The 70,468-nt window shown below is 43.8% G+C and overlaps 6 protein-coding genes and 2 long non-coding RNA genes across 12 annotated transcripts in view; 7 read left to right on the top strand and 1 right to left on the bottom strand.

The window, feature by feature from the left end:
* The window catches only part of LOC115529127 (uncharacterized), a 1,211-nt gene extending 369 nt beyond the window's left edge, over positions 1-842 (top strand). The window contains exon 2 of the long non-coding RNA XR_003973457.1: positions 1-842. This exon is cut by the window's left edge and continues 166 nt beyond it. This is a non-coding gene — a long non-coding RNA (uncharacterized LOC115529127).
* On the bottom strand, positions 126-10,062 carry ripk3 (receptor-interacting serine-threonine kinase 3). Its single transcript, XM_030337611.1, has 13 exons — positions 9,910-10,062; positions 8,454-8,614; positions 7,630-7,795; positions 7,102-7,257; positions 6,831-6,979; positions 6,266-6,315; positions 6,003-6,158; positions 5,536-5,618; positions 5,147-5,210; positions 2,913-2,965; positions 2,538-2,577; positions 2,226-2,380; positions 126-1,369 (listed from the first exon to the last, which is right to left on the bottom strand). The coding sequence occupies exons 2-13, from the start codon at positions 8,606-8,608 to the stop codon at positions 1,172-1,174; spliced, it is 1,425 nt and encodes a 474-aa protein (XP_030193471.1). The 5' UTR covers positions 8,609-8,614; positions 9,910-10,062; the 3' UTR covers positions 126-1,171.
* Positions 10,063-10,744: 682 nt separating this feature from the next.
* Positions 10,745-21,536, top strand: khnyn (KH and NYN domain containing). Of its 5 annotated transcripts, none has more exons than XM_030337606.1 (9): positions 10,745-11,040; positions 11,196-11,456; positions 13,391-13,525; positions 14,610-16,552; positions 17,066-17,196; positions 17,604-17,700; positions 17,922-18,029; positions 19,368-19,469; positions 20,288-21,536. In XM_030337606.1, the coding sequence occupies exons 2-9, from the start codon at positions 11,235-11,237 to the stop codon at positions 20,676-20,678; spliced, it is 3,129 nt and encodes a 1,042-aa protein (XP_030193466.1). In that variant the 5' UTR covers positions 10,745-11,040; positions 11,196-11,234; the 3' UTR covers positions 20,679-21,536. The 5 variants fall into 5 exon arrangements, with proteins under 5 accessions (XP_030193466.1, XP_030193468.1, XP_030193467.1 ...); XM_030337608.1 differs by having other exon boundaries at positions 11,186-11,456; XM_030337607.1 differs by having other exon boundaries at positions 10,745-11,044.
* A 5,786-nt stretch (positions 21,537-27,322) lies between these two features.
* On the top strand, positions 27,323-31,690 carry LOC115529125 (C-type mannose receptor 2; the record flags this gene model as incomplete). Its single annotated transcript, XM_030337614.1, has 4 exons — positions 27,323-27,863; positions 27,964-28,317; positions 28,720-28,811; positions 30,971-31,690. Coding segments are annotated over 4 exons (1,167 nt in total), but the record flags the coding sequence as incomplete, so codon positions are not given.
* Positions 31,691-43,806: 12,116 nt separating this feature from the next.
* On the top strand, positions 43,807-46,322 carry LOC115529126 (uncharacterized). Its single transcript, XR_003973456.1, has 2 exons — positions 43,807-45,525; positions 45,641-46,322. It is a non-coding gene; the product is annotated as an uncharacterized LOC115529126 (long non-coding RNA).
* A 1,010-nt stretch (positions 46,323-47,332) lies between these two features.
* LOC115529947 (C-type lectin BPL-like) lies at positions 47,333-50,396 on the top strand. The gene is made up of 4 exons (XM_030339094.1): positions 47,333-47,336; positions 47,533-47,889; positions 48,257-48,345; positions 49,033-50,396. The coding sequence occupies exons 1-4, from the start codon at positions 47,333-47,335 to the stop codon at positions 49,186-49,188; spliced, it is 606 nt and encodes a 201-aa protein (XP_030194954.1). The 3' UTR covers positions 49,189-50,396.
* An 11,723-nt stretch (positions 50,397-62,119) lies between these two features.
* LOC115529822 (aggrecan core protein-like) lies at positions 62,120-65,498 on the top strand. Its single transcript, XM_030338908.1, has 4 exons — positions 62,120-62,523; positions 62,685-62,994; positions 63,309-63,397; positions 64,083-65,498. Exons 1-4 carry the CDS (start codon positions 62,485-62,487, stop codon positions 64,200-64,202), a joined length of 558 nt encoding a protein of 185 aa, XP_030194768.1. The 5' UTR covers positions 62,120-62,484; the 3' UTR covers positions 64,203-65,498.
* A 1,935-nt stretch (positions 65,499-67,433) lies between these two features.
* LOC115529823 (macrophage mannose receptor 1-like) overlaps positions 67,434-70,468 on the top strand; it is a gene marked incomplete at its 5' end in the record, with an annotated part of 5,988 nt that continues 2,953 nt past the window's right edge. Inside the window, 3 exons of the mRNA XM_030338909.1 lie at positions 67,434-67,881; positions 68,004-68,357; positions 68,834-68,925. Of these exons, the coding sequence (XP_030194769.1) occupies positions 67,434-67,881; positions 68,004-68,357; positions 68,834-68,925 (894 nt within the window). The remainder of the gene's footprint in view (positions 67,882-68,003; positions 68,358-68,833; positions 68,926-70,468) is intronic.

The following is a 70,468-nucleotide window of genomic DNA, read 5'->3' as shown; positions in this document are numbered from 1 at the left end:
TTTTGACGCATGATTTGGTAAACAGGTTTAGTACATACTGTAGCATAAAAACAATATCAAATATGATATATATAATACAACCAAGTGGAAATGTAATTTATGCTTTGAAAATAAAAACTCCATTCATCAATCAATTCCAGTATTTATACATCGGCCTCTGAACCAGTCCGTCTCCATGGTGACAGCTGTTCATTCTACAAATAACAAGCGCCCCGCTGCTTGGAGAACAGAAAGACCTTGACTCCGCGCAATTGACTCACAGATACATCACACAAAAGGCCCCCTCAGACATACACACCCAGTACTGCCCTAAAACAACCCCACCTAAACGTAAGGTACACCTATATGATACCGTCTCCGAACTCCAACCACCATGTTAGCTTATGCTTGTTTACGTTCCCCATTAGATACCACAGAGAGCTGACCCTTTACCACACACACAGAGCTTCCTGTTGCCGTAGCGTGTCCTGGTGCTTCATGGGACGTGACTCTGCGGGGGGCTCCAGTGACAGATGGATCGTGGGTGAGCGAGGGGGCAGAGTGGGAACTGATGCCGAGTGAACCCTGGTCGCTCCAGGGTGCCATGGTAGCTCTCTCTACTACCCTGGGGCTCGACCAACACAGTCTGTCCACACTGATCTGGCTCAATGGCCCTGAGTGTGTGACAGAATCTTCTAAGCTATTTAGAGCGGTTTATTTTAGACTCGGTTTATTTTAGACTTACTTCCCAAAATGAACAAACACACAAGAACACAAGAAAACAAAATAATCATAAAGGCCTCACAGATAGGCAGATAGACAATTACAGCAAAGTCATTAATTTAGCCTGAAAAATAACAGATCATTAGAAAACCATGAATTTACTTTTAACAGGAAAGATTTTAGCATTTTCCGGGAACCAGCCTGATAAAAACAAGTTGATGTTCGATTTACAATTAACCCTATATCATAATGTTCAGCTTGTGTAAGGCTTTTTTCTTTTAATCAAAGGTTTATTAGAGATGATTGCAAGAAAATCGTAAAACATGAAGAGTGAATCCAGTCCATTGAATTGAATGAAATGCAAATAATATGCTGCAGTTAGTATAAAAAAACGAATAGAACTTTTTTTCTGGCAAAATATGAGTTTCAGTGGCGGGGAAAGGTAAAGATCATCCCAGGTGATCCAGAGTCAGTGTTCTCCTGTGGGTGCTCCGTGGCCTTTTGAGTTGGGACGTGTGCTGTTGAACCTCGGGGGTGCTGTTGGGTGCCGCCTCCTCTCTGCTAACTCGTCGCTGATGTGCATGTAGTTACCGTCGCCTCTCTGAAAAAAACTCACGTGGCTGTTTTTGATGGATAGGGGTCGCTGCTCGGGATTGGAGAACTGGCGCTACAAACCAATCGTTGGAAACAACGAAAAACAATCAGCAACAATCAACAATCAGCATGAAACACCCACTCCAGCAACATTCAGATGCAACAAACTATAGTCAACAACCAACCAGAAACAACCAACAGCAATCAACTGCAATCAGTAACAATCAACCGAAATCAGCAACAGCCAACAGCAATCAGCAACAACCAACAGCAATCAGCAACAACCAACAGCAATCAGCAACAACCAACAGCAATCAGCAACAACCAACAGCAATCAGCAACAACCAACAGCAATCAGCAACAACCAACAGCAATCAACAACAACCGACAGCAATCAGCAACAACCGACAGCAATCAGCAACAACCGACAGCAATCAGCAACAACCGACAGCAATCAGTAACAATCAACTGTAATCAGTAACAATCAACTGTAATAAGTAACAATCAACTGTAATCAGTAACAATCAACTGCAATCAGTAACAATCAACTGTAATCAGTAACAATCAACTGTAATCAGTAACAATCAACTGCAATCAGTAACAATCAACTGTAATCAGTAACAATAAACTGCAATCAGTAACAATCAACTGTAATCAGTAACAATCAACTGCAATCAGTAACAATCAACTGCAATCAGTAACAACCAACAATAATCTGCAACCATTCGGCCACAATTCGGTCAAAGAACCGAAAATGATTAATGACAATCGGCAACAATAATCAGCAACGACCAACAGCATTGGACACCAATTCCGCAACAATCAGCAAACTCAACTACATCAGCTTCTATGGACAAAATCAACTACAATCATTAAAAAAGAAAGGCAAACATTTAACCACAACAACAAGGACCATTGAAGCAGCTCACCTGGTACGGTGACCCTGGTGCGGTAGGTCTAGCTGTGGCTTCCGGTTGTGGATTCGGAGCGTGGTTGAGGTTCAAAGAGGACCCTGACTCCGTATTGGTTGATGTACTGATAAGTTTGGTTTCAGAGAAGCTCATTGGCTGAGATGAGGGCTTTTCTAGATAGCAGAGAACATCATCTAAGTGGGTTTAAACATTCTTATCATGTCTGTGATGGTTTTGTATTTTCAGTGATTTAATATTTTGTAGTTTTCTCTCATTGCAGTGGCCAGGCAGTGAAACACCAACCACGACTTCGCCTTTAAAAGTGTTTACCTGTGCCACACTTCTTCCTGGTTAGATCATCAGCCGTCTCCTTAAAAACAAAATGGATGTTGAGGCATATTTCTGTCTGATTCCTGCTAGGTCAATTTGATTGCGACAAATAATGGCTCCTCTTAATGTAACACACTCTCGGTTTTCTTAAATATTCACACATGTTTAGATATTTGATGTTGATTTTTATTTTAAATGTATAAGCCAATAAACAACAAGACAATAGTCATCCAGTTGACTATTATGAGGTCCTAGTCCTTATGTGTAAAGATAGGCTTCTGCATCGCATATCAATAAAATAAATAAAAGTAGTCTGACTGCTACACAAAAAGCTCAGCTTACACAAAGTTGAATGGTGCAACTGTAGGCCTATACCTGAACTGGTGGAGGGCCTGTTATGTCGTCCATTCGCACATTTATGGCTGATGCTGTGTGAAAGAAAGTAGAAGAAAGTGAATTAAGAATAATATTACATTATATTGCCTGAAGCCCTGTTGTGTAAAACGAAAAATCATTTAAAGAATTAAGTATATTATTCAGTGCTATATTTGTTTGTATTTAGCGAGCCAGCTAACTATAGCAAGCAAGCTGACAAAATAGTTAAAGGTTGTATAGGTGATTTGCTTTTTTGGCCATTTTTGCAAAATTACTTGAAATCCTTATCATAACCCGCTTACAGCCACTGAGTTAGAAGTACTGACATGAAAATTAAAAAAGTCAATCATCTGTGGAACGGGCAGGGCTCGAAAAACTCCAGCCAATCATTTCCATTGCCACCGAGTTGCATTGGACAGTAAGCACGTCAATCAAACGGTCGTACTGCACTCCCCCTCCCCCGCGCCCGGCGCGCGACCCCTTCGTGCAGTACTCGTGACCCAGAGCTCGTGACCCAGAGCAAGCTCCTGTTTGTTGTTATCCTGCGGTAGCTACTGGAACTAGTTAATCCACATTTGGACCTAGCAGTAGAAGACAATTTCGATGGCAGACAAGACGCCACCATCCCCACCACCACCACCACCACCAGCAAAGAGAAGGAAAACTCTTTTTCAGAGAGTAATTGATAATAAAAACGCTGAAAGAGAAAAACTGAAATCAAGAATAATCCTAGGCGCTGCTTTCGAACGTTGGCGGCAACTGAAGGACGAGAAGGGTCTAAAAACCGATGCTTGTGTGGCGGTTGACCTAGTTTCAAAGTTTATACCGTTTATACTCGGTAATACCGGTGTGGAGACGAGTGTATTACTCGGTGTGAAAATGTCCACACCGCGGCAACCCTAGTGAAAACCAGGACTTCCAATACAATTATATGAAACAAACATACATTTTCTAAAAATAGTAATGATTTATGTGACCGTTTAATGTTTATAACATCTGGTCCAACCATTGCAGCGAGAACGTATTCTCAGCAGGGGGTGCTGGGAAAAAAAACAACTCAGCCTGCACTAGACTCGCAACTCGTTACATTGATAAAAAAAGATGTATAGCAGCGCAGCTCAATTACACCAGTGCATGCGCGGACAGTTGAAAATCGATCGTTCACATCCAGCTGCTCACAGAACAAGTTTAGGGCACCACCGCTACCCTCACACTTTTTCATATAACCTTTCTTCAGCACTAGGTCATATGAGCATTAAATAAATGCTGCGTCTCAAAATGCCTTGGACAGCAGCGAGGATGACTCGCTTTGCCACGGGCCGAAACAGTTCGGAGCGACCACAGCCAGAGCGAACACAGCGGGGCAGAGGAGTGTCAGGAATAGTCTTTGGTGTACACATCAGTACGGCCTATTTGCACTACTGTTTAGTGGCAATGCAGTGTTTTATTCGATGCCTTTTTATTCACGTATATTATTTCAATGAATACAATTTATTTATTCATAAAAAACGGATCTGGTCTTCAAATCTTTTTTCCAAATATAGGTCGTCTTACAATGGGGTTTGTGTTTATATTCGGACCAATACGGTACAGCGGGCGCTCACATGACGTTAAGCATTTCCTGGTGCATAATGTGACGCTTCAGAACCTAAAATCCCGTTTCTCCCCCTTGACACGACAACACATAACCGGCGTTTTCAGAAATCTCCACTTTGGCCGGAGTTTTTAGAAATGATCGTTTTCTGTGATAAGACAGGGCCTCGGACAGGGGGTGTTGCAGCACCCCCAGCACTCCTACTTCCCGCGGTACTGGGTGCAACTTACAGCTGAATGTAGTGCCATGTTGTTAAACGAAAACCTACGCTAGCCTGGCTCGCTCTCGCGCATCTCTGTTCGCGCTCGTGCATGATTGCGCGTCCAGGTACTTGGAATGGGTGGAGTCAGAGTCAGCGTTGAAGGAGAGGGGGTAGGACCATTTGAGTTGTGTATTTTCAAAATCTGCTGGCGTTTCGCAAATCACCTACCCAACCTTTAAGCTAGCACATCGAATGGGCTAGCCAAGTATAAAAAATCGAATTGTGTGTCTTATTGTGCAACAGGCCAACAAACAAATGTGTATTTTGTTCACGTTTTACTTTTACTCAGGGGTGATGCTGCAAAATAAATAACATAATTATGGTTCAGATTAATAACTAATCTTTCATTGTGTACGATTGAAAAGATATAGAACCAACATGGCTGGGTTATGTGAAGCTCTGTGAGTCCATCCGAGATCTTTCGTTCTTCTCTATTTGTGTCCTAGAAATAGGAACAGAGAAAATATAAGGATGAGAATGGGTGGAATACAGTAAAAGCAAAAAAAAAGAGAAATAAATAAAGCAAAAACAATAGCAAAAAAGAGAAGGATAGTCTACTCTAGGATTGAGATAATATGTGATACGTGGGCAAAAAGGGCAGAACAAACGGGCAAAACAACAACAAAGGAAAATTGAAAAATAGCATTGTCAGAGACAGGAACACACTTTGTACTTGATGGCAAGATTTGTGCTGTGTCATCAACCCGGTTCCGAGGCTTCAGAATAGTTGTGTGGGGTTAGAGGTTGTGTCTCGAATGCTGCATTACCAGTAGGGCCTGCGTGGAGTGGATGGCACTGGTGATGCCAGACTTATGAAGGTCATACTGCTGCTCAGTCACAGAAATGCAGTCTATAGAAAAATACAAATGAACTGAGAAATCAATGGACAAGATGGCTTAAAATTAAAATTTGTCCAGACGGAGTAGACAGAGTCTGTGTAGACGGAGTAACCAAACACAAATTTACAACTTCAGGGGCAGCGCAATCTCTAGTGTAATCTGTGCTATTGCAAATCCAGTATGGGGATTGGTTTAAATAGATGACCTGATCCCCTGGCAACAGTTCGAGCCAATCAGAAACAGAGATTCTAGTCTATACCTGATTGAAATCTTTTCATTTCTCCAAATTACCCCCCCAAAAATAATTAAATCATTCTACACTGTTCCATTTAGTTTTGTCTTTTATTTTATACACAGCGAGTGTGTTCAGTGTTACACAGTGGAAGGAGTCCTACCCAGGAAGGATGGCCTTTGTTGGGGTACACTGTCCCAGCACCAGGCCATCATGTCCACCAGCGGCCTCAGACCCTCAGTCTGGCCTGGGTCGATACTCTCCAGGGGGGGGCGGTCCCCTTCTGGGACCCGGAAACGCACGAGGCTGGAGATGACATCTGCAGGGCGAAGTAGACCACCCGGAGGGAGGAGAACCGTTGTGTTATCTGTCTGACTACAATGTCTCTGCAGCACTGATGAGCGACGGAAGAGAGATGGAACTCACGTTTGTATGGCTTTTGACCCGTCAGAATGGACCACAGCAGGATTCCATAGCTGAAACAAAAATAAACACACCGCTGAACTAAGCGCACATCACCACAACGCCTTGTAAATCAACAGATACTGTGATTTGGCGCGGCACAACGGGAATGTCTTGGTTTTGAGCGCTTAAAAAGGCAACTCCCAAAATCATGTGCTACGGAGGCCCATTGTGTTGCCTGAACGTGTGCCTGCCTAAGGTGTGTATACTTAATGGATAAGTGCACGTGCCAAAACAAATCTAGGGACGAATGGATAGGCGTTCTGTTGCAGGATGCCCGACAAGAACTTAACGTGGACGCTGAGTTTGACGAGCTTCATATGTACTGCTAGAATGAGAAACCCTCTAAAATAACAAAAGAGTGGCATCACACTCCACGCCCAACTTCACGGGCCCTTCCTCCGGTGTTGAGTGTGCGAGCGTGACAGGGGGAGGGGGGGGGGGGGGGGGGGGGGCAGAGGGGGATCGCAGTATGAAAGGGGCGCAGTATGTGAGTGTCTGTTTTCATGCTAAACATGCTCAGCTGTACCTGTACATGTCCGAGGAGCGAGAGGGCCTGTAGTCCCTCCCGAAGGCCTCGGGGGGCATGTAGCTGGTGGTCCCGCCGTCCTCCGCGCTGCCCACCTTGGACTTCCGACTCATGCTTTGTGAGATCCTTGCCAGACCGAAGTCCGTCAGCTGTGAGGGAGGACGAAGGGGTCCTTACATTACTGTTGCCATAACAAGAGCTTGAAGTTGACCGTAGCTAGCCGCTGAGCGTAGCAGGCCGCCGGGCCTTTGCCCAGAAGCCTGGGACTCGCCTTGACGTTCAGGCCAGAGTCCAGCAGCACGTTGCTGGGCTTCAGGTCCATGTGGAGCATCGGAGGAGAGAGGGTGTGGAGGAAGTTCATGCCAAGGGCCACTTGGTAAGAGAGCCTGAAGGCCAAAGGCCAGGGCGGGGGCCCACGCAGGACGCCCTGTAACAAGACGGCATTAACTGCTGAATAATGCAACAGACAATATATCTGCAGCGCTGAAGGGAATTAAGATATAGGGAGCAGCGTGTTATGGTTGGTTCGTATCGCTACAGGTACGAAAACATCCCGCCAAATGTCCCTAATTCACAAAGAAACGGAGAACCTCCTGAACTGGTTTACTAGTTTCAGCAAAGACGAAGCATTCAATTTGTCCCCTGGCGTGCAGTTTTAGATGTATAAATGATCAGGAACATTACTTGCTAATGAGTTTCAACATAACACATTTGCCTCGATTGTTTTCCGGTAAGTGAACTTGTTCCCTTGCGTCCTTCACGGTGGGACAGGAAGTGACAGGGGGGTGGCCGGTCTCACCTGGAGGTCTGCAAGGGAGCCCTGCTCCATGTAGTCCATGACCAGGCCCAGGATGGAGGGTCCGCCGGAGGGCAGCCGGCCCTGGAAGACCCCGGAAACCCTCACCACGAAGGGGCTCTCCCCCCGACGCATCAGCTCTGCCTCCCGCCGCAGGGCTGAGCTCGACCTGGAGGGGGAGAGGGGGAGAGGGACAGGGGAGAAGGGGAGAGGGGGAGAGGGATGGGGGAGAGGGGGAGAGGGACGGGGGAGAGGGGGAGAGGGACGGGGGAGAGGGATGGGAGAGAGGGGGGAGAGGGACGGGGGAAAGAGAGGTTGGGGAGTTAGGGAGGAGAGGGAGATGGGGATGATGGGGGTAATGGAGAGAGAGAGAGCAACAGAGAGAGAGAGAGAGAGAGAGAGAGAGAGAGAGAGAGAGAGAGAGAGAGAGAGAGAAAGAGAGAGAGCGAGAGAGAGAGAGAGAGAGAGAGAGAGAGAGAGAGAGAGGGAGAGAGAGAGAGAGAGAGAGAGAGAGAGAGAGAGAGAGAGAGAGAGAGAGAGAGAGAGGGAGAGGGAGAGAGAGAGAGGGAGAGAGAGGGAGAGGGGGAGTGTGTGTGTGTTTGTGTGAAGGATGAATATTGAGCCTCACTTGGACCATGGTTGGTCGAAATTAGAATAGAATAGCCGGTAACACAGGGGGAAAAGATTAATTCAATGTACGTTGCATTAGTATGAAAGCATATTAATGTCATTATTGGATATGATTGTTATAAGTGTTTAAAAATATTGTTTTGTCATTTTTATTTGGTGTGAATTCAGCACTTTATGAAACAGTGTAGTGTACATACCCGTCGTCATAGTGGAGGATCTTAATGGCAACGTCCCAAGCCCAGCGAACATGCCTGGCTTTAAAGATCTGTCCGAACCCCCCAGAGCCAATCACCTCCCACCTAACCAGGCTCTCTTCATCACACACCGGAATATGGCACTGGTTTTGTTCCATGGTTCACTAATATATGGAAAAATCTCTCATGTCATGTTTGGAGTAATTATGCATCGTCAGTCGCTCTAGGCCAGGGGTCGGTAACCCTAGCCACCACTGGCACGTGGCAGCATAATCATTGGCACGCTTAAAATTTTTTAAAATTAAATTAAAAAAAATATTTTTTATTTTATTATTATTATTAAAAAATGTCACCCCACAATACGGCAGCTGAATTATTACTACTGATATTTTTTGCACTTTATTCTGTTTTGGGCATTTCCTCCCAGTGCAAATATGATAAAATGATCTAAACTTCTCATCTATTCTTGTTTTTTACATTTCTCACAGTGCAACTATGTTTTTGAATGAGTTTCTGAAAGTGGTGTTTTTAGATGGGACATATGTAATTATAATTTGTAAGCCCATGTAGCAAATATAACAACAAAAAAAACATTAAAAATGTTGATGCATGATTGTGGACTATATGGAAATAAGACAATTCCAGGTCTTCTGGAAATGTTTTTGGTCGCTGTGTCATAATTCAGCTTAATATTGAATATATTGTTGCTAGAGATAATGTCAAAAAAAATGTCAAACTGGCACTGCATGTTGAAAAGGTTGCTGACCCCTGTAGCCTAACTAGGCCTACATTGCCCTGGTGCTATTATCAAGTTGATTATTCACATTTTGAAGCAAGGGCGCCCCCATCTGTTCAAATATGGTAATATTCCGTAATTCATATTACATTGATTGAGGCCTCCATATTAAAAGGATACCAGGTTAATGTTACATACTTAATCCTGATTAGCCAATAACGTTCTAGGAGTAGGCATTTTAGTTCTTAAACGACACCTCTGCCTGTTAACTTTCTGTAAAAAGCAACAATGTTTTTGATGAAAGAAACACGTATCTAATCGTTGTTAGTAAATGTGTTTTTTACGGAGAATAGGCCTACATCTCCGGGTTGAAGTTTGGCGGTGGAGAGCCACCGAAATAGGCCGTGCATTACTTTCCGATACCTGGAAACTCCGTGGTGGTTTATTACATTATTAAAACCAATGCGCCTCATCATGGCCGCATTGGGCTATAGGCCCATTTCAACTTGTATTTACCATTGATACCTCCAATCGAAACCAAATGCAAGAAGACAGCAACAATATGCCTGGTTGTAATCAATAGTTCATCGTTTAATTAAACCCGTCAAACAAAGAATTGTAACTAGAGCCATACGTTTCATGGCAACCTTTTTCGGTCACGTAAGTAACAAAGTTTCTAAGCATATTTTTTTCCACAAATGCCGTCAACAAATCAAACCTCACCTGTAAACGGATCATCTGGGAGATTTTAGGATTCAGGCCTAAGTAGATATTTTTTGACAAGGAAAATTGAATTAGGTGAGGTTCTCTCACCTAATATATATGTAGGCACCATTGAATAAAACGAGAAGTGAAACTGATTAAGTCCATCCCACAAGTTCCACTTCTGTGTGTTTTTTATGGTTTGCACATTGCACCCCTTTCACCTCAACGTGATTTGAAAGGATCATATTTGATTTAATTAATTAATTAATTTCCATTTAATTGACAAATCGGATATAAATCACTTAATAAATTATAATAACTACACTATTAATAAATAATTCACTAACTATGATTTAATAATTATTTCTGTCGGTTCACAATACTAATTTTCAAGCCCAGCATTAAGTCTCCCTCTCTTCGTCTGTTTCCTGGACTCTGATGACATCACAGCGCGTGCGCTGCACAAGCTCAAGGGGGAAAACAAGTTCGTGACGTTAATGGAATTCCCCTGGCCAATCTGGGTCGTGTTTTGACGTCTTTTATTAGGAGGAAGAATGTATACTTTATTATGATTCACCCTAAATGCTGCATATGTGTTGACATTAAAGTTATTTATCTCTTACAATAAAACAATAAAGACACATCAAAAGACTCGTCGAAAATATTGTTATTGACGTTAACTAAGATCAACTATTCACTTGGTTTCCGAGATAAATATCGGAACGTAAACTGGGCGGCACAAATCTCTTTTACCAACCAATGAAGAGACCAGTCACAGTGCGTCCGGATCATTGACTGGCTGGTAACGGAGAGAAGCAACGCCCCCTGTACGCTCGGACCCTTGGATCAAGGCAACCGCCATGAAGAGCCTGGGGGACCGCCCCAGTCTGGCGCGTCGTTGCCACTTTCGTTTTGTTTGGGTTTGTCTGGACTACGAAACTTTGTATTATAGTGAAATAGGAGACAGGTTAAAACCATCATCAAGTTATAATGTAGAATATTCCGCTTTTTTGTCGCCTTTATTATCATAATCGAGTGCCAACATTTTGGACCACTAAAGTTACGACCAGTTCCTCCCCTGCTCAAATGAGAGAGAAGGGAAGTAAAGACGAAACTTAAAGGCAGACACAGATCAAGCCGTTCAACAAAGTAGGTAGGAGAAGTTAGGGCTAGCTCTACTTCAACAATGTATAAAGTAGCGTAATATCAGACAACTTAGCCCGAAATTGTGCCAATGTTTCAGCCTCTACCTCTCCATTCCCTTTCGATGTGTCGGTCCCCAAATAACCAATAGGTCGTTTCAGAGAGATTGGGAGGTGGTTGGAGAGAGAGAGACTGGGTTGATGGACCCGTCGCACAGCGGTTCCGTGAGGGAGGGTGAGCTAATGGTGAAGGATGAGTTCGCCTGCGCCGGTACGTTGCGGGATTCTCTAACGTCCCAGCGACATTCAGTGGAGAAGATATTCCGGGTTTCATTTGGGATCGGGACCGAAGATGTGCCTCACAACGATGGGCAGATGTGGCTCAACTTGCGGGGTGCGAGCCACAATGTGGCCGCTGCTAAGGTCAGTCTAACTCCATCATTTTGCCTTGAGTAAAAAGTGAAATGTATTATTGTCTAGACAGTGGTGTAGTCTATGTTATTGTAGTGGGTATACTGTGATGATTCCCTCCCAGCCTCGTACAAACCCGTCCCACCGGTACGTTTACGTGTGTGGCGCTTATGGGGTGTCGCACCACACTCACCAACGCAGGGGTCTACAACCCGCTGATATAAGAGTATAACGATTATCAACAATCATGGAAAGCTGAATAGCTTTATCAGTTTTAATAACAGTATGAACAAATAGAACACAAAAATGACAAGTTGTCCTTTGTATATCTATAGTAGCAATAGCACATGATAAACAAGGACAAAATCTACTCAAAATAATTTAATGAACTGTTTACAACCATGGCTAACCAGTGCATGAGAAGGAGATGACAGGAGACTAATGTTTCACTCTTTCAATTGATCTTGCTGTTGTTATCTAAACATACCATACAGTAATTTAATTGTGTGAAAGTGTGAAATTACTGCACCTTAAAAATGACCATGAATTAGCTATACTCTCATTTGCATAGTGATTAACATTATGAATTTCAATTGTGCATACCAACTGCATGTTGGCTGACATTTACCTAACTTTTTTTCCCTCTACTCTAACCAAGGATGCCTGTTTTTAAATTCCCTAGCCTGACACCTAGTTCGAAAGGCTGGCCACGGGTTCTCATCTAAAAGTAACAAGGAGATACAAAGTGGGATTAAAACATTGTCTTCTGTTGACTACTTGTTATGTGGTTTACACATTAATATGGGAGGACTGGACACACACACACACACACACACACACACACACACACACACACACACACACACACACACACACACACACACACACACACACACACACACACACACACACACACACGCTTTTCTTTCTGTTGTGTCTTTGCTAGTCTCCGTAGCTCTGGTAGTGGCATCTGCTGCTGCAAGGTGTGTAGTGACATGCGCAGCTTCGCGCTTCGTAACAGAGACAGGGCAGCCCGCGAGCGCGCAGGGGGAATTTTATGTATGGTGAATGTAGGAGATAACTTCCGCTGCTAAAAGTATTTAATTGCAGTTATACCCAACCGGTATTTGCGAAAAATAAACCCAGAAGTGAAAGATCTGTCACAAGACGATTGATACGTATCCGTGCACATTTTTAAGTGGGTATATGCAAATCCTGGTGCGTTCCTAGTGGGTATACGGCGTATACCTGCGTATCACGTAGACTACACCACTGTCTGGAGAGCCGGCCTATTCTATTACCTTTTATTAATGCTGCGTTATTGTTCCAATCACCGCCTGTATCCCTTCCCGACCCTCTGCAATGTAGTTATTTAACTGACACCTCTTCCTGTTAGCTTTCCGCAAAAGGCAATAATATTTGCAATAAAGCAAACATTATACCGCTGAAGGTCCATAAACAACGCAGCTCACCAACAGATATTCAATCAACATTCAAATTCTCTGAAGGTCCATAAACCTCGCAACTCACCAACAGATATGACACATCATTCTAGTCTTAATGTATTAGGGCGGCCTAGACCAAAACACGGCCCACCTGGGTGATTACACCGAGATGAATGCGTTGAGTCACAATGCGTCTTAAAGACCAACTTAATTTTCCAACTTGTATCAATGCAAATTTTTATACATACACGATGATTGACAGAGACAGATATATACTAGACAGAAAGACAGACAGGTTGATAGACGTATCGATAGATCGACTACTTCTTGTATGAAATTTGAATCTCATAATTTATCGTTTTAACTATTTTGTGTCTAAAGTTTTAACTCCTAGTTAATAGGGTTAGGTGTATGTATTATTATGGACTCCTCTCCTTGCGGTGACATTACATTGCTCTTACTTTGAAAGTAATTTGCATTATCTTTTTCTTCCTGTGACAGCTGTTTGTCCGAGGCCTGGTCAACGAGGAACAACAACAGGAAGTGCCGTACCCGGGGTTCCTGCACTGTGTGTTCTGCGGAGCCCAGGGGTTGTTCATGGACTGCCTGATCAAAAACACATCCGCATATATTGTGGTATGCATGGAGCTTGTTGTGGATAAAAACCCGCAATCTAGTACTCGAAGGTCGAGAAGGACTCGGTTTGAAAGATTAAGGCTTTATTACCACTTGCATAAAGTAACCACTGTCGTGGCAATTCCTTTACCAGATATTGCGTCCAAGACAGATGAGATTTCCAAAACGCAAAAAGCACACAATACTAATACGTGGACAATTATGGTCATATATATTTGTAATAATACTAGAAACAATGATACATCACAACATTCATCAACAAACAATAGAATAGTCATACAATACAATAATCCGAGGCCTCAGATGGGAGTTCGCCCTGCGTCTCTCTGAAAGTTTACAAGGAGGTTTCTGAGGGCAGCTGTCCCCCACCAACCCAACAACGTTTGTTAACCTGATGGTAATCTATTGATGGAAGCTCCTCAGGATGTCATAAAGGGGGTCGCGGCCGTGCCTCTGGTTTAATCAAAAAGATAAGGGGCTCCTAGCAGAAGCCTGACAGGTGGTTTTATGAATGACAAAGGGAATCCCTTGGAACAGGGCCCTCTGTTAACTCGGCTTCGTTCCACACTGGCATCAAACAGATGGACAAGGTGTTCCAAATAGTTATTTTAAGCCTCAATACATCTTTTCTCCCATACTATTTGTTTGTTCAATTTGGAGATTAATTCGATTAGTTTTGTAGAATGAAGTCTGGATGACAGTTAAACTGCCGTACTGTGGAGATCTCCAGAGATAGAGAACCTTTTAATGAATACGTTTGGACAATATAATGTTATTTTTGACAAAATTATTCAGCTTGTTTGTCCCCTTCGACATGAACAAATATCATTTCCCTATGTTGAGATGTAACGGGATCAGTGTGTAAAATGTAATAGCATCTAGCGGCGGGGTTGTAGATGGCAACCGACAGTATAACATGAATAATATATTCCTGTTTCTGCGAGGTCCATTACGCTTTAAGTGTAATCCGATTTGTCAATTTCGGTGGTAATATTTTAATCTAGAAAAGCATGTTGAGACTGTCAATTTTATCGACGGGATCGACAGACTTAAACTTGACATGGTTTTCTTTCACCTGATTCAGGTCGGCTCCCATGGTTGCCTGCTTATCTCTGGCCTCACAGAGCCAGTAGTACAGGCCTACTCCCTTATCACAGACCTGTTGGAAAGGTTCCATATCACCCAGGACCAATGCCCCGAAACAGGCAGCCGGGCCCTGGGAAAGTCCCTGGATTCAAGCCGGGCCTTCAATTGTCTGGTGAGGAAATGGGAGGACAAGCATACCCCGGAACTTCTAGCGCTCCCCGAGGCGGCCAAGCAGGGCCTGCTGGCCCTGGTGAAAGAGTCTGGTCTTTATTCCAGCCCCGGTTCTTTGGATCGTTCCTCAGAGTGTCTAGACCAACCAACGGGCCACGGTTCACCTAGCCCCGTGTCCGGGGGCCCCGCGAGACTGGGCTGGGAGTCGGGGAACATCGCGAGCGCCCTCGCCTCCAATGCCTGCGCTCGTCTCGGGCCGGAAGGCACCCGGGATCCCGATGGCCAGGAGGCGGAGCGTCGCCGAGCCGCGCCGCATTTGGTGGCAGAGCACCCGTCGCCGGCTACAGAGCGACCTGGGTGGGGTCTCACAGGTCCCCCGGCGGAAGACCTCCCACCCTGGGACGCGTCGGGCCCACCCGGGCACACGGCTGCCGGAAACGGGGGAAGAGGAGGAGGAGGAGGCGGCGGAGGAGATGGAGCCGAGCAGCGCCCGGAGGAGGAGGAAGCGGTCAGGGCGGAGGCGCTCGAGGGGAAGGTGGAGGAGGAACCGGAGGAGGGGGATATGGAGGACGGCGAGGCGGTGCTCTCCCTGGGCAGCCAGAAGGAGTTCCGGCTGCTGCTGAAGTTCTTCACAGCCATGGGCTACACGGAGCAGGTGGTGAGGCAGGTCCTAGCCCGCACGGGTCCCAGGGAGGCCTCCCAGATCCTGGACCTGGTGCAGCAGGAGCAGGACTGCAGCGACAGGAGCCCGGAGCCCGGAGCCCGAAGCGGCCAAGTCAAGTTGAGTCCGAAGAGCGACCTGCCCATAATCGACTTCCTCAATAGAAGGCGCCAGGCCCAGAGAAACTACCCCACGGAGACTGAGGTCGGTGAAGCGGGGACGGGTGAAAAAGGGAGGGGAATGCGACGCGAACCTTCCAGAGACGAGGGCCGGGGGGACCCGGAGGAGGACTTTGTCCTGGCGGTGGTGAAGAGGGCGGCCGCCAGCTGTGGCTACAAGGAGGAGAAGGTAGCGGAGGTCTACGGCAGCCTCCCCGACCTCTCCACCCACCAGCTGATCCTCCGGCTGCAGCGGGAGGCGGGGACGCTGGGTGTGCCCAAGGAGGAGGGGGAAGAGGGGCTGCTGGAGTGGGAGGCGAGGAGGACGGGCCCCGGAGAGGAGGGAAGAGGCAGGCTAGGAGGTCACCTGACGCCGGCCCAAATCGCCCCGAAAGAAAGGAAACCGAGCGTCGCGCTCCGACCTCAGGAACCTCTACCCAAGCCTTCCGTTTCCACGGCGACGCCGCCGCCGCCAGAAGTCAGGGGCCCCCCGCTGCTTACCTACCCCGCCACCGGCCTGGGTCCGGGACCTACCCCCCGCCATCTCCCCCACGCGGGTCAGAAGGCAAAAAAAACTGAAACTTCACCCCTGCTACCTTATTCCCACCAACCCCAGCCCCATGTCCCCTTCATCTACCCCCAAGCCCCAGGCCACCTCCCCCCTACTGGCCAAAACAACAAAACCTCCAATCCTTCGGCCGAGTTCCCCTACCCCTTCCCCCCGCCCGATCCAGCTCACCAACACCAACCCCCCCTCCATCTCCCCGGCCCGGCACTGAAGGATCCGCCGCAGGGCTTCCTGGCGGCGCCTTGGTCGACAGGCGCCTTGGTCACCGGGGAGCAGCGCTTCCTGGAGGGTCTCCGGCAGACCTTTGACCTCCAGCTGCCTGCCCAACCCGGAGACCCCGGGCTGAGGATGATCATCATAGACGGGAGCAACGTGGCCATGAGGTGGACGGTTTTTAACGTGTTTATAGTGTCGTCCCCTTCTTAACCCGAGTACGAAATATAAACATATTAATGTGCATGTCTGTGTTACCTATTTTAGTAGAAGTACATTCAAGATTTGAAAGTCTTTATCAGCATATGTTGCAAGCAAAACAGTATGCTTGCTCTCCATTAACAATAAAACAGCCACACAATGTGTGACAATAAGTAAGAGTAAGTGAAAATAAAACTGACATTAAACGCTGCATGTTAGGACAGATACATAAGCCGTTCGCCTGAAGAGGGCCCAAACCTATCCCTATGTATGCGGCTTGTGTTTTGCCAATGTCCACCTGTCTATTGGTTTGGCTCATCGGGTGGCGCCCTGGGAAGCTTTGTATTGATGGTGTGTGTGTGTGTGTGTGTGTGTGTGTGTGTGTGTGTGTGTGTGTGTGTGTGTGTGTGTGTGTGTGTGTGTGTGTGTGTGTGTGTGTGTGTGTGTGTGTGTGTGTGTGTGTGTGTGTGTGTGTTGTGCAGTCATGGTCTGGGCCACTTCTTTTCGTGCCGTGGCATTGCTCTGGCCGTCCAGCACTTCTGGACCCGAGGCCACCGACGGATCAGCACCTTCCTGCCCCAGTGGAGGCAGAAACGAGACCCCAAGATCAAAGGTACCAGGGTTACCCCCTAGACCCCAAGATCAAAGGTACCAGGGTTACCCCCTAGACTTGCAATGCAATGCAGTTCCTGAAGCATACGTGCACTTCCTGAAGGGTGAACAAACATGCACTTCCTGAAGTATACGTGCACTTCCTGGACGAACGGGGAAGTAACTCTGCAACCTGTGCTTCCCCCCCTCGTAAGTCCTTTTGAGCTAGGGAGAAGATAATCATTCTCCCAGTGTTTCAAACAATACAAAGAATCTGTGTATTGTGATTTTCCTCTAGGGCTGGTGGTACCACCAGGAATGTATTTTCTAGCGTCGTCACACCCACTCTGTTAATAAGTTAATTACTCCAGAAGTCTGAGTGAGGGAAGCTGGTGATTTGACTGTAGGTGTGTTTGTTTCGCTCTCCAGAGCAACACTACCTGACGGAGCTTCAGGAGCTGGGGCTGCTCTCCTACACGCCCTCCCGGGAGGTGCTGGGGAAGAGGATCAACTCGTACGACGACAGGTCAGTCCAGACCAGTCCAATCTATAGAGCAGCAGTGGTCTTGACTCCAAATGGGTCACGAACCAGACGTAGGTGCGGCGCCTCGCTTAGCAATGCACTTAAAAACATATATATATTGTTTAATAGGCTGTTGAAAACATTGTTCTCTACCAAGTCTGTTATGTAAATCTGTTGCAGTTGCGTACCCTTGCTGACCTCTGACCTTTGCCTGTTCCCGTCAGGTTCATGCTGCAACTGGCCCAGACGACCGACGGCGTCATCGTTACCAACGATAACCTGCGTGACCTCCTGGACGAGTCCCAGGCGTGGATGGACATCATCAAAAAGAGGTCAAACAATGCCGTTTTATTCTGACCAACGGAGAGAAGTGTTGCGGAAGATCACACATTTCTACGACAAAGTTTGAGAAGTGTGACGAAATATATTAAATTAGCTATTGGATAAAGGAATTGAAAGATTGCATAAGATATGAAAGAGGTACAGGAAATCATGGAAAATAAGAATTACTCGTGTAGGAATGCTGCACGCCACCCAGGTTGAATTGGTTGGGCTCCCCCAGACAAAGGATGCAGGGTGGGGGTGTAGGAAGATTTATTGTAAGATTTCATGGAAATTGGGCTGCATGTTGCCATGCAGGAGATCTCCGTCTGAGGCCCCGTTTACACGAGGACGCTTGCGGGTAAAAACGACAAAATATTTTATCGGAAGTGCCTTTCGTTTAGACGGTGACGGCGTTTTTGGGGAATGAAAACGCATAAATCTGAAACCACCCTCCAGAGTGGAAAAGTTGAATACGCTCCGCCGTAGCGTTTCCGTCTAGACTGCCAAGACGCAAAACACTGCTCAGATCTGCTCACGTCGCGTACGCGTTTACGTCACATACATGTGCCAGTACAAGGAAATAAACAAACATGTCAGATTATTTCCATGCGTCGGACCTTCAAGCTGCTCTGGCAGCTCTAACAAGCGTACAGGAGTCTTTCCACGAAATGTACAGGATATGTACAGATAGTATTACTGAATAGAGAAGGATCTTTCTGTTTTTTGCGGCACGGATAAGAGAAGAAGGAAGATTATACGCATGCGCTCCGACATGGCGGTGTTGTGTGATAGTGTATCACAGCACCACCTAGCCGCCTGGCATGCATACCCAATCGAATTCCACACACTTTTGCGTCACCGTATGCACGCAGATTTCCTCCCGAAAACGCTCGCCTAAACGTGGAATAAAAAGTGAAGACGCGACGCCACTTTTGCGTCTTCTGTTCAGACCGTCATCGTGTAAACGTAGCCTGTGCCGTAGAGTCGTGTGTGTGGGGATGAATGGTTTAACCTGTGCACACTGATAACTGAATGAGTGTGCACAGGTGTGCAACCTCACCCAGCCCCAGAGTCCAATTAGACTTGGCCAGGTGAGGCTGCCTAAACCAGCATTCATCCACACACACTCCCACATCGAGATGTTATTATTGAGATGTTTTTTAACATAATTTAAAAAAAAATGCCACACAATATTCCTGAGAAAATCAAAACTTCCCGATAATACATGAAAATAAACCGACATCATGAAATCATGAAATTAACATTTTTTTTTGTTAACTTTCAAATTGGCGCCAAGTTGATGACGGTTTGTTGACAGTCTCCTGGTTGCTTTTCTCCCCATGCAGGCTCCTTCAGTACACCTTTGTTGGAGATCTCTTCATGGTGCCAGACGACCCTCTTGGCCGAGGAGGGCCACACCTGGACCATTTCTTACGCTCTGAGCATTGGTAAAGTCACAACGCACACCGTTAACACACGGCACAGGTAAACTCACAATGCACAGCGATAACACACAGCACTGCTAAACTCGCAACGCACACCGCTAAAACACAGCACAGGTGAAGTTACAACGCACACCGTTTACACACAGCACTGGTAAAGTTACAACGCACACCGTTAACACACAGCACTGGTATCCGCACAACGCACATCGTTAACACACAGCACAGGTAAAGTCGCAAAACAGGTAACATACAGCACAGTTATTGGCACAACAAACGTCTGCTCAGTGCTCAGAACACAGGTAAACGCACAAAACAGGCAAACTCACGACACCAGTGAACTGTGAGGCCGACAACAATCAAAGTGTACAAACTAATTTGGAGGAGCTACAAAGCATTATAGTGCTCATATCGCACAAACTTGTTGAAAAATTCGACCTGACAGACGGCAAGAAAAGCCATAGGAGTCAGAAATGCAAAGTTTGTATTTAAATTGGCGGTAGTGCCAATCCTTTTTTCAAGGTGACATATTATACCACCAGGTGTGAGTGTGATAGGCCGCTACAAGCCGTTTTGAAGTTCTGCCTCTTCTTACATCACAAGTTGGCGTGTCCACCTAGATTTATGCTGGATTGATCAGTCCACCAACCTACCCAGTGGACAGTAGCATACGTGGCTCGTCTATCCGTCATGCATCTAGGTGGACAATCCAACTTGTGATGTCAGAAGAGGCAGATTTTTATGACGGCTTGTAAAGGCTATTCACACTCACACCTGGTGGTATAATGTCAGCTTTAACCTCCTCCCCCTCCTCCTCCTTTCAGGACTCCTTACCCGGGCAGCCACTCCTTCGCTGGCGTCGCCTCCCCTTTCCCCGCCTCCAAACTCCCACGAGCCAAGACGGAAGTCCTGCAGTACCACGACCTGACACCGGGGGGAGCGGCTCCAGAGCCAGAACCGAGGGGGATACGGGCGGCCGGCGGGAAGAAGAAGAGCGGGCCGGGCAGAGCTGCCAGCCCAGGAAAAGTCACCCGCAGTGGGGGTTGGAAGGCTGGTCCAGAGAGGGGCGTGGATGAGACGGCCAGACTCAGGGACAGCCTGTGCCAGGTGTTCCCTGGTCAGGACAGCACGGTGGGCCTGGTTCTCCAGCGACACCCCACCGAGACGGACATCAACTTCCTCTCACACTTAGTCTTAGAGCTGCAGAAAGGCTGAACGATGTCAGTATGTTTTAAAATGCTTGCGGGGGAAGCCCCCGGTTGCCTGAGTGCTAGACGCACAAGGACTTGGACCAATGATTGTGAAGTACTGTGTGTGTTACATTTCGACATGCACTGCACTGAATTATGAATATTGTGTTGATGGCATTGAGCGCTGACAATGTTTACAAATAACCCCAGTGGTTAAACTAGCTTAACAAACAATAAGGTAGCTTATGACCAAATTATCAAAATACACAGCAACAAACAGCTAGCCTGAGGCTTAACAACCAAATATTTAATCTTTTGCTTCTAGCAAACTAGGGTAACACAACAAACAGCCTGCCGTTAAACTAGCAAAACACCCCAAAAATAACTTGCCTGTGGCTAAACAAGGTAAACTCACTGTATATTTTCCTTTGCATATTGCAAGACGATTTTATGGATTTTATATGAACTTACGTAAAGCCTCAATATCAGTGAGCGCAGGAATAGTGATTTTAATTTTTTTCTAAAACGCTTAATTTTTCTAAAATGTGGAGACGTGTTCGATAATACTACTTTATTTGAAATTCAAGTGCCTTATTTCAATTCCTAACATAAAAAAAGTGTAAAGGGTCCGTTAAACCAGAGCCCGTCTTCCTATTAGACATTCTCTGCAGCAGTGAGAACTTCCTGTATTCCAGCGTGAGATACGACCACATGTATGTTGGCCTCGTCTCTCTGGAAGCATGAAGAAATTCTCTGCATTTGATGAAAACATAGACTTTTATCCTTCAGAGTGGATCATTTTATTTTTCTAAGAATAAATACAGCGATATATATATATTTTTATTTTCTCTAAAGAGCAATAAATAAATGAAATAAAACATAATAGATGACTTTATGTTTTTGTTTACTTTGCGACATACCAGGAGTAAATGGAGTGTGGCTGTGAAGGTGAGAAGGTTCTCCCGAGTTCAAGTCCATGGATGTGGGAGGGTTGCTGAGTTGCTCTCTTAGCCGACTGGGTTCCATTTATTCAAAACCACTCATTTTATCTTGATAGTCTCTCACCTACCTACACATAAACTCTTAACAAATAATGATTTAGTATTGTCGAAATAAGGGAACTACTTTTCTCAGAGTATCAACACATCTACTGGGCACTCTGGACTCCATCCACATCTACAGGAGCAGCAGCTGCCAGCAACAACTACTTAAATTGCAGACTAGGTGAGTCCAGACCAATCCATTCAAAACTTGTCTAGTTTATATGAAAAAATTAACTGGACACGACATGAAACATGTCTTCAAATAAAAACTAGACACGTTCAGTTCATATTTGAAGACATGTTTCATGTGTATGTCATTATCAAACAATACTCATTTATCACATATGTATGCTTTTCCGTTGTTGCTAGCAAGCTAATGCTACATGCTTTTCGCTGTCAGCGTCGGCAACTTTTTGAGTGCAATATTGAGACGCTGTTTTTGCTTATGCACACAATGGCCTTCCCGCCGGAAGGAAACGTCTTTGTTAACCGAGATCAATGTCAAACAATCGTTCCTGTCTCTTAACGTGGATCGTTGTTCTTTTCAGGTGCAGTAAGAGATGATCCGCACGGAGCCCTGGGTCCGGTGGGGCTTCATGTGGTGCTCGGGCCAGGGTGGTTGGTGTCTCCTGTGTCTAATGTTTCAAATTTAAGGTTGTTGGTCTCCTTCCTCGTCTTGCTTTAAAATAATCGCAGAATTATCTGAGATTCAGGCCTATGCAGTTTTTAAATGAAAAACTCATCGTGTTCGAATTCCCGCTGAAACAGTGGGTTCACTGGCTCTTTAAACTGTAATGACATTACTAACTAAGTACTTGTGTTGTGTGTGACGGATACTAAGAGGCCAGATGTGTCCTTGGTGACTAGATATGTCCTTGGCTCATGTGAGGTGCCATTCAAGTTTCAAGATTCAAGTATTTATTCGTCACATGCTTAATTTGAGAAACAAAAAGCAGTGAAATGGGGATTGCGACTGTAACTCCCAGCTGTGCAAAGTTTAATAATAATTGAAAAGTAAGATCACCATTCATTCACATATCAATTCTAGAGATACTACCAGGCTAGGTGTCTGAGAAACCCAGAAGCTCAAGGCCACAAAAACAAGTGTAATCTCCTACAGGAGGTCAGAAACAAGCCACCAACCAAGTTGTAATGCCCACACATAGCCACAAGGGACCAGCACCGAGTACACATACGGGTATCCAGGAGGCTGGAGCTCAGCACCATGCTTAGCCAATCAGAGCACATTACAGAGGCCACGCTTGCACATTATTAAAGTCACAACCAGTGGCGGTGGGTCAATAGAGGGCGCTAGGGCGCCGCCCCTCCGTGAAATATTCACTTGAATATATCTGCCAACTATTAATCAACTATTATCAATACAAAATAAATCAACAAAAATACATAGCGTTTATCCTCGTTTAATCGTGTGATTTACTTGTCACTGCCAGCAACCATTTAAATGCGTCTGAACGTCAATGATTTGGGCTAGGCTAGTTATTGGTCTTTCTAAATAAAGCCCTCCTCCAAGTCAGGGGCGCCGGCCTCGTTGAAGTTAATGCAAGCTCGCTAACTTTTTGCTGTCTATCAAGCAGAAAAAGCTTTTCATTGGCGCAAGAAAATTCGCCCTTGGGTCGCACCAGTGTGCGCCCCAGGCCAATGGTATCACTTTTCTTTTTTGTTATCACCACATGATTGAAAAATTCAGCGAATCAATCAAATAGGCTACCTCCCTCAGCAGCATTCGCGCAACACAACTACATAGAGAAGAGATAGATCGCTAACTAGCAGAGAGTTGTAAGCACTTACCACCCTTTTCAGTGGAGGAATTGGACTCCCCAAGCAATGTTATACTTAAAAGGAGCAAGTAAGTTACATATTAATTTAGTCTTTCGGCCTGTAGCATATAAACAAAATGAAGCAACTGTCTCATATTTCTAACTGCATTTGAAGTAGACATTGAGACTCACAAAAAATGGACGCTATAGGACAGTGATCATGATTTGTCTCAATATCAGAATAACAACAATGGGTGAAATAGCAATGGCTGGTGGAATGGCCCTAATTTTATGGGGGGGGGGAACCCCAGACCCCGAGTCTATTACTGTGCCCCACCAACATTTTTGATCACCAGCCGCCACTGGTCACCACACATAGCCCAAGGGACCAGAAATGTTCTAGGTAACGCATCCATCAGATGTCCTACTAAGCGTATCTCCATGCGTGCTTATACAATTCCTCTCATTTTGCTTTGTAGGGTGCTTTGTATCATTTTTCGTAGATACCTTTACCAAATAAAGTGAGTGAAAAGCGATCCTGACTCGGCGACTTTCTGAAAGAACACAGCAATTTGGTGTGTGGAAAAACCACTTCTAAGACTTAATACACAAATACGAGACTCTGAAAAAAATAAAATATGAAAGATAAAGACTTTATTATCACTAGCAAACAGCTAACAGAGTTAGTTTTCAAAATAACCCAAGAGCCTCTCCCCAGACCTCGGCCTGTATCCTCCATTCTGGCCGTCCATCATCCACACTTTGTTACCTCATCCCATGCATCCTTTCCTTATGTGGACATTTACTGTACTTACATTTAATCTTACACTCCTATCCAGTGCTCCCTAGCTACCCTCTAGGCTAACAGCCTGTAACTCACCTTAAATGGAACATGCTAGCGACACACATAAAACATGTCAGCTTGGGCTGGCTCCATAGGCCGCCTGCACTCTTTAACCTCGACTCTTGGCGGACATTATGGTAGCAGACTGCAGCTGTACTGGGGGAGAGTGTGCTTACTCAATGTTTCTCCACACTTATTGAATTCATATAGCGTATATGCAAGATAATAATATATTATCATTAAATGTTATAGTAAATTTCGCCCATAGTATCGGTACCCAAATGTAAGTATTTGTACTTGGTCTGACCAAACACGGCATCCCTTCCCGAAGGTGGTTCCTACGGCGACAAACTGCCCGTGGGAACCATGTTGGCTACCCCTGATGTAGTCTATCTTAACTGTTCCATTTTCCATTTGATTTATTTCAATTCAATAAAGCAGTAAGCCTATCGTGGCTCATTGCGTTAGTTATATATTCGTGATTAGTTATTTTTTATAAGATATTAGCTATTTGTATTATGTTTAGACTTTTCTTGCATAGATGTAGCACCCTTTAACGACCTGAAGGGGGAAGCAAAGTGTTGGTCACCTATCAGAAAGCCTTAGATCAGGTAAAGCCCTTGTTATGATCACCCCAGTGCTTGCTGCTCCCTGGTTAACCACCTTTCAAGTTGCAGGTTGATGTAATTGATAGGAGCAAGTGCGTTCATGTTCCAAGCCGAGACCGGGATGTAACAACCAGTGAGTTTCTTTTCTAAAAAGTTTAGGCACTACCACACTTTGGTGTGTATATTAGTTAGTACACAGATTACAACACGATGACATTCTTGCAATTCAGTCAGCAATCACAGTAATTGCTCCACTCTATCAGCTTCAAACTAATGTTATTATCCAGCTTGCTTTCAGAGCAGATGTAGACCACAGGCTGGGAGTGAGGTCTAAATCACGAAACTGAGGTTCATCCTTTCAAAGTAATGTACAGTCGGATTAAAACTAACAATGTAAAAGGATTTAATTGAAAGCTAGAGAGGGTCGACTTTTCTCTTTCTATTTATTTATTTTTGTTTAAATTAATATTGATATTATAATACAAATAAAAAAATAAGAAAAGATTAAAAAAAAAAATTTTTTTTTAACTTACATGTGTATGTCATTGCGGGCATCCAGGAATGTTTCTGCGGGCCGCCATTGGCCCGCGGGCCGCATTTTGAGAACCAATGCATTAGATATTAGTTATTAGGTATATATTTAGCAGTGGCTCCTGACCACTTCATCTCCTTAGAGGAACTTTATTGGTCATTTAGCTTTGCATGAACACAAATTAAACTTGTTTCCATGTGTTTTGCATTCTCAGAACCCTGCGGGAGCTAAATCAGCCATGGGCTCTCGGTCCGACACAACTTCTGCTATAAACAATACAGTCAAACAAAAGATCCCAGCCTGTTATGACATACCAGTTGTCATGACTTTACATAATAATAATACATGTTATTTTCATAATAGTGCATACTTATGGACAATCAGTGTTTTCTCAGTATTTAGGTAGTTCTCCTTTCGTGTGTGTGGGAGATCGTGTGAGATTTTTTTGTTGTTCAGATGCTTTCATGCAAAGGACCTTAGAGTAAATACAGAGACAGGTCATTAAGGAGAAGGTAGGAGTAAGGGGTCATCTTGTTCAGGGATGAAAACAGGTAGACTGAGGTCATCGGTGATCAAACAGCCTAACCACTCTCCGGCCTCCCTACTACATATCTAATATATATGCATATGATGCTCAATTATGTTCTGCTGAAATGGTTGGATTAGTTTGGATTTGAATATGCACATTTTTTAACCTCCTCTTTGTAATAATAATAATACCTTGGAATTGTTATAGCGCCTTTAAAAATGCCCATGTTCGCTTAACAAAAAAGGGGAGAGGGGAAGGGGTAAAAGGACTTAGGGAAGAGGGTTCAAAGGACTTGTTTTTTAAACATGGGTAGGGATGGGGCAGAGCAGATGTGGAGTGGTAGGCTGTTCCAGAGTGTGGAAGCATTGGCAGAGAATGCCCTGTCTCCAAAGGTCTGCATTCTTGCGCAGAGAGCGTGACAGAGTGTACCGTAAAAATCTGTCGGTAGAAAAATATTTTTTTAGGCTACTCCAAGTTTGGTTACGGGCAAACCCATCCTCCTCCCTAGTCAAATTCATGTCTGAGACAGATGATACGGTGGGAGGGAGACCTTGAACCATGCGGTTTGAGACAAAGGAAGACTTTGCATGACTTCCAGTATAAGTATTGCCTGCATAAACAGAAAGAGAAGAGAGTGAGAGACCAAGACAGATTATTCCAAATGATCAACCAAATTTTACGGTTTGGGTCCTCTCCAGCTCACTGGCAAGTAGGTACTTAAAGAACTGGTAGATAATTGGCAAACACATTTATAGAGTGCATATGCGTGTCTCAGTGAGTGAATTATTTTTTCAACTGAATATTTGAGTTCTATATTGATTAGAAATGCATAAAACATGTTTTGTGGTCTTGTTCTTGTTTTATACCTTTTTTGAGGGAAATAATATCAGACTTTTCTTTGAAATCTTTATATCTTGGAGAACTCCCGAGGAGAGGAATAGGCTACTGGAAAAAATGCGATCGCTAAAAACATACTCTTAATTCTATTTCATTATATTCCAATGTGAGGATATATTTCAAATGTGTGCATTGTCATGTCCTATCACTCTTTTGTTCGCTTGTTTCTTGTTCTATGTTCATATAAAACACAAAATTAAATATATATATATAAAAAAGAAATGCATAACTATGAACGAATGTTTGATATTGGCTTGTGTAATTGGTTCATATTTTTGATATAATCCTTCTTGAATACGATTTTTTTTTTTCAGTGATTGAAGGGAGCATGACATACTTTCTGCTGTTTACAGGTCTGTGAGTGTTTAAACTGTACGAAATAATGTATGATTCAATTTCACTTTTGTATGTCTAATCACCTGTTCTACCTGCGTTTGACATGTGTTTTACCTGTGTTCCTATTTTACTTGTGTTTGGCATGCATTTGTTTTACTGGTTTCCCTGTATTTCACCGGTGGTCACCGTATTGTGCCGTGTGTTCTACCTGATTGCCAGTGCGGTAACCTGTGTTCAACTGTGTTCCCAGGTGTCTGTTCAGCCCTTCATCAATACTATTTTGTCGATAAGAGCCTGACCTGGAGCGATGCCCAGAGCCACTGCAGGCAGTACGGTGGTGATCTGGCCACCGTACACGGCCCGGAGAACCAGACGAGGTTGGTGGAATTAGGTCGCAAGTACAACTCCCATCTCTGGATAGGGCTGTACGACGATGTCGAATCCTGGACATGGTCGCTGTCGGAGAACGCTAATTATAGCGGCGGGGAGGTGGAGCCTTGGAGCTGGCCCTGGAGGGGACACGAGCCAAACAACGTTAATGGCAGGGAAGGATGCGTCGCAATAAATATAGCAACATACAATTGGGTCGATGTCAATTGTAATGTTGAATTGTTGTTCTTTTGCTTCGACAACAACACAAAAGGTGAGGCCCTGGTAGAAGCTTTAGTAGTAGAATAATTAAAACTAGCCACTGGAGAAGGTCAACAACACTTGTATTATTTAGTTAGTTTACTCTTTTACAGATGCTACGCTCGCTGATTCCGGTATTGTCCTCATCCAGAGTAAGAAGAGTTGGTGGGATGCCCAGTCGTACTGCCGTGAACACCACACAGACCTGCCCAGCATAAGGAACTTGGAGGAGAACAGTTTGTTCTCTAAAATGAATAATCCCAAAGCAAATATATGGATTGGACTGCACCGGAACCTTTGGAGTACGTGGTCAGATGGGAGCGACTCCTCGTACAGAGACTGGAGGCACAGAATGCCCAACAACACTGAAAGGACCTTGACCAACTGCGCTATGGCTCATATCTACTATGGTTGGCAATGGAGAGATTATTCCTGTCACCTGAAGTTCAAATTTATTTGTAGCGCGGGTAAGATTTGCACTTAATATTTTGTTTAAACTAATCTGTATTTATGTCTGCCATTTAGACTTCATGTCTGTCTGTGGGTCTGTGTGTCTGAATTGGAGCTTTACAATCAGCAATTAGCTAATCTTGATAGTCGCAATTTATGTATAAAAACAAACACAAAACTGATACTTACATAACCAAAGACATAACATAAAGCCGTTACAACTCAGCAATTGTTATTTTATTATAATTGCTGTTTATATACAGCAGGCACCACAGAATATTCTTTGAATTGCTAATCTGTTAATCACAATGAAATAATCACGATAACAATATCATGTAAAATAATCGCAAAGATAAATCTTGATTCTTGAGTTCTTCTGTCTTGTTGACTGGTTAAATGCTAAAACATTGTGCTTTCAGTTCCAGCCATGAAGCAGTCGTTCAGAATAAAGTTCAGCTCGACAGACATCGACCCCAATGACCCTGAATTGAGTGAGGCGATCCTCAAACAGGTCAGAGGTCAACTAAATTAATGTTGGTAGGCTTAAAGTGGAAAGGAAGCAATCAAATAAAACATGTCTATAGCACTAGTTAAATATTTAAATATACCATAAATACAAATAAAGTCGGAAATATGTCCCGTTATTCAGAATGAAGCACAAACACGTTGCATTAATTACAATGTTTTCAGCCTGTGCGCCGCCATCTCTGTTTTCAGAATACGATGACGTCACGAGAATGGTTGGTATTAACATTCTATGTTGTTTACATAGCGGCTCATAGCCTCACAGGTAGCTTACTGCCTCAACAAAATGGATATGGACGAATTGGATAGACCCACCAATGAGGGCAGGCATCCAATTGCCTATGCTTTTGAGCCAGTAAGAGAAGTCGGAGTTTTAGTGCCCCCAACAGAGCCTGACTATGGAGGAGAAATAGATGAAGGAGAGAGAGATGTATCTGAGCGCACAGGAAACAATCGGTGGTGCTTGTGTGGGGTTTGTGTCCCTATGTCCACTGACATGGAGAGTGTCTGCTGCCATGAAATGAACCTGTAGTAATGCAGTGTAAGATATGTATATATATTGCACATTATATATTATTACATTATTATATTTTTTATATATATATATATATATAATAATTATTATAATATAATAAGATAAGAAAAGTAAAGTACACGGGTGCAGCAGCTGGGCTCCACGCTGCCTTACAGTTCGTTAATTTCATGATACAAGTAATTGTCGTGCCATTTGGGTGTGCACGTGAATATGCGAAAATAGTGCAACCGACGGTGTTTGCAAATGGATTATTTCCGATAACAATGGATTATTTTGGCGATGGATTAGAAATTATCAAGAGCATGGAGCGAGCTAGTCTGCAAACAAGACAATCTTCAAACAGTGAGTGTACTTGTACTAATTTATCTGTTTCTCTAGTAGTAGAAGCTAAGTGTACCTCTCGTTCCTCTGCCTGGCAAGCACGTTTCTGCGCTCTTTCGCTGCGCTTAAGAGCAGCGCCCGGGTCCGATCTGACGGGTATGTCCGTGTCTCCAGCACTATATCCACTAAAATTAAAAATAGTTGGCACAGCATCTGGCTTCAGGCGATTGGTGGGACGGCGAACAAATCTCCCATCTTCAGAAAAAGCTCCCTCTTCGATGTAATCAGCCTCTATAAAGTGGTCGCTACATACTCTCTGCCCTGGTCCCATTGGGGGGCTGAGGCGTTTCAATGCAGCTAACCATCTTCGGAGCACTTCAGGCTTCTTGACGGGAATTACATGGAAATGAACTATTCTACCGCTCTCCTTTAACCGATAAAATTCGTTTGAACAGCCAGGGGCAATACAAAAGGACCCCCCTGTTCTTCTTCCAATATCCGACATGTTTATTTTAAAGAGCCAACCATTCTGATGACGTAGCGCCTGCGTTTTTAAAACATGGCTGCGCCCTAGAGGCGAAAGTCGTTATAAACATGTCATTTTACGGTGAAACTACTTGAATTTCAGTATTGATGAAAATCCATGTGTTTCCAAAAATGAAAAAACAAACAAAAAATTGACACAGTTCTCAGTGCTTCATTTCCACTTTAAGCCTGGTGGATGACAATAAAGTTATCTCAAAGTGCAGAGACTCAGCGGGAAGTATTGTAGAATACAGTCCACATTCACTTTATACTTAGGTCTATGCTGTCTCAGACTGTATGTAGTTTCAATGGAAGCAGTCTGCCAGCCCAGAAAAATCTCGGAGTCATGACAAAATCTTTCCCGGGCTGCATTGGCGCGGTCAATATCACAGGTCTATTTGAGAGAAAGACCCATGTCATTTTCTTGTATGGTGAATTAAACAAAATACAGAATATAAAGGAAAAATATTTTGTTTATGTCTTATTTCTTACCAACTTTCTCCAATAATGAGATTTTTTGCTACTTCTTTATCTAGCTAACTTTGAAATCTTAAATTAATAACTATATTACTAAATCTATCTAACATGATATGTTAATAACTTTATGGAAATATCCTCATGTAGCTGACTTCCTGTTGTTAACTTTGTTTGGATATAATTATAAAGCTCAACATTATGGCAAACATATTTATATATGTATATGGCTAACTTCATATAGCAAGTTAGCTAACATTCTTTAGCTAACCTTGACTGTCCTACTGCAGTTGCACGGGAAGCTGAAGGAGAAGATGGTGAACGAAGACCTCAATCTGACTTGGACGAAGGCCCCAGACGGAGAGATCTTCCACAACACACGCAAAGACGAGAAACAACAACATCCTGAATCTACAGCAACCTCTTCAACTAACCCACTGGTTCCCACCCTGTTTTGCCCTCTCAACTGATTTTAGCGTTGTTTTAATCAAAATCTGCTGTTTTGCCACATGACCTGATTTTAGGGTTGTGATTTTAAAGTTCTGCGTTCACATGATCAGCGCATGTTTAGAGGACGATTCCGGTATTAACAACATCACGAAGTATCGTAGCGAAATACAGTTTCTGTTGTGTTTTATTTGGCGTTCCGTAAATCCCATTGAAACGGAAACCGGAACCGGACATGTTTATGTGTGGTTGTAGTCTTTTCGCTCGGTTCTCCGTATCAACAGTAGGGCTAGAACCGAGCGAAAAGATTACAAGCAACCCCCCTTGCAATAAGCAATGAGTCTTCCAACCGAAATCAATGGATTTACAAAATGCCAAATAAAACACGACAGAAACTGTATTTCGCTATACCATACTTGATGAAACAAAAGAAGATGAGGGTGTCTGCAATTGCCTTGGGAGAGAGTAGACTCTAAACTCTCCCCAGGCAATGCAGACACCCTGAATTGTAAATCCAGGGTTAGGGATTATTTACTATCCATGTTAAAAAGAGGAAGGAATTATGCCTCAGATTGCAATTTTTTTAAATATTGACTATGCTTAAAGGAAGCAGGATTATTATTTAATTTTTCACTTTATTTTTTGTTTTTACACATTTGAAGATTTTATTTAAAGTCACAAAATCACAAGTTGTCTTGTTATCTTTATTGTTGTTGTTGATCCGAAAATGATCCGATCCGTGACTCAAAAACCGTGACACGATCCGAACCGTGAGTTTTGTGATCCGTTGCACCCCAACACTATACTATACTACCTATGTAGAATGGCGTTACGTAGGTCTGAAAACTAGAAATTAAAGATAATATTCTGATACTGCTGAAACAGCTCTAGAATTGCCCAGTTTTATATTATTAATAAATAATGATGAGAATAGTGAGATGGATCGGACCCAAACAATCAAATGTGTCCAATCTGATCATATGTAATAATCTCTCTCCGTCTCCACAATGTTTGATACTGGCAGCCATGCAAAGTCTTCCTTTGACTCAAACTGCACGGTCCAAGATACCCCTCCCTTCCTCGCCCTGTCTCGTCTGTCTCAGTGTTAGTTGGACTATGGAGGAGGACTTGGTATTGATTTGCCCGTAACCGAACTTCAAAACCTGATGCAAACAAAGATATTGGCCTGTAAATCCAAGAGGTTGAAATGCAAAATCCAATTCAATCCAATGAATATAGTTTAGTAGAACATAATTTATTAATATTGGAAGGATAGTGTAGTGGTTGGGGTCTTGGACTCTCATCTGAAGGGTTCTTGGTTCAATGTCCACAGTTCTACTGTAGGACTCCTACATCAAGATGCTCCCTAACCTCTACCCCATGATCTGTAACCAAATGAACTTTTGTTTTATGCGATGAGATGACAAGTAGATGTGTGGTTAGTTATTTATAAAACAGATAGTGCCGATCCTTGGTTCTGATAGACATTTAGCAGTTGTAAAATACTCTGTAAACATAGTCCTGTGACCTCATAACAATTCATTTTAGATTGAATGCACAGCCAATCTCACAGTAAGCTAGTCTGTGTTGCTTGGCAACTGTTGCTGTTGTTGTTGTCTTTAGGAAATGTTGCTTTGCGGTAGAACAATGTTTATTTTCAATAATTGATCACCTTTTACGTTGCTGAGTTTATTTGTTTAAATCTCACAAAAAGATACTGTCTTAGTAGCCATTTAATAAAAGCAAAAACATCACCGTGATCCATTGTCTTAATCAGTCATTCAATATAAGATATTAGTTATTACTCACATATATAGATTTGAATATAGGGATTAGCTATTAGATGTTATTCATTTATTAGCCAGTATAACTTTATTAGGTATTGGGGATTATTTGTGACAAATTAGTTATTACTGATTAGATATTGGTCCTTAGTTATTACATTTTAGTTATAATTGATTATGTATACGTGATTGGTTATTCCATATTATTATTGATTATGTATACGTGATTGGTTATTCCATATTATTATTGATTAGATATAGGTGATTAATTATAAAATGTTAGTTGTTATAAAATATATATTAGATGTTAGTAATTCGATTTAAGGGATGGTTATTTGATGATTATAGTTATTATTGATTCAACGCTAGTTATCAATTATTATTGAAACTGAATAAGTTATTAATGAAAATGTATAAGATGTTAGTTATTGATGATATACGATTTTTCATTTTAGTCTGTGATTAGATATTAGACGTTTGCTTTTGAACAATGTTAGTTATTATCAATTACTTATTATTGATCAGGCATAAATGATAAGTTCTCTATCGTATTGAGACCAAGGACCGTGGATAGGCTTTAAGACACACCGGCACGCCCGGTCACGCCTACACCACTATAAAACACCTGTGTAGACGTGCAATCAGTAATTGTTTGATCTCCAGTGTGAAAGGTACCGTGTGGGGTTGTGTGTTAGATTAACATGTGTGGGTTACAGCATTGGTATCCGCTTACCGGTGTAAGTTTTGGAGTCGGTCTGCGGGCAGCCTCCTTGGATCGCGGAAAAGAAAGATCCTTTTTGGCTTGGTAGTGACACCGACGTATTGTACGTGCAACCCACGACTCACGCGTTGGCTTCAGGTCCCTCGCCTGGCAGTGACTTCGGTCCGCTAGAGGCGAGGCAACAACATTTCTGTGGAGTCACAGAAGTCCTACCAACGCCGTTGTCCCACTCCTTATCGGTGCGTCGCTGCGGTCCAGGGGGCTGCTGTCAACCTCCGTAGGAGCTCTCGCCTAAGCAGCCGGCGAGTGTGATTGTCGACACCTTTTTCATTGCCATATCGTGTTTAGTCCGCTCCCTGGCTGAAAGCAAAGCTGTGAGAGTCTTGACAGTGTATTGTCCGTGAAACCCACGACTCACGCACTGTGCGACGCCCTGCCGAACAGTAGGCTGTGCTTTGGCGAGCTGAAGGCAGGTGAACATTGTTCCAGCTAGCTACCATCCCGGAGAGCCCAGCGCTTTGCTCGGAACTGGGTCGGCAGCAATTCATCGAAACGGAAACTGCCTAAGAAAGTAAAGTAATTCATTAATAGAAATAAAACAAAAAAAAATAAAAACTTTTTTCTGTGAAACGCTGTTTTTTTTTTACACCATGTGAGGGAGCTATAGCAGAGCTGCGTGGCCAAGTTGACTCCTCCCAGTAGCATGGAGGGCACTTCAGGCCATCACTGTGTTGGTTGTAACATTGCCATGCCCCTCGAGGATGGCCACGATAATTGTGTGTTATGTTTAGGCCACCAGCACGCAACGTTGGCCAGGGATACACCCCAGTCATGCATGAACTGTTTCATGATGCCGATGCATACAAGGGAAGCCCGCTGCCGTTTTTTCACATCAAAACGGGGAGGGTTATCTATCTTGGAAGGGCCAACAAGAAAGATGAGGAGAGCGTCCGGGGGGCGCAGCTTCTCTCTGCGTGGGTCCCTCCCCTCCTCCCAGTCTTTTCTCTGACAGGGAGTACGCTGGTTCTGAGGAGGTTGACTTGGATGTGGAGACAGTATTCTCTTCAGAGAGTGGGGAGTTTCCCAGTGAACAGCTTCCCTCAGCTAACCCTTCCCGGCGAGAGCTGGCTCACCTGTTAGGGGAGATTGTTGACAGGGCAACCAAGGCCCTGAACATCGTTTTACCCGAAAAGCCGACAGATGCTGCCTCCAGGTTCGAGGCTGAAGCAGAGGAAGGTCTCAGGTCAGAGATCCCTCCCTTACCAGACTTCAAGGACCTGTTATGTCGCCAGTTTACTTCACCATCATCCTACCATAGATGGTCAAGGCAGACTAAAGTGTTCTCCAACATGGCCGGCCAAGAGCAGGTCTGCTGTGGGGCACTTCCAGCTGTGGACAAAGACCTGGCGCCACTCTTTCGCTCCCCAGGTTCTTTGTTCGGGGGTCCGGCCTGTCTGAACAAAGACAAGTAAGGCGATGAAGAGTCTGTTGGGTAAGCAGCACAGGTCCACGGCGATGCAAGGCCGCCTGGCTAATACTGTGGCCATCCTGACTCTGTACACCCACCACCTCTCTGGTCTCATGCAGAACCAGCCGGTGGATGCCTCTCTGGCAAGGGAGTTCCAGTCAGCAACCTTGTGCCTAGCTTCGGTGTCGAAGGAGCAGGCAGTGGCATGAGACCGCTCGTTGGCTCAGCTCTGGGTGGTGAGACGACATCTGTGGCTGTCCCAGTCGAAGCTACAGCCAGCAGATAGGGACTGTCTCCTCAGGGTGCCAGTGGAGCCCACAGCCATGTTTGGGCCACAGGCCTCCTCCCTGCTGCAACAGGCACGGGATCGCCGTCGCTGTGCAGATGAGGTGTCAGAGTCCCTCGGCAGTCGGGGGAAGCGGGCAAGGCGCCCAGGAGCACCTGCACCTCGGGTGGCGTCTTAAGGCCTATTTAGGGTCGTTTTAGACGCAGAGACGTAAGCACGTAATTTACACAAGGGACTTGTTTTAGACAAGTTTTGATTTACGGTTCCCGTAAGGTTCCTTAAGGATTGCGCGTGTTGCAAGGGGATTCTCCGCCAGAACAGTAGGGGGAGCAACGAACGAATCTGTGTGCGTGGAAGTGGAAATCACTGGCTTGTTTATATTTATAATCATAGCCGCGGAAACGTATTCTCAGCAGGGGGTGCTGGAAAAAAAACCTCAGCCTGGACTCGACTCGCAACTCGCTACATTGATAAAAAAGATATATAGCACCGCAGCTCAATTACACCAGTGCATGCGCGCACAGTCGAAAATCGATCGTTGTGTTCACACCATGGTTCACATCCAGCTGCTCACAGAACAAGTTTAGCGCGCCACCGCTCCCCTCACACTTTTTCATAGAACTTTTTTTCAGCACTAGGTCATATGAGCATTACATAAATGCTGCGTCTCAAAATGCCTTGGACAGCAGCGACGATGACCCGCTTTGCCACGGGCCGAAACAGTGCGGAGCGACCACAGCCAGAGCGAACACAGCGGGGCAGAGGAGTGTCAGGAATAGTCTTTTGTGTACACATCAGTACGGCCTATTTGCACTACTGTTTAGTGGCAATGCAGTGTTTTATTCTATGCCTTTTAATTTTCGTATATTATTTCAATGAATACTATTAATTTATAAAAACAAGATCTGGTCTTCAAATCTTTTTTCCAAACATAGGTCGCGTTTGTGTTTATATTCGGACCAATACGGTACAGCGGGCGCTCACATGACGTTAAGCATTTCCTCGTGCATAATGTGACGCTTCAGAACCTAAAATCCCGTTTCTCCCCGTTGACACAACACATAACCGGCGTTTTCAGAAATCTCCACTTTGGCCGGAGTTTTTAGAAATAATCGTTTTCTGTGATAAGACAGGGCCTCAGACAGGGGGTGCGGCAGCACCCCCAGCACCCCTACTTCCCGCGGTACTGTTTATAATTATCATAATTCGTTCTTGTGTTTTCTTCTCCTTCTTCAAAATTCTTCATTCGCTTCTGTCACGGCCTTTTAAAAATGGCGCTATTATGCTGTAAAACCGGAAATGTGAGACTCCTGAAAGGATGTGGTTGGCTGGCCAATCACAGTCTTTGCGAGCTGCGTAGGGCCGTAGTGTTTTAGTCGCATAGTCAGGAATTTGGGCCGACGCACTTAAGCACGTAAGGGGGGATATTTTACTGCGCAAGGGGGGGTTATGTATCTTACGTGCTTACGCGTTACGTCTAAAACAGAGCATATATCGGCCTTCAGTCAGTAGCCTAGGCCTGGGGCCCGGGAGACCTCAGACACCGGCTCCAAGCGCCCCGGGGGGGCATGGTGATTTCCCAAGAGGTGGTCGGAGGGGGTCATCTGCTAGCAGACGCGGGCCCTCCAGATGCCCGCATCGTTCCCGACGGTTTGCGGGCCAGCCAGCCCCACCTCTCATCACAGCACAGGAGGGTTTGGCTGGCTCTGGCGGCGGACCCATGGGTGGTCTCTACCATGACCCAGGGGTACCGCCTGCAGTTCTGGCGCAGGCCAAGGGTAGCGAGATCTCCGGGGCGATCTTGGAGGTCGGGCACTCCGACCGCCAAGCAGGGTACTACTCTCGATATTTCCTCATCCCCAAGAAGGATGGGGGCCTACGCCCTATCTTAGACCTCAGGGGGCTAAGGGGGCTAAGATGCAGGTTCTTGACAGTTCCGCGGGTTAGGCAGACCATCAAGGCAGGGGATTGGTTCGCGACCATCAATCTGAAAGATGTCTATTTTCAGATTCCAATATAGCCAGGGCATTGGCGTTTCCTGAGATTTGCTTTCGAGGGTCGGATCTTCGAGTTTCAGGTCCTCCCGTTCGGAGTGACTCTTGGCCCTCGGACCTTTACCAGTTACGACCAGGCTTAGTTACGCCCAGTTGGTGCAACCGGCCCCAGGGCTGGGTTGCACCAACTGGGCGTAAGCCTGGTCTTAACTACGCCTGGTCGTAACTTGGCGTTCTAAGTCCAACCTAACCATTACGCTTGTTGCACCAACTGGGCTTAGCGTTCTTTTCACTAAGACCAGGCGTAAATCCTACGCCTGTTCAGGGGCAGGCGTAGAGTTGAAATTCCAGGCTGTTTCTATAGCAATTACATCCAATCCAATGTAGCGCTACCACCATCCTTGCAACTTCTCATTGCGCTTCGCCTCTATGCTGTGTTTTGAAATGTTTTGAAAGGCATTTCAAAACACAGCCGGCAACATGATCAGTGTTCACAGATCGAAAATATCGCTGGCCGATTAGTCCGTTCTCAACTTATAATCAGTTGTGAATGTCGTTTTAATTATGTTTATATGTTTTATATAGGTCGACACATTAAACAGATCTCTCCTACAGTCTCAAAACAACTCAATTTAGCTCCTTGTCATTTGATGATGTTCAATGCTTCTGTCAAAAAGCACTATTTCCGTCTAAATGCCGGCTCGTTGTAAACCAGACATTACAAATACATATTTTAATTACATTCGTTTGCAGTCTTTTATTGTTAGGCATTAACACAATTGATGAATGACAATGAATGAACGAATGAATTATTTATTTCGGTGTCCAACAGCATGTCAAGTAAAATAGTAAACAGCTGTTGGCACGAGGTATCCTAGCAACGCTGTGATATGCGCATTCCATGGAACATTCACATGGCCGCGCATGGCTAAGACCGGGCGTAGTTAAGACCAGGCGTAAGTCCCGTTGGTACAGCCGGCGTTAGTTCCATTCTAACGCCAGGTCTTAACTAAGACCTACTTAGCAGTTACGACCAGGCTTAGTTACGCCCAGTTGGTGCAACCGGCCCCAGGAGGGCTACTGTTACCCTCTCTCCAGCGAGACAGCAGTCCTTTGCTGCCTGTCTCAGTCCCTTCACCCTCAGGGCTCAGAGGGACTGGAGGATTTGCCTCAGACTCATGGGCCTTATGGCAGCAATGGTACAGATAGTCCCTCTGGCCCTTCTTCACATGCGCCCTGTTCAGAGGTGTCTCCTAAGTGTAGGCCTGTGTGCACAGAGCCCCGCCCGTGCCAAGGTGACGGTTTCCCAAAGGCTCTACAGGGCCCTACGCTGGTGGAGGGACCCAGCCAACATCAGGAGGGGGCAGACCATGGGGTCAGTGTCTCACCGCCAGATCGTATTTACTGACGCATCCCTTGCAGGCTGGGGAGCCGTACACAAAGGTCAGGGTATCAACGGACCCTGGAGGGGCCACTGGGGGTCTCAGCATATCAACTTTTTGGAGCTGAGGGCGGTTTGTCTAGCCCTAAAGCACTTTCTGCCGCGGCTCAAGGGACAGCATGTCATGGTCAGAACCGACAGCACAGTGACAGCTGCGTACATCAACAGGCAGGGGGGTTTGGGCTCCCCAACCCTCTGCAAACTGGCAACACCTCTTGGGCTATGGGCTCATCCACAGTTCAGTTCACTCAGGGCCGTTCATGTGCCAGGGCCCCTAAACGTGGCGGCGGACATGTTGTCCAGAGGGGGACCAAGTCCAGGAGAGTGGAGACTCCACCCCCAGGTGGTTGAGGGAATCTGGTCACGATTTCGAAGGGCGGAGGTTGACCTGTTTGCGACCAGAGAATCTTCTCATTGCCCACGTTTCTTCTCCCTGAGGAACGACGATCCTCCTCTGGGATGGAATGCGCTGGCGCACCCTTGGCCGCAGACCCTGCTCTATGCCTTCCCCCCATTCACCCTCCTCCAAGCCCTTCTGCACAGGGTACAAATGGAGCAGGTGAGGCTAATCCTGGTTGCACCGTTTTGGCCTCACATGTCTTGGTTCTCGATGATTCCTACCCTACTGGAGGGTCAGCCATGGATGCTTCCTCTCAGGGGGGACCTCCTGTCCCAGGCAGGCGGAAAATGGTTCCACACCTTCCCAGCAGGGCTGAGGCTGGTAGCCTGGCCCCTGAGAGGGACCGGCTCCTGGCCCTAGGGTTACCAGAGACGCTGGTGCGGACGATGCAGGAGGCCCTAGCTCCATCAACTAGGGCAGCCTACACCTATCGATGGCGGGTCTTCAAAGGGTGGTGCCAGGCACACCAAACAGACCCCTTCCTGGCATCAACCCAGGACATCCTGCTCTTCCTGCAGATGCAGTTGGAGGCCGGTAAATCTGCAGTCACCCTGAGAGGCATGCTGGCAGCTATCAAGGCAGTCCGTATCGGAGAGTTTGCCATTAGTGAGGATGGCTGCTCCATGATCTCCCGCTAAGAAAGTCAGACCAGCTCTTTGTGTGTTTTCGCACTAGTTGCTTGGGCAGACCACTGTCGAAGTGTTGACTTTCTCACTGGGTTGTGGACACCATCCAGCAAGGTTACACCCTTTCGCCCCCTCCAGGATTCGAGCACACTCGACCCGCAGCGTGTCGATTTCGTGGGCTTTGTGGCGGGGTGCCTTTCTCGCCACCATATGCGCAGCAGCCACTTGGTCCTCCCACTCCACGTTCACCAGATTCTACTGCCTGAATGTGGCAGTGGGACCCTTCGCGGAGCAGGTACTTGGTGTGGCTCGGACTCAGAGGTAACCCTGAGCCCTCAATTGGTCAGCCTTGCGTCTTGCGGGCTGACCTGGGCTGCTTATCTGCACAGAGTTGGCCCTTGCGCCTGGCGGGGCTTTACCTTTGTTCCGGCGTCGGGTCTTGCGTCTGGCAGAACAGCCTTCTGCCTTTCGGGCTTGGCCTTTGCGCCTTGCGGGGCATCGTCCCGATTGGCATGTAAATAGTGTACATTTGTAAATAGTTCTTTGGGTGGGTATACTTCACATCCCTCAGGATGAATAAAGCATCTATCTATCTATCTATCTATCTATCTATCTATCTATCTATCTATCTATCTATCTATCTATCTATCTATCTATCTATCTATCTATCTTTCTATCTATCTATCTATCTATCTATCTATCTATCTATCTATTAGGTGGCAATGTCTCCTGGCGGGGTGTCTTAAAGAGTTACCCCATACATATGGAATATGTAACGGAGTGGAGAGATGGTCTCGATACGATAGAGAATGTTCGGGTTACGTAGTAACCTTGGTTCTCTGAGTGAAGAAACCATCTCTCCAATCCAGAGGCCGCCCGGAGACAAGTTGCGACCAAACCATCACTGACTGCACGTCTACACAGGGATTTTATAGTGGTGTAGGCGTGACCGGGCGTGCCGATGTGTCTTAAAGCCTATCCACGGTCCTTAGCAGAAATGGGGGTTATACCCCGTACATATGGATTAACGGAGTGGAGAGATGGTCTCTTCACTCAGTGAACCAGGGTTACCAAGTAACCCGAACGTTATTAGATATAAGTGCTAAATTATTATCGACTTGTTATCATTGATAATACGTGAGTGATTAGATATTAATGATTTTATATTACTGAATCGTTAGGAGATACCAGTTATCATCCATTTGATATTAGTTATAAGATGATAGTTAGTTATTTAACAGCGGTTCCTGACTACTTACTCTGCTTAGAAGAAATGTATTGGTCATTTAGCTTTGCATGAAATTCTGTTGCCATGTGTTTTGCATTCTCAGAACCCTTCAAGAGCTAAATCAGCCAAGAGGTCTAGGTCTGACACAACGTCTGCTGTATACAATGCAGTCAAAGAAAGATCCAGACCTGTTATGACACACCGGTTGCCATGACTAATCAATTTACATGGTTGCGATAATATAATATGTTATTTTCATAATAGTATTTACTTATGGACCATCAGTGTTTTCACAGTATCGTAGCCTGAATTTAGATAGTTCTCCTTTCGTGTGTGTGTGGGAGAGCGTGTTAAAATTTTTTTTGTTAAGATGCTTTTATGGAAAGGGCCTTCCAGTAAGTACAGAGAAAGGTCATTAAGGAGAAGGTGGGGGTAAGGGGAGATCTTGCTCAGCGATGACTACAGGTTGACTGAGGTCATTGGTGATCAAACAGCCTAACCACTCTCCTGCCTCCCTAATACATATCTAATATACATGATGCTCAATTATGTTCTCCTGAAATGGTTGGAATAGTCTGGATTTGAATATGCAAATGTTTAAACCTCCTCGTTGTGATAATTATAACATTAATATCAATAACTTGGGATTTCTATAGTGCCTTTCAAAATTCCCGAGGTCGCTTAACAAAAAAGGGGAGAGGGGAAGGGGGACATGGGTAGGGATGGGGCAGAGCAGATGTGGAGTGGTAGGCTGCTCCAGAGTGGGGGAGCATTGGCAGAGAATGCCCTGTCTCCATAGGTCAGCATTCTAGTGCGGGGGATGGCCAGCAGGTCCTTCTCAGAGCGTGACTGAGTGTGTACCATGCAAATGTGTCCACAGGAAATATTTTTTTAAGCTACTCCAACTTTGGTTAGGGGCAGAATCATCCTCCACCATAGTCAAACTCATGTCTGAGACAGATGATACCTGGGGAGGGAGGTGATGGGGACCTTGAACCATGCGGTGTGAGACACAGGAAGATGTCATGTCACGCAAAGTTTGTTAATTCTGTTGAGCCAAGTTAATACCACTCATGTCATTCACTTCCTGTTTTATTTTGTAGTTCCCTTTTCCCTCTCGTTTCAGGCACTTGACTTTCTCAACTGTGATTGCCTCCCCGGTCTCTGATTCGTCTCACCTGTGTTCCCCTCCCTCATGTATAAATAGCCCTTGTTTTCCTTTGTCTAATGTCAGTTCGCCTTGCGTCCCTAGCGTATTGTCAAGCCTCAGGATTTGTTCGTTTTTGACACTTGCAGACACTACTGTATTTAACTGTTTTGTATACTCCTAAGCGAGCACCTTTTGGTTATAGTTTTGTATCCTCCATGAGAGCGTTTTTTGTTACCTTTTTCTAGTAAAGCGTTTTGGTTTAAACATACTGCCGTCTTCTGAGTTTTGCTTCTGAGTCCTTGTCCCTGAGTCAAGTCGTGACAGAGAGCCGACCCCCTGTCTTCAACTTCCCTTCTCGTCCCCTGACTCAAGTCCAGGTATCTGCTCATTACAAGACTCTCACTCGGAAGGTGCTGGTAGACTCTGGAGCGGATGTAGATCTCTTGGACTGGGGTATGGTTAAAAGGCTTAGCATTAAGACTGAGATCTTGCCTCGACCCATCACAGCCAGGGCTCTAGATGGTAAAATCTTATTCAATGTCACCCATGTCACAGAACCCATCACACTTACGTTCGCCGATAAACACACAGAAGACATAAGGTTCCATTTATTCAACTCAGCACTGTACCCACTCATATTAGGCTTCCCATGGCTGACCAGACATAACCCCCATATAGACTGGAGATCGGGCAGGATCAAGGAGTGGGGATTAGATTGCCGCGAGTTGTGTTTTAGAGACAATACTGGTAAGGTAGACCAGGTTCACGAGACCGACACTAGTCTAACTGTCAATCATGTCCAGACCAAGACTGAACCAATCGAGCATGATTGTGACTCTGACTTCCCAGATTTCACCAAGGTGCCGCCATGTTATCTTGATCTTAAAGAGGCGTTCAACAAGGCTAAGGCCACATCACTTCCCCCACATAGGCCCTATGACTGTGCCATAGACTTGTTCCCGGGGGCTCCCATCCCCAAGGGCAGACTGTACTCTCTTTCAGGCCCTGAGAAGGAGGCCATGACTGAATACATCAAATCCTCGGTGAAGGCTGGCTTGATTCGGCCTTCCTCCTCACCGGCGGGAGCCGGATTCTTCTTTGTAGGGAAGAAAGATGGGTCTCTCAGGCCCTGTATCGACTATGCTCCATTGAATGAAATCACTGTTAAAAACAGGTACCCCCTCCCACTCATCTCCTCTGCTTTTGAACTTTTACAGGACGCCAAAATATTCACTAAGCTAGATCTCCGTAATGCTTACCATTTGGTTCGAATCAGGGAGGGGGACGAATGGAAAACAGGTTTCAACACACCTCATGGACATTATGAGTATCTTGTGATGCCTTTCGGCTTAACTAATGCACCTGGTGTCTTCCAAGCTTTTGTAAATGATGTGCTTAGAGATTATTTGAACAGATTTGTTTTTGTATATGTGGATGACATTTTGATATTTTCCCCTGATGAAGAGGCTCATGTCCAGCACGTCCGACAGGTCCTCCAGAAGCTTCTGGAAAATCAATTGTTTGTGAAAGCTGAGAAATGCGAATTTCATGTGAACACTACCTCATTCCTGGGGTTCATCATCTCAGAGAATAAGGTCCAGATGGACCCTAGCAAGGTCAGTGCTGTGGTCAATTGGTCTACTCCAACCAGCTGCAAAAAGTTGCAACAGTTCTTAGGGTTCGCTAACTTTTACCGGAGGTTTGTTCGAAATTTCGGTGCCATTGCGTCCCCTTTGCATGCTCTCACCTCTTCCAAGGTTCCGTTTGTGTGGAATCCTCAGGCGGAGCGAGCCTTCCAACAGCTGAAGGAAAGGTTCACCACGGCTCCCATACTCACGGTTCCAGACCCGCGACGGCAGTTTGTGGTGGAGGTGGATGCCTCAAATGTCGGCATTGGAGCCATTCTGTCACAGAAGTCGGCCAAGGACAACAAACTCCACCCTTGTGCCTTCTTCTCACGTAAATTGACTCCAGCTGAGAAGAACTACGACATAGGCAACAAGGAACTTTTAGCAGTCAAAGTTGCATTAGAGGAATGGAGGCACTGGTTGGAGGGGGCGGAGCAGCCTTTTTTGGTCTGGACGGACCATAAAAATCTTGAGTACTTAAGGAATGCCAAGAGACTTAACTCTCGCCAGGCCAGGTGGTCCCTCTTTTTCAATCGCTTTAACTTCTCACTTTCTTACAGACCTGGGTCCCAAAATACCAAGCCTGACGCTCTGTCCCGTCTGTATGATCCTGAGCCTGCTGCCAAGGAACCTGAACATATCCTACCACTTAACAGTGTGGTAGGAGGAGTTTCATGGCAAATAGAATCAGAGGTGAAGAGTGCTAATGGGGTGAGCCCGGCACCTAGTGGTTGTCCTCAAGACCGGTTGTTTGTCCCAGTGTCCCTCCGTCCACAGGTTATCCACTGGGCTCACACGTCGGTGCTCACCTGTCATCCAGGGGTAAGAAGAACTGTGTTTTTCATTAAGCAGAGGTTCTGGTGGCCGGCCATGGAAAGAGCAGTCAAGGAGTACGTGGGGGCTTGTCCGATCTGTGCACAAAACAAATTCTCTTCCAGAGCACCGATGGGACTGCTTCAGCCTCTCCCTGTCCCACACCGCCCCTGGTCAGATATATCCATGGACTTCGTCACCGGTCTCCCCTACTCGGAAGGTAACACCACTGTGCTGACGGTGGTAGACAGGTTTTCTAAAATGGCTCATTTCATTGCTCTACCCAAGCTCCCCTCAGCCAAAGAAACAGCAGACGTTATGATGAACAATGTTTTCAGGCTCCATGGGTTCCCCAGAGACATTGTATCGGATCGTGGACCGCAGTTTATTTCCAAGTTTTGGAAGGAGTTCTGCCATCTCCTAGGTGCCACCGTCAGTCTCACTTCCGGTTATCATCCTCAGTCTAATGGTCAGACTGAGAGGCTTAACCAGGAGCTGGAGACCTGCCTCCGCTGCTTAGTCTCACCGAACCAGGCCTCCTGGAGTAAGCACCTCACATGGGTAGATTATGCCCACAACACACTTCCTACCTCTGCTACCGGGCTCTCACCCTTTCAGTGTGCTTATGGATATCAGCCTCCGTTGTTTCAAGAGACAGAGGGTGAGGTCACAGTCCCCTCTGCCCATGCCATGGTACGTCGCTGCCACCGCATCTGGGCTGCGGCTCGCAGGGTCCTGCTGCGTAGCGCCACAAGGATGAAGAGTGTTGCAGATCGGCAACGTCGGCCTGCTCCATGCTACAGGCCAGGTCAGAAAGTCTGGCTGGCCACCAAGGACTTGCCTCTCCATGTCATGTCACGTAAGCTAGCTCCCAAGTTTATTGGTCCATTCCCAGTGTCCAATGTGGTTAACCCTGTGTCTGTGAGGTTAAAACTCCCCAGGTCTCTGAAAGTACATCCCACATTCCATGTCAGCAAGGTCAAACCACTCACCGAGAGCACCTTGGTTCCCGCCTCCAAGCCCCCACCCCCACCCCGGATTGTGGATGGCGGTCCAACATACACTGTCAAAAGGCTTTTGGCTGTCCGTAAGAGAGGACGAGGGAGGCAGTTCCTGGTGGATTGGGAGGGTTATGGCCCAGAGGAGAGGTCTTGGATCCCATCCAGTTTCGTGGTGGATCGATCCTTAATAGAGGACTTTGACAGGCAATATCTTCAGGTGCCTGGGCCGTCAGGAGCCGTCCTTAGAAAGGGGGGTACTGTCATGTCACGCAAAGTTTGTTAATTCTGTTGAGCCAAGTTAATACCACTCATGTCATTCACTTCCTGTTTTATTTTGTAGTTCCCTTTTCCCTCTCGTTTCAGGCACTTGACTTTCTCAACTGTGATTGCCTCCCCGGTCTCTGATTCGTCTCACCTGTGTTCCCCTCCCTCATGTATAAATAGCCCTTGTTTTCCTTTGTCTAATGTCAGTTCGCCTTGCGTCCCTAGCGTATTGTCAAGCCTCAGGATTTGTTCGTTTTTGACACTTGCAGACACTACTGTATTTAACTGTTTTGTATACTCCTAAGCGAGCACCTTTTGGTTATAGTTTTGTATCCTCCATGAGAGCGTTTTTTGTTACCTTTTTCTAGTAAAGCGTTTTGGTTTAAACATACTGCCGTCTTCTGAGTTTTGCTTCTGAGTCCTTGTCCCTGAGTCAAGTCGTGACAGAAGACTTTGCATGACTTCCAGTATAAGTATTGGCTGTATTGACAGAAAGAGAAAAGAGTGAGAGACACAGAGAGATTACTCTAGATAATCAGATCGGACACCTTTGACGGGTTGGGTCCTCTCCAGCTCACCGGCAAGTAAGTAGGTACTTCAAGAACTGGTATTTAATTGGCCAACACATTTATAGAGCATGCATATTGATTCTACTGCGTGTCTCAGTGAGTTAATTATTTTTTCAACACGATATTTCTTTCTATATAAATAAGAAATGCATAAAAACGATGAATGAATCTATTCATGTTTGATATTGGCATGTGTGATTGCTTAATATTTTTGATATTATCCTTCTTGAATACAAATTGTATTTCTTCCACAGTGATTGAAGGGAGCATGATAGGCCTATACTTTCTGCTGTTTACAGGTCTGTGAGTGTTTACACTGCATGAAATGATCTACGATTAATTTCTCTTTCTTATGTCTAATCACCTGTTCTACCTGTGTTTGACATGTGTTTTACCTGTGTTCCTATTTGACTTGTGTTTGGCATGCATTTGTTTTACTGGTTTCCCTGTATTTCACCGGTGGTCACCGTATTGTGCCGTGTGTTCTACCTGGTTGCCAGTGCGGTAACCTGTGTTCAACTGTGTTCCCAGGTGTCTGTTCAGCCCTTCATCAATACTATTTTGTCGATAAGAGCCTGACCTGGAGCGACGCCCAGAGCCACTGCAGGCAGTACGGTGGTGATCTGGCCACCGTACACGGCCCGGAGAACCAGACGAGGCTGGTGGAATTAGGTCGCAAGTACAACTCCCATCTCTGGATAGGGCTGTACGACGATGTCGAATCCTGGACATGGTCGCTGTCGGAGAACGCTAATTATAGCGGCGGGGAGGTGGAGCGCTGGAGCTGGCCCTGGAGGGGACACGAGCCAAACAACCCTAGAGACAGCGAAGGATGCGTCAGAACACTCTACGGAGAATGGGACCTAGCAGATTGTAATACGGTCCATTACTTCTTTTGCTTCGACCACAACACAAAAGGTGAGTCCCTGGTAGAAGCTTTAGTAGTAGAATAATTACAACTAGCCACTGGAGAAGGCCAATAACACTTGTATTATGTAGAAAGATTACTCTTTTCCCTTTCCATAATTGCAGCCACTACGCTCAGTGGTTCAAATATCGTCTTAATCCGAGAATTTAAGAGTTGGTGGGATGCCCAGTCGTACTGCCGGAAACATCACACAGACCTGCCCAGCATAAGGAACTTGGAGGAGAACAGCTTGGTGTACCAAATCCATAATGGCAATGCAAGGAAGTGGATCGGACTGCACCGGAACCTTCGGAGTACGTGGTCGGATGGGAGCGACTCCTCGTACAGAAACTGGAAGGACAACATACCACCCACCCGCCCTGCCTGGACCGAGAATAACTGTACTGTGGCTTTATCCAACAATGGCTGGCAATGGGCCGATAAACAATGTAACTCCAAGTTCAACTTCCTTTGCAACGGGGGTAAGATTTGCTCTATTTTGTTTCAATAAAATAATCTGTATTTCTGTCTGGCATCTGTCTGTCTTTTTGACCACACATGTCTGTTTGTGTGTCTTTCATGTGGACTGTTGTAGTCTGTAAGTCATGACAAAAATGATACTAACATAACATAAAACAAACCGTTACAACTCAGCAATTCCTATATTATTATTGAAATTGCTCTTTACATACAGCAAGCGTGACATAATATTACTTTGATCAATAATCTCTTAATCGCATTGAAATAATCACAAATTCAGATAAAATAATCCCAATAATAATATGTCATAATATTGTAGCCCTTCTGTCTGGTTGACTGTTCAAATGCTCTACAACATTGTGCTTTCAGTTCGAGTCAAGCAGTCGTTCAGAATAAAGCTCAGCTCGGCAGACATCGACCCCAATGACCCTGAATGGAGCGAGGCGATCCTGAAACAGGTCAGAGGTCAACTCAATTGCTGTTGGTAGGTTTAAGCCTGGTGGATGACAATAAAGTTATCTCAAGGTGCAGAGACTCAGCTGGAAGTATTGTAGAATACAGTCCACATTCACTGCATGCTGAACTTATCTCTCAGCTGTCTCAGACTGTGTGTGGTCTCAATAGACGCAGTCTGTCAGTCCAGACAAGATCTCGGGTCATGGCAAAATATTTCCCATGATCGTCAAAGGTCAGCTGACTTTGAGGGGTCAATATCGCAGGTATAGTTGAGAGAAAGGCGCACCTGTCATTTGTTATTAGGTGAATTAAACACATTAGAGAAAATAAAGGAAAAATATTTCGTTTTTTGGTTTTATTTCCTACCTACTATCTCCAATATTGTGAATTTTGAGTGCAGTACCCATTTTGAAAGACCTGTCTCGATTGTTACATATTGTATCTTTCAGCCAAAATCTATTGGAATGTTTACAAACAGTAAACGGGTCCATAACTCTCTATATAGCTATCATTATAACTAAAATCTAAAAATAATAACTTTATAGAACTAACTGTATCTAACATGATAGGTAAGTAACTTTATGGAGGTAACAAACTATTAGAAGCTCAACATTATATAGCAAACATATGTATATGGCTTATTTTATGTAACTACCATTCTGTAACTAACTTTGACTGTCCTATTGCAGTTGCACGGGAAGCTGAAGGAGAAGATGGTGAACAACTACTTCAATCTGACTTGGACGAAGGCCCCAGACGGAGAGATCTTCCACAACACACGCAAAGATGAGAAACAACAACATCCTGAAGTTGCAGATGAAAGATGTCCTCCAAAGGTTGATTAGCCTAGCTTTGACGATAACAGTCAGTTAGCACCTTGTTCTAGAGCAACCTCTTCAACTAATCCAAATCTGGGACCTGCACTCTACTGAGTGGTTAGGAGTAGCCTAGCCTACTTGTGTCTATGAAGTTGGGTATTTTGGGACCTGCGTGAGACCTCTACATTTTTATCATGAATTTTTGTAACATAAAATGTACCATTGCATATCTCTCGCTTATAAATCAGCAATCTCCCCCGACCCCATATGTGGCCCACACATATGGGGGTCCCGACCCATAGGTTGGGAATCTTTGAACTCCCTATCTATACTATCCTATAGGCCTACTATACTATGTAGCATGGCGTTACGTAGGTCTGAAAATAAGAAACTCCTGAAACAGCTGAAACAGCTCCAGCATAGACCAGTTTTATATTATTGATAAATAATTATGAGAATAGTGAGCTGGATTGGACCCAAACAATCAAATGTGTCCAATCTGATCACATGTAATAATCTCTCTCTGTCTCCATAATGTTTGATACTGGCAGCCATGCAAAGTCTTCCTTTGACTCAAACTGCACGGTCCAAGATACCCCTCCCTTCCTCGCCCTGTCTCGTCTGTCTCAGCGTTAGTTGGACTATGGAGGAGGACTTGGTATTGATTTGTCCGTAACCGAACTTCAAAACCTGATGCAAACAAAGATATTGGCCTGTACAGCCAAGAGGTAGAAATGCAATTCAAAATTAAATTCAATCCAATGAATATAGTTTAGTAGAACACAGGTGTTGGACTCTCATCTGAAGGGTTCTTGGTTCAACATCCACAGTTCTACTGAAGGACTCCTAGATCAAGATACTCCCCAACCTCTACCTCATGATATGTAACCGAATAAACTCACTGTAAGTGAATGTTTCATGTGATAGTAAATGTCTAGTTAATTATTTATAAAACAGATAGTACCGGTCCTTGATTCTGGTTGACATGTAGCAGTTCAAATGCTCCGTAAACATAGACCTGTGACCACATAATTAATTTTAGATTGAATGCACAGCCAATCTTCAGGTAAGCTAGCCTGTGTTGCTCGGCAACCATATGCTGTCTGAGGAACTATAAAGCTGTGCGGAAGAACAGGACAAGTCAGTTTTGTTTTCAATTATTGTTCACCTTTTATGTTGCTGTGCTTATTTGGTTAAATCTCACAAAGTAGTAACTGTTTTACTATCCATTTAATAAAAGCAATAAACCTACCGTGATCCATTGCCTTAATCAGTTTTTCAATATTAGATAATAATTATTACTGACATATTATTGATTTGAATTTAACGATTAGCTATTAGATGTTATTAATTTATTAGCAAGTATAACAACTTTATTATATATTTTACTTATAATTGATTATATATAAGTGATTGGTGTCAATATTATTATTGATTAGATATTAGTGATTCATTATTAGACGTTAGTTGTTATTGAATATGTATTAGATGTTAGTAATTCGATATAAGTGGTAGTTCTTAGATGTTATTATTGATTAAATGTTACTTATCAATTATAATTGATTCAGAATAAGTTATTACTTAATAGTTATAAGTGATAAGTTATAAGATGTAAGTTATTGTTGAGATATACGATTTTCATTTTAGTAATATTATTGATATATTATTGATTCGACATGTGATTAGATATTAGATGTTCGCTTTTATACAATGTTAGTTATTAGTAATAATTTATTATTGATCATACATAAGTTATAAGTCATTTGATATAAGTGCTAAGTCATTTTCGACTTGTTATTATTGATTATACATTAGTGATAGATATTAATGATTCTATATTAGTTAATAGTTAGGAAATACCAGTCATCATCCATTGGATATTAGGTATAAGATGTTAGTTGTTTTTTTAACATAGTTCCTGACCACTTACTCTCTTTAGAGGAAATTTATTGGTCATTTAGCTTTGCATGAACACAAATTAAACCTGTTTCCATGTGTTTTGCATTCTCAGAACCCTTCGGGAGCAAAATCAGCCATGGGCTCTCGGTCCGACACAACTTCTACTATAAACAATACAGTCAAACAAAAGACCCCAGCCTGTTATGACACATCAGTTGTCATGACTAAACAATTTACATAGGTACAATAATACCACATTTTCACAATAGTACATACTATTGTGTGCTTTTACAGTATCATAGTCTGAATTTAGGTAGTTTTTCTGGCAGATGCTCTTATGCAAAGGGCCTTACAGTAAATACAGAGTAAATACAGAGACAGGTCATTAAGGAGCTGGTAGGGGTAAGGGGTCATCTTGTTCAGGATGACAACAGGTAGGCTGAGGTCATCGGTGATCAGACAGCTTAACCACTCTCCTGCCTCTCTAATACATAACTAATATATCTGTATATGATGCTCAATTATGTTCTGCTGAAATGGTTGGATTAAGTTCACCTTTGGATTTGAATCTGCAAATGTTTTCAACGTCTTGGTTTTACCTTGCAAATGTATAGATAGGATTAGCAACGTATTTTTTTATATACTCCAATTTTGGTTATGGGCAAATCAAAGCTGAACGTAAACCCATCCTCCTCCTTAGTCCCACTAACGTCGGGGACAGATGATACGAGGGGAAGGGGGGAAGGGGTACCTCGAACCATGCGGTTCGAGACACAGGAAGACTTTGCATGACTTCCAGTATATATATAGCCTATTTAATTCTTGTAAAAACAGAAAGAGAAGAGAATGAGAGACAGAGAGAGATATTCCAGATTATCAGATCGGTCACATTTTACGGTTTGGGTCCTCTCCAGCTCACCGGCGGCAAGTAGGTACTTCAAGAACTGGTACTTAATTGGCCAACACATTTATAGATTATGCATATTGATTATTATACTTGTCTCAGTGTAGGCTATCTCAGTTAGTTCATTATTTTTTCAACAAGAAATGTTTACTCAATATTTATAAGAAATGCATAAAAACGGAATGAATCTGTTCATGTTTGCTATTGGCATGTATAATTGGTTCATATTTGTGATATTATCTTTCTTTAATGCATATTTTCATTTTTTTCACAGTGATTAAAGGGAGCATAATATACTTTCTGCTGTTTCCAGGTCTGCAAGTGTTTAAACTGTATGAAATTATACGTATAAGATTCATTAACTCTTTCTTCTAATCTTCTGTTCTACCTGTGTAACTATTTGACTGGTGTTTGACATGCAATTGATTTAACGTTTTCCCTGTGTTTACCTGTGGTTACCTTCGTTTAACCTGTCTTACCTGTCGTTAACTGTTTTCTAGCTGTGTTCTACCAGTCGTTACATGAGTTTACCATATTGTACCCTGTGTTTACCTGTGTTCAACTGTGTTCCCAGGTGTCTGTTCAGCCCTTCATCAATACTATTTTGTCGATAAGAGCCTGTCCTGGAGCAACGCCCAGAGCCACTGCAGGCAGTACGGTGGTGATCTGGCCACCGTACACGGCCCGGAGTACCAGGAGAGGCTGGTGGAAGTGGCTCGCAAGTACAACTCCGATGTATGGATAGGGCTGTACGACGATGTCAAATCCTGGACATGGTCGCTGTCGGAGAAGGCTAATTATAGCGGCGGGGAAGTGGAGCGCTGGAGCTGGCCCTGGGGGGGACAAGAGCCTAACAACGGTAGAGACAGGGAGGGATGCGTCAGAATATACCTGGAAGCCTGGGACATAGTAGATTGCAATCTTGGCCATTACTTCTTTTGCTTCGACAACAACACAAATGGTAAGGCCCTAGTAGAAGTAGAAGAAGTAGTAGTAGTAGTAATAGTAGTAGTAGTGGTAAGATAATTACAACTAGCCACTGGAGAAGGCCAATAACACATGTATTATTTAGTGATTTGACTTTTTTAATTTTCCTTAATTGCAGACAATAGGCTCAGTGATTCAAGTTTCATCTACGTCCATTCAAGGAAGAGTTGGTGGGATGCCCAGTCGTACTGCCGGGAACACCACACAGACCTGCCCAGCATAAGGAACATGGAGGAAAACAAATTGGTGTACCAAATCGATACAGGCCTCACATGGAAATGGATCGGACTGCACCGGAACCTTTGGAGTATGTGGTCGGATGGGAGCGACCCCTCGTATAGAAACTGGAAGGACAATCGAGCCTCAAACCGCCCTGCCTGGACTGAGAATAGCTGCACTTTGGCTTTATCCAACTCTGGCTGGCAATGGGCCGATAAACAATGTAACTCCAAGTTCAAATTCCTTTGTAAGATTTGCTCTATTTTGTTTCAATAAAATAATCTGTATTTCTGTCTGGCATCTGTCCGTCTGTCTTTTTGACCTCAGGTCAGTCTGTGTGTCTTTCCTGTTGACTGTTGTTGTCTGTTAGATTGAACAGAAATGATAATAACCTAACCTAAAACAAACAGTTACAACTCAGCAATTTCTATATTATTATTAAAATTTCTATTTTTATACAGCAGGCATCACAGAATATTAATTTAATCGATAATTTGTTAATGTCAATGAAATAATCACAATAACTATTTCAGGCAAGATAATCACAATAATAATAATATGTCCTAATATTGTAGCCCTTCTGTCTTGGTGATTGTTTAAATGCTCTGCAACATTGTGCTTTCAGTTCGAGTCAAGCAGTCGTTCAGAATAAAGCTCAGCTCGGCAGACATCGACCCCAATGACCCTGAATGGAGCGAGGCGATCCTGAAACAGGTCAGAGGTCAACTCAATTGCTTTTGTTAGACTTAAGCCTGGTGGATGACAATAAAGTTATCTCAAGGTGCAGAGACTCAGCTGGAAGTATTGTTGAATACAGTCCACATTCACTGCATGCTGAACTTAGCTCTCAGCTGTCTCAGACTGTTTGTAGTCTCAATAGACGCCTGGTGAATGACAATTAATGGTGTGTCCCCCCCTAAAAATGGCTGCGCCCGTGAAGAGATTTATTTTCTTCGTATTTGTACAACATTGGTCACGTTAATCTCAATTTGAAATGCTCTTACACATTTGATTACATTGCTACTTTATTCCGGTCACAAATTTATGCATTGCACGTAAGTTAAAGTTAAGTTCTGTTGTTTGTTTTCGGGCTGGTTTGCTAAAAGGCTAAAGAGGCGAATGTAGCTAACATTAATCAACGACTAGCCAATTTTATGACACAATCACAAAGACGAACAGGAACGCCATAAATACCTCGAAGGCTGGCGTCCGAGGATTCAGGAACATTTCTCAGACTGCTTGTAGTCAGCCTGAGGCAGTCTGTCAGTCCAGACAAGTTCTCAGAGTTGGGTCTTCGAAGGTCAGCTGACTTGGAGGGTTCCATATCACAGGTCTATTTGAGAGAAAGACACACACGTCATTTCTCACTAGGTGAAATAAACACAATAGAGGACATAAAGGAAAAAGATTTTGTTTTGGTCTTATTTCCTTCCTACTCTCTTCAATATTGTGAATTTTGACTGCAGTACCCCTTTTGTAAGATCAGTCTCGACTGTTACATATTGTATCATTCAGCAAAAAACAGCAAAAAACAAATGTTATTGTTTCAAACAGAAAGGGGTCCATAACTCAAAGAGGACTCATAGCAAACTTGTTATATAGCCAACTTTATGAAGCTAAAATCTAAAATTAATAACTTTATAGAACTATCCAACACATGTAAGTAGCTTTATGAAGGTAACAAACTATTCAAAGCTCAATAATATATTGCATGCCTATTTATATCTTTATACAGCTTACTTTATATAACTAACATTCTGTAGCTAACTTTGACTGTCCTATTGCAGTTGCACGAAAGCTGAAGGAGAAGATGGTGAACGAAGACCTCAATCTGACTTGGACGAAGGCCCCAGACGGAGAGTTCTTCCACAACACACGCAAAGACGAGAAACAACATCCTGAATTTGCAGATGAAAGATGTCCTGCAAAGGTTGATTAGCCTAGCTTTGACGATAACAGTCAGTCAGCACCTGGATCTAGAGCAACCTCTTCAACTAACCCACTGGTGGTTCCCAAGCTGTTTTGTTCCATGACCTGACTTTAGGGTTGTTTTAACCAACATCTGCCAAAAATATCAATGTCCCAGGTAAGGGACCTGCACTCCACTGAGTGGTTAGGAGTAGCCTAGCTTACTTGTGTCTATGAAGGCGGTCTTTTGGGGCCTTGGTGAGACCTCTACCTTTTTATCATGAGTTTTTGCAATATAAAATCATTGCTTATAAATCAGCAATGACCCCTGACCACATATGTGGCCCACACAAGTGGGGTCCCGACCCATAGGTTGGGAACCATTGAACTCCCTTTACTATACTATACTATGCTGTACTACACTATAATATACTATACTATACTATACTATACTATACTATACTATGTAGAATGGCGTTAGGTCTGAAAACTAGAAATTACAGATAGAACTCCTGATACAGCTGACACAGCTCTAGAATAGACCAGTTTTATATTATTAATAAATAATGATGAGAATAGTGAGATGGATTGGACCCAGACAATCAAATGAGTCCAATCTGATCATATGTAATAATCTCTCTCTGTCTCCACAATGTTTGATACTGGCAGCCATGCAAAGTCTTCCTTTGACTCAAACTGCACGGTCCAAGATACCCCTCCCTTCCTCCCCCTGTCTCGCCAAAATATCGATGTCCCAGGTAAGGGACCTGCCAACCCTGTCTCGTCGAAATTACGTTCCCAGAGAACTATTCGGCGTTCTCAATTACGTTTGTCCTAAAACGTATTTTGTCCTCGATTACGTGTTATTGAACGTATTGCAAATACGTTCGTCCTCAGCCTATTTTTTGCCATTTATTAACCTCTAGGGTTATGTTTGGTTGAAACGTATCCCAGATAGGTTAAATGTCAACGTATAGCACATTATTGTCATTAAGGCATATCTTCCTTTCAGGGAACGTTTCATTTAACGTATTTTGTCTGAAAAACGTATCTTGGCCGTGAATACGTTTTATTGAACATATCGCAAATACGTTCGTTGTCAGCCTATTGTTTTGGCATTTATTAACCTCTAGGATTATGTTTGGTTGAAACGTATCCCAGATAGGTTAAATGTCAACGTATAGCACATTATTGTCATTAAGGCATATCTCCCTTTCAGGGAACGTTTCATTTAACGTATTTTGTCTGAAAAACGTATCTTGGCTGTGGATACGTGTTATTGAACATATCGCAAATACGTTCGTTGTCAACCTATTTTTTGCCATTCATTTACCTCTAGGATTATGTTTGGTTGAAACGTATCCCAAATATGTTAAATGTCAACGTGTAGCACATTATTGTCATTAAGGCATATTTCCCTTTCGGGAAACGTTTCATTTAACGTTATTTTGTCCCTGATTACGTCTTATTGAACATATTGCAAATAGGTTCGTTCTCAACATTTTTGTTGTTATTTAAGCTACCTCTTGGATTACATAGGCTACATTTAATTGAAACGTATCCTTAATAGGCTACGTTAAATTTCGATAACACATTATTGTCAGCATATAGGCATAGGTCTACCTCTCGGGGAAGCGTACGTTTGATTGTAATGTTAATAGTCCAACGTTATATCAACATGTCACAAGAGGAGAAATTAGCTGCTGACGGGGTAACTGTAGGAGCGGGGGTTGCTTTGTTGATTTCTTTATCTAGGGCTATAGCTGTGGTCAAAGCGGGAAGTGTGCGTTGTCTGGGCGGCTGCCTGAACTGAGCTGCAGGAAATTATGTTCACACGTTTCTTCATTCATTCATGAAGGCTATACCGGTGAACGGTGACGTCAGACTCACGCCCACCTACAAACCAATCAATGTCCAGTATCAGCCTGTCCTCTCGGAAAATAAGACCACGTAGGTGGTTTGTTCCGCCACAGATTACGACCCATTGGAATTTATCCAAAACGAGCGAACGAGGCCCTCTACATGTGCGGGCAACCCTTTCTCATCAAAATTACGTTCCCAGAGAACTATTCGGCATTCTCAATTACGTTTGTCTAAAAAACGTATTTTGTCCGTGATTACGTTTTATTGAACATATTGTAATGACCTCGCCGGTGACATAACGACGTCGAGTCATTAGTAATTGAATGAACTTTTAATGGACCAAAACCAGGTCACTGAAACCCGTAACCAACGGCAGAAATCCCACCCAAAACAAACCCCGGTTACCCCGGCAACCCCCAACACGGTCTCACTCACGTGCAGGCCCCCACCCTCGTGTTCTTCCAAGGCCCCCCCCCCCCAGCTGACCTAATGATTCGCCCCCACACTGATTGACAAGAAGGACATTACAATACATGCACACAGAACAACTGGCATAACGGACAACGAAATACAATGCAACACATAACACACAAACAATTTAACTGTCCCAGGGTCGCTACAATATCGTAAATACGAATTCGTTCTCAGCCTATTTTTGCCATTTATTTACCGTGTTACTATGGCAGAATAAGGAATAAATTCATGCATTATCATTCAACTTGAACATGTGTTTTTACAGTATAGAGTGGTGGAGAGGGATGACGTATGTCATCAAACCCGGAAGTGAGGCGTCGCCCTCGGTTCCCTTGACAAAAAGCCAACGGGTTTTCCATTGGATTTTGGATTATTGCAGAAAAATCCTCAACTCCTCAAAAACGGAAAATAAATAAATAAATAAAAATAACCGTGCTCCAAAGAACGAAGTGTAAACCAATGCATTCTGAATGGGAGTGTTTCTCCGATTTTTCCATGCTACACAACGAAATGTAAACCCATGCAAATAAAGACTTGGTCATGGTCATAATAATTTCAATATCATTAATCTACTACTGAGTGTGTAGGGAGGTATTCTATTTTTTTCAACGGGGCTGAATCCAGTCACTTGACCGTCATGGTTGCTATGGTGGTTGCTATCGACCGCCCCCTCTAATAACTCTAAAAACCACGCGGCAAAGGAGCTGCCGTCAATTGGGTTGTTTTTGTCGTAAACTAGGGTCCGATGGTTGAAAAATAGACAGATATTCCAAGGTATCCTTAAAAGGCAGCTCGGATGTGTTTATTTTCTGCAGTTTAGACTTCTTCTATAACTAATTTTTGAAAGCAAAACACCAAGCTCATTGATTTAACGAGGGAGGGTTATTTGAAACAATTTATTCAATAAATATTTGTGAGAGGTCATTCCTTCTCCTGATTTTACTTCCTATTTATGTCTAGGGTAAACCCCTACTGTACACAAGCATCCCCCCCCTCCCCATATGGATTTGGAGAATTGTTGCCACGTCCCAGTGGTGGAGGTATCATATATATATGAAAGAGGGCATTCGATTATAGCCTACTGCAATGATCAATTAGGAGGCCGAAGCCCTAAAGGAAGTGATGCAATAGGTGACTGAGTAGACAACATTTAAGTAAGCTGTATAGCGTCTCTTATATATCAAAGGGGGTCTCAAAGGACGCATACGCTCAACCTGTGGCTCCAGCACTACAGGAAATGACTCAGCAAGTGCTCCATCTCGTTGCACCGAGAGATGGACCCCGAGGGCAGGCCCCCCCCTTCCTGCCCTCGGGGTCCGACCGGGCCAAATTTCGGTGTGGAGGTCCCTGTTAGGCCCTAGAATAAGGTATTAAAATTTCTGGGCGGTAGGACCTTCCTATCTCAAAAACTGTTTTTCCACCACATTCTGAACCATTAGGTCTTGCAGGCTACACTTCTGAGGGGCTTTGTCCAAATGACACTCCATTTGGGAAACCTTTTTTTCTATAAGGGCTAGAACTCCAAATCTCGGATATGTCGTTCATGGGGCCCCGGGAAATGTGTGTAAACATTTTAGCATCCCTAGCTATCTCGAAAAGGTCGGCAAAGGGGCGTTTTTGTGGGATGGAGGTGTACATTCGTGGCTAAAGGTGTGTAGACACAGCTGGCCTGTGGCCACGTTTTTGAAGTCGGGGGTCAAAAGGTCAAAAGGAGCCGGCACCACGCCGCTTATGAGATAACAAAAAGTTAATGTGTGTTTCTCTCATAACTTTTTGTCATTATTAAAGAGAGGCCGTATTCTCAGATATGCATGTTGGATGGCTAGGGTGTAGGTCTGGGAAGAACTTCAGGCCAAAATCTTGCAAGCGAGCCGCTGGGTGAGTTGCAACGAGATGGAGCACTTGCTGAGTCATTTATTAACCTCTAGGATTATGTTTGGTTGAAACTTTCAACCAAACATAATCCTAGAGGTAAATGAATGGCAAAAAATAGGTTGACAACGAACGTATTTGCGATATGTTCAATAACACGTATCCACAGCCAAGATACGTTTTTCAGACAAAATACGTTAAATGAAACGTTCCCTGAAAGGGAGATATGCCTTAATGACAATAATGTGCTATACGTTGACATTTAACCTATCTGGGATACGTTTCAACCAAACATAATCCTAGAGGTTAATAAATGGCAAAACAATAGGCTGACAACGAACGTATTTGCGATATGTTCAATAAAACGTATTCACGGCCAAGATACGTTTTTCAGACAAAATACGTTAAATGAAACGTTCCCTGAAAGGAAGATATGCCTTAATGACAATAATGTGCTATACGTTGACATTTAACCTATCTGGGATACGTTTCAACCAAACATAACCCTAGAGGTTAATAAATGGCAAAAAATAGGCTGAGGACGAACGTATTTGCAATACGTTCAATAACACGTAATCGAGGACAAAATACGTTTTAGGACAAACGTAATTGAGAACGCCGAATAGTTCTCTGGGAACGTAATTTCGACGAGACAGGGTTGGACTGAGGACATCGGTGATCAAACAGCCTAACCACGCTCCTGCCTCCCTAATACATATCTAATATACATGATGCTCAATTATGTTCTGCTGAAATGGTTGGATTAGTTTGGATTTGAATATGCAAATGTTTTAACCTCCTCCTTGTAAAAATAATATTAATATTAATAAATTGGGATTTTTATAGCGCCTTTCAAAATATCCAAGGTCGCTTAACAAAAATTGGGAGAGGCGAAGGAGGGGGGGGGGGACATGGGTAGGGATGGGGCAGAGCAGATTGGAGTGGTAGGCTGTTCCAGAGTGGGGGAGCATTGGCAGAGAATGCCCTGTCTCCATAGGTCAGCATTCTAGTGCGGGGGATGGCCAGCAGGTCCTTCTCAGAGCGTGACTGAGTGTGTACCATGCAAATGTGTCCATAGGAAATATTTTTTTAAGCTACTCCAACTTTGGTTAGGGGCAGAATCATCCTCCCATAGTCAAACTCATGTCTGAGACAGATGATACCTGGGGAGGGAGTTGATGGGTACCTTGAACCATGCGGTGTGAGACACACGAAGACTTTGCATGACTTCCAGTATAAGTATTGGCTGTATTGACAGAAAGAGAAAAGAGTGAGAGACAGAGAGAGATTATTCTAGATAATCAGATCGGACACCTTTGACGGGTTGGGTCCTCTCCAGCTCACCGGCAAGTAAGTAGGTACTTCAAGAACTGGTATTTAATTGGCCGACACATTTATAGAGCATGCATATTGATTCTACTGCGTGTCTCAGTGAGTTAATTATTTTTTCAACGCGATATTTGTATTCTATATAAATAAGAAATGCATAAAAACGATGAATGAATCTATTCATGTTTGATATTGGCATGTGTGATTGGTCCATATTTTTGATATTATCCTTCTTGAATACAAATTTTCTTTCTTCCACAGTGATTAAAGGGAGCATGATAGGCCTATACTTTTTGCTGTTTACAGGTCTGTGAGTGTTTACACTGTATAAAATGATATACGATTCATTTATCTGACGTGCGTCTAATCACCTGTTCTCAGTGGTGTAGTCTATTTTATTGTAGTGGGTATACTGTGATGATTCCCTCCCAGCCTCGTACAAATCCGTCCCACCGGTACGTGTACGTGTGTGGCGCTTATGGGGTGTCGCACCACACTCACCAACGCAGGGGTCTACAACCCGCTGACCTTTAACGATTATCAACAATCATGGAAAGCTGAGTAGGTTTATCAGTTTTAATAACAGTATGAACAAATAGAAGACAACAATGACAAGTTGTGCTTTGTATATCTATAGTAGCAATAGCACATGCTAAACAAGGACAAAATCTACGCAAAATAATTTAATGAACTGTTTACAACCATGGCTATGAGAAGGAGATGACAGGAGACTAATGTTTCACTCTTTCAATTGCTCTAATTTGAGCTCTTACTGTTGTTATCTAACATACCATACAGTAATTGAATTGTGTAAAAGTGTGAAATTACTGCACCTTAAAAATGACCATGAATTAGCTTTACTCTCATTTGCATAGTGATTAACATTATGAATTTCAATTGTGTATACCAACTGTATGTTGGCTGACATTTACCTAACTTTTTTTCCCTCCACTCTAACCAAGGATGCCTGTTTTTAAATTCCCTAGCCTGACACCCAGTCTGAAAGGCTGGCCAGGGGTTCTCATCTAAAAGTAAAAAGGAGATATAAAGTGGGATTAAAACATTGTCTTCTGTTGACTACTTGTTATGTGGTTTACACATTAATATGGGAGGACTGGACACACACACACACACACACACACGCACACACACGCGAGAAGGAGGGGCTCGGCCCGCCAACGCGCAGAGATGCAGGGGCAGCTTCGCCCTTCGTAACAGAGACAGGGCAGAGCGCGAGCGCGTAGGGGGAATTTTATGAATGTGTGAATGTAGGAGATAACTTCCCCTGCTTAAAGTATTTTATTGCAGTTATACCCAACCGATATTTGCGAAAAATAAACACAGAAGTGAAAGATCTGTCACAAGACAATTGATACGTATCCGTGCATATTTTTAAGTGAGTATGCGCAAATCCTGGTGCGTTCCTAGTGGGTATACGGCGTATACCGGTGGTCACCGTATTGTGCCGTGTGTTCTACCTGGTTACCAGTGCGGTAACCTGTGTTCAACTGTGTTCCCAGGTGTCTGTTCAGCCCTTCATCAATACTATTTTGTCGATAAGAGCCTGACCTGGAGCGACGCCCAGAGCCACTGCAGGCAGTACGGTGGTGATCTGGCCACCGTACACGGCCCGGAGAACCAGACGAGGCTGGTGGAAGTAGCTCGCAAGTACAACTCCCATCTCTGGATAGGGCTGTACGACGATGTCGAATCCTGGACATGGTCGCTGTCGGAGAACGCTAATTATAGCGGCGGGGAGGTGGAGCCTTGGAGCTGGCCCTGGAGGGGACACGAGCCAAACAACCCTAGAGACAGGGAGGGATGCGTCAGAACACTCTACGGAGAATGGGACATAGCAAATTGTAACGATGTCCATCAATTCTTTTGCTTCGACCACAACACAAATGGTGAGTCCCTGGTAGAAGCTTTAGTAGTAGAATAATTAAAACTAGCCACTGGAGAAGGCCAATAACACTTGTATTATGTAGAAAGATGACTCTTTTCCTTTTCCATAATTGCAGCCACTACGCTCAGTGGTTCAAATATCGTCTTCATCCCAAAAATTAAGAGTTGGTGGGATGCCCAGTCGTACTGCCGGAAACATCACACAGACCTGCCCAGCATAAGGAACTTGGAGGAGAACAGCTTGGTGTACCAAATCCATAATCTCCAAGCATGGAAGTGGATCGGACTGCACCGGAACCTTCGGAGTACGTGGTCGGATGGGAGCAACTCCTCGTACAGAAACTGGAAGGACAACATACCACCCACCCGCCCTGCCTGGACCGAGAATAACTGTACTGTGGCTTTATCCAACAATGGCTGGCAATGGGCCGATAAACAATGTAACTCCAAGTTCAACTTCCTTTGCAACGGGGGTAAGATTTGCTCTATTTTGTTTCAAAATGTTTGTGTGTCTTTCATGTGGACTGTTGTAGTCTGTTAGTCATGACAAAAATGATAATAACATCACCTAAAACAAGCCGTTACAACTCAGCAATTCCTATATTATTATTGAAATTGCTCTTTACATACAGCAAGCGTGACATAATATTACTTTGATCAATAATCTCTTAATCGCATTGAAATAATCACAAATTCAGATAAAATAATCCCAATAATAATATGTCCTAATATTGTAGCCCTTCTGTCTTGGTGATTGTTTAAATGCTCTACAACATTGTGCTTTCAGTTCGAGTCAAGCAGTCGTTCAGAATAAAGCTCAGCTCGGCAGACATCGACCCCAATGACCCTGAATGGAGCGAGGCGATCCTGAAACAGGTCAGAGGTTAACTCAATTGCTGTTGGTAGGTTTAAGCCTGGTGGATGACAATAAAGTTATCTCAAGGTGCAGAGACTCAGCTGGAAGTATTGTAGAATACAGTCCACATTCACTGTATGCTGAACTTAGCTCAGCTGTCTCAGACTGTGTGTGGTCTCAACAGACGCAGTCTGTCAGTCCAGACAAGATCTCGGGTCATGGCAAAATCTTTCCCATGATCGTCAAAGGTCAGCTGACTTTGAGGGGTCAATATCGCAGGTATAGTTGAGAGAAAGGCGCACCTGTCATTTGTTATTAGGTGAATTAAACACATTAGAGGAAATAAAGGAAAAATATTTCGTTTTTTGGTTTTATTTCCTACCTACTATCTCCAATATTGTGAATTTTGAGTGCAGTACCCATTTTGAAAGACCTGTCTCGATTGTTACATATTGTATCTTTCAGCCTAAATCGATTGGAATGTTTACAAACAGAAAACGGGTCCATAACTCTCTATATAGCTATCATTATAACTAAAATCTAAAAATAATAACTTTATAGAACTAACTGTATCTAACATGAAAGGTCAGTAACTTTATGGAGGTAACAAACTATTAGAAGCTCAACATTATATAGCAAACATATGTATATGGCTAACTTTATATAACTACCATTCTGTAGCTAACTTTGACTGTCCTATTGCAGTTGCACGGGAAGCTGAAGGAGAAGATGGTGAACAACGACTTCAATCTGACTTGGACGAAGGCCCCAGACGGAGAGATCTTCCACAACACACGCAAAGACGAGAAACAACAACATCCTTAATTTGCAGATGAAAGATGTCCTCCAAAGGTTGATTAACCTAGCTTTGACGATAACAGTCAGTCAGCACCTTGTTCTACAGCAACCTCTTCAACTAACCCACTGCTTCCCACCCTGTTTTGCCCTCTCACCTGATTTTAGCGTTGTTTTAATCAAAATCTGGGACCTGCACTCTACTGAGTGGTTAGGAGTAGCCTAGCTTACTTGTGTCTATGAAGGCGGGTATTTTGGGACCTGCGTGAGACCTCTACGTTTTTATCATGAATTTTTTTTAATATAAAATGTTCCATTGCATATCTCTCGCTTATAAATCAGCAATGTCCCCCGACCCCATATGTGGCCCGCACAAGTGGGGTCCCGACCCATAGGTTGGGAATCTTTGAACTCCCTATCTATACTATCCTATAGGCCTACTATACTATGTAGCATGGCGTTACGTAGGTCTGAAAATTAGAAACTCCTGAAACAGCTGAAACAGCTCCAGCATAGACCAGTTTTATATTATTGATAAATAATTATGAGAATAGTGAGCTGGATTGGACCCAGACAATCAAATGTGTCCAATCTGATCATATGAAATATCTCTCTCTGTCTCCACAATGTTTGATACTGGCAGCCATGCAAAGTCTTCCTTTGACTCAAACTGCACGGTCCAAGATACCCCTCCCTTCCTCCCCCTGTCTCGTCTGTCTCAGTGTTAGTTAGACTATGGAGGAGGACTTGGTATTGATTTGCCCGTAACCGAACGTCAAAACCTGATGCAAACAAAGATATTGGCCTGTACATCCAAGAGGTTGAAATGCAAAATCCAATTCAATCCAATGAATATAGTTTAGTAGAACCTAATTTATTAATATTGGAAGGATAGTGTAGTGGTTGGGGTCTTGGACTCTCATCCGAAGGGTTCTTGTTTTAATGTCCACTGTTCTACTGTAGGACTCCTACATCAAGATGCTCCCTAACCTCTACCCCATGATCTGTAACCAAATGAACTTTTGTTCTATGCGATGAGATGACAAGTAGATGTGTGGTTAGTTATTTATTAAACAGATAGTACCGGTCCTTGGTTCTGATAGACATTTAGCAGTTGTAAAATATAAATATAGACCTTGGTAACCATATGTTGTCTTGAGGAACTGTTGCTGTTGTTGTTGTCTCGAGGAACTGTTGCTGTGCGGTAGAACAATGTTTATTTTTAATTATTGATCACCTTTTACGTTGCTGTGTTTATTTGTTTAAATCTCACAAAAAAGATACTGTTTTACTAGCCATTTAATAAAAGCAAAAAACCCTCCGTGATCCATTGCCTTAATCAGTTATTCAATATAAGATATTAGTTATTACTCACATATCATTGATTTGAATTTAGTGATAAGCTATTAGATGTTATTCTCTTATTAGCCAGTATAACTTTATTAGGTATTGGGGATTAGTTGTGACATGTTAGTTATTACTGATTAGATATTGGTCCTTAGTTATGACATTTTTGTTATAATTGATTATGTTAAGTGATTGGTTATTCCATATTATTATTGATTAGACATAGGTGATTAATTATAAAAGGGTTAGGGTTAGATGTTATGCAATATATATTAGATGTTAGTAATTCGATTTAATGGATAGTTATTGGATGATTAAATTTATTATTGATTAAACGTTAGTTATCAATTATTATTGAGACTTAGTAAGTTATTACTAAAAAGTTATAAGTGATAAGTTAGAAGATGTTAGTTATTGATGATATGATTTTCATTTTAGTCTGTGATTAGATATTAGATGTTCGCTTTTATACAATGTTAGTTATTATCAATTACTTATTATTGATCAGACATAAATGATAAGTTATTAGAAGTTATTAGAAGTGCTAAATTATTGTTGACTTGTTATCATTGATTATACATTAGTGATTATATTAATGACTCAATATTAGTGAATCGTTAGGAGATACCAGTTATCATCCATTTGACATTAGTTATAAGATGATAGTTAGTTATTTAACAGCGGTTCCTCACCTCTTACTCTGCTTAGAGGAGCTTTATTGGTCATTTAGCTTTGCATGAAATCAAACCTGTTGCCATGTGTTTTGCATTCTCAGAACCCTTCAAGAGCTAAATCCGCCAAGAGGTCTAGGCCTTACACAACTTCTGCTGTAAACAATACAGTCAAAGAAAAGATCCAGACCTGTTATGACACATGGTTGCCACGACTAATCAATTTACATGGGTGCAAATGTTATTTTCATAATAGTATTTACTTATGGACCATCAGTGTTTTCACAGTATCGTAGCCGGAATTTAGCTAGTTCTCCTTTCGTGTGTGTGGGAGATCGTGTACGATTTTATTTTGGTTAAGATGCTCTTATGCAAAAGGCCTTCCAGTAAGTACAGAGAAAGGTCATTAAGGAGAAGGTGGGGGTAAGGGGTCATCTTACTCAGCGATGACTACAGGTAGACTGAGGACATCGGTGATCAAACAGCCTAACCACGCTCATGCCTCCCTAATACATATCTAATATTCATGATGCTCAATTATGTTCTGCTGACTTAGTCCTCCCCCATAGTCAAACCCATGTCTGAGACAGATGATACCTGGGGAGGGAGGTGATGGGGACCTTGAACCATGCGGTGTGAGACACACAAAGACTTTGCATGACTTCCAGTATAAGTATTGGCTGTATTGACAGACAGAGAAAAGAGTGAGAGAAAGGAGAGAGATTATTCTAGATAATCAGATCGGACACCTTTGACGGGTTGGGTCCTCTCCAGCCAACCGGCAAGTAGGTACTTTAATAACTGGTATTTAATTGGCCAACCCATTTATAGAGTAGGTCTATGCATATTGATTCTACTGCGTGTCTCAGTGAGTTAATTATTTTTTCAAAGCGATATTTGTATTCTATATAAATAAGAAATGCAAAAAAACGATGAATGAATCTTTTTATGTTTGATGTTGGCATGTGTGATTGGTTCATATTTTTGATATTATCCTTCTTGAATACAATTTTTTATTTTTTCCACAGTGATTAAAGGGAGCATGATAGGCCTATACTTTCTGCTGTTTCCAGGTTAGTGAGTGTTTACACTATAAAATTATATAAGATTCAATTTCTCTTTCTTATGTCTAATCACCAGTTCTACCTGTGTTTGACATGTGTTTTACCTGTGTTCCTATTTGATTTGTGTTTGAAATGCATTTGTTTGACTCGTTTCCCTGTATTTCACCGGTGGTCACCGTATTGTGCCGTGTGTTCTACCTGGTTGCCAGTGCGGTAACCTGTGTTCAACTGTGTTCCCAGGTGTCTGTTCAGCCCTTCATCAATACTATTTTGTCGATAAGAGCCTGACCTGGAGCGACGCCCAGAGCCACTGCAGGCAGTACGGTGGTGATCTGGCCACCGTACACGGCCCGGAGAACCAGACGAGGCTGGTGGAAGTAGCTCGCAAGTACAACTCCCATGTCTGGATAGGGCTGTACGACGATGTTGAATCCTGGACATGGTCGCTGTCGGAGAACGCTAATTATAGCGGCGGAGAGGTGGAGCCCTGGAGCTGGCCCTGGAGGGGACACCAGCCAAACAACTGGGAAGCCACGGAAGGATGCATCGCAATAAACAGGACAACCTGGCTCGATGCCAATTGTAATAATCAATATTCCTTCTCTTGCTTCGACAACGACACAAAAGGTGAGGCCCTGGTAGAAGCTTTAGTAGTACTGTAGTAGTATAATTACAACTAGCCGCTGGAGAAGGACAATAAAACTTGCATTATTTAGTGAGGTGACTCTTTTCCTTTTCCTTAATTGCAGATGTTGCGCTCAGTGATTCCGGTTTCGTCTACATCAACGAAAAGAAGAGTTGGTGGGATGCCCAGTCGTACTGCCGTGAACACCACACAGACCTGCCCAGCATAAGGAACATTGAGGAGAACAAAATGGTCTCAAACATGAATGCTCCCACACTAATTAAGTGGATCGGACTGCACCGGAACCTTTGGAGTACGTGGTCGGATGGGAGCGACACCTCCTACAGAGACTGGAAGGCCGGAATGCCCAAAAACTCTCATGGGACCATGACTAACTGCGCTTTGGCTCAAACCGACTACGGTTGGCAATGGAGCGATTATCCCTGTCAAAACAAGTACAAATTCATTTGTAGCGTGGGTAAGATTTGCGCCTAATATTTTGTTTCAATAATCAACTCATCTGTATTTCTGTCTGACATCTTTCTTTTTGACTTCATGTCTGTCTGTCTGTGTGTCTGTGTCTTGTTGACTGTTGTTTGTTAACTTTGCATGATAAATTGCATATTATTCTGAATTAGAACATTGCAATCAGCAGTTAGCTAATCTTGATAATAATCTTGTCGCAATTTATGAATAAAATAAAATAAAAAATATATACTCACATATCCAAAGACAGAACATACAAACCATTACAACTCAGAAAATGTTATTGTATTATAATTGCTGTTAGATAAAGCAGGCACCACATAATACTCCTTGATTTGCTAATCTATCACAATGAAATAATCGCAATAACAATATCAGGTAAAAATAATCGCATAGATAATTGTCGTCATAATTGCAGCTCTTCTGTCTTGTTGACTGTTTAAATGCTCTACAACATTGTGCTTTCAGTTCCAGCCATGAAGAAGTCGTTCAGATTAAAGTTCCGCTCGGCAGACATCGACCCCAATGACCCTGAATTGAGCGAGGCGATCCTGAAACAGGTCAAAGGTCAACTAAATTACTGTTGGTAGGCTTAAGCCTAGTGAATGAAGATAAAGTTATATCAAAGTGCAGAGCATCAACTGGAAGTATTGTAGAATACAGTCCACATTCACTGTATACTTAGGTCTATGCTGTCTCAGACATTATGTAGTTTCAATAGACGCAGTCTGCCAGCCCAGACAAAATCTCGAAGTCATGACAAAATCTTTCCCGGGATGCCTTGGAGCGGTCAATATCACAGGTCCATTTGAGAGAGAGACACGTGCAATGTAATGTATCATTTCACTGACCACAGTGCCGTACATGGTTCAAAGAAAGGCATATAAAGAACAAAGACCACTTTATATACCTACAGTCTATACAAACATTAAAGTTGATTTAAAATAAGGACAGCACATGAAAAACATAAAAATAAAAACATATCATAAAAGGGGAAGAATGGCCAAGGAAAAGAAGTGTGTTTGAGCCTAGATTTAAAAATGGTGACGGAAGGAGCGTCTCTAATTGAAGGCGGCAGTTCTTTCCAAAGGCGGGGCGCAGCCACGGCAAAAGATCTATCACCCCTCTGTTTTCAACGAGTGGTGATGGATGAGCTCTGAAATGCAGGGCGGGGCCAGACCATTTAGGGCTTTAAAAACCATAAGTAGGGTTTTAAAAGGAATTCTGTGCTGGATGGGCAACCATTAGAGGGATGCTAGGATGGGGGTTATATGATCCTGCTTTCTGGATCCAGTCAGCAGCCTTGTTGCAGAGTTCTGGACCAGCTGAAGGCGAGAGAGTAGTGATTAAGGGAGTTCTAGGTAAGGGAGTTGCATTAATCCAGCCATGATGTGATGAAAGCATGGTTTACTTTTTCCAGATTGTGAAAAGATAAATACCTAGGTTTCTGATGTGGGATTTGACCTAGGGGGAGAGAATACCTAGGTTGGGCGTGAGAGGGGCTTTAGATTTGGAAGGGCCAAAAATAATGACTTCTGTTTTGTCATTGTTGAGTTTGAGGAAGCTACTTCCCATCCAAACTTTTACCTTCTTAAGGCAGTCAAAGAGGGTCTGGAGCGAGTCCGCTGATCTGAGAGGAAGGTACAATTGCGAGTCATTTCCTTAAAAGTGAAATGAGATGTGACGCTTCCTGATTATATTACCTAGAGGGAGCATGTGCAGGCAGAAGAGGACTGGGCCAAAAAATGGACCCCTGGGGGACCCCACAGGACACAGGGGCAGAGGGTGAGGAGAACTGGCCGACAGACACTGTGAAAGACCTATTGCTAAGTTAAGAGGAAAACCATTTAAGAGCTGTGCTACTTATACCAACCCACTGCTCTAGGCGCGACAAGAGGGTGTTGTGGTCGACAGTGTCAAAGGCAGCACTGAGGTCTAATAAGATCAAAATGGCATTTTTTCTACAGAGTCTAGAGTGAGGAGCAGGTCATTTGTTACTTTCAGCAAGGCTGTCTCAGTGCTGTGACGTGATTTAAAATCCGATTGGAAGGGCTCCAAAATCTCTGCATGGTTTAAAAAGGGCAATAGTTGTGATAAAACCTA

Source organism: Gadus morhua, chromosome 17 (genome assembly GCF_902167405.1).
Source record: "Gadus morhua chromosome 17, gadMor3.0, whole genome shotgun sequence".
NCBI lineage: Eukaryota > Metazoa > Chordata > Actinopteri > Gadiformes > Gadidae > Gadus > Gadus morhua.
Note: the sequence above shows the minus strand (reverse complement) of the source record. Positions and strands in the feature narration are given on the sequence as shown.

Bases quoted from the DNA above. Each gene is read 5' to 3' on its own strand.
- ripk3 (XM_030337611.1), bottom strand. From the start codon at position 8,608: ATGGAACAAAACCAGTGCCATATTCCGGTGTGTGATGAAGAGAGCCTG. The intron at 7,258-7,629 runs GTGAGACCGGCC...GTCTTGTTACAG, and splicing joins GCTCCCTTGCAGACCTCCAG to GGCGTCCTGCGTGGGCCCCC. The intron at 6,159-6,265 runs GTGAGTTCCATC...TTCGCCCTGCAG, and splicing joins GGGTCAAAAGCCATACAAAC to ATGTCATCTCCAGCCTCGTG.
- khnyn (XM_030337606.1), top strand. From the start codon at position 11,235: ATGGACCCGTCGCACAGCGGTTCCGTGAGGGAGGGTGAGCTAATGGTG. The intron at 16,553-17,065 runs GTGGACGGTTTT...TGTGTTGTGCAG, and splicing joins GGGAGCAACGTGGCCATGAG to TCATGGTCTGGGCCACTTCT. The intron at 17,701-17,921 runs GTCAGTCCAGAC...TGTTCCCGTCAG, and splicing joins ATCAACTCGTACGACGACAG to GTTCATGCTGCAACTGGCCC.
- LOC115529947 (XM_030339094.1), top strand. The intron at 47,890-48,256 runs GTAAGATTTGCT...TTGTGCTTTCAG, and splicing joins CAACTTCCTTTGCAACGGGG to TTCGAGTCAAGCAGTCGTTC. The intron at 48,346-49,032 runs GTCAGAGGTCAA...GTCCTATTGCAG, and splicing joins GCGAGGCGATCCTGAAACAG to TTGCACGGGAAGCTGAAGGA.
- LOC115529822 (XM_030338908.1), top strand. From the start codon at position 62,485: ATGTCCATCAATTCTTTTGCTTCGACCACAACACAAATG. The intron at 62,995-63,308 runs GTAAGATTTGCT...TTGTGCTTTCAG, and splicing joins CAACTTCCTTTGCAACGGGG to TTCGAGTCAAGCAGTCGTTC. The intron at 63,398-64,082 runs GTCAGAGGTTAA...GTCCTATTGCAG, and splicing joins GCGAGGCGATCCTGAAACAG to TTGCACGGGAAGCTGAAGGA.